Here is a 72089-nt window from a genome sequence, read left to right as displayed (position 1 = left end):
TTTTTAATCTTTTTTTTTTAAATTCAATGAACGAAAAATTTTCAAATCGATTTTTCTACAAAACGATGTATCCTATCGACTTAAAGTAAGAGTACCTTTTAGTACTAGAATACCTCACAATTTAATAATTCAGAGCCAAAAATGCTTAAAAATTAAATATAAAAAAGTTAGGCGATAAAATAACCATTGCCCTACCCAAAACGGACGCATATGACCGGTACTAGAAATTCGCAATGGATGGAATCGGTTCATTTCTGGAATTTTCGTTTTTCTAAATAGAAGCGTTCTGGAGGTATATAAGAAAAACTAATTACATGACGCCAATCTTCAAAGAGCTCTAGCTCCCTTAGGAAGCATTTTCGGACTAGGTGAATTGGGTTAAATTGTCTTAAAATTATCTGAGGAATCTCCTTTCTTCGTTTGTCGGTAGAGTTTCTGGACACCCTGTATATATTTATTATAATTTTTGTGTCTTTGGATTTGTATTCGTTGGGAAGGATTAGTATTAAAATATGATAAAAATAAAATTAAAAATTTGTGTAGAAAATCTGATTTTTTTAGATTTTCATCGATTCATAAGGGAAACGTAATTACGGGGAGGCTACAACGACAAAAAGTTATTATAACTCGAGAAGGACAACAGTTTTCTTCAGAAGAAGGGAATTTACAACTTGGTATTGCTCAGGGCAGTGTCGTGGGACCACTTCTTTTTGTTGTTAACAATCTTGGTAGCGAAATACTGAGCAGTGAGTCTCACCTTTTAAATTTTGCAGATGATGCAAACTTATTAACATTAGCATCAACGTTTGAGGATCTTCTGAGTATTTCTTCAGATCACTTAAGACCAGCTTAGAATTGGTTCTTAAAAAATAAATTGGTTTTAAATACCTAGAAGACTAACTGTGTTTGTTTTCACACAAAGCAAAATAATGAGATAATTCCAGAGGAGATTGAGTTGGATGATCAAACTGTTGTATTATCAACAAATACAAAATTCTTGGGTATTTACATAGATCAACATCTGAATTGGTCAGAGCATCTGGATGTTGTTCGCAAAAGAATCAACACGGCATGTTATTCATTACGAGTAATGTCTAAGTATTTGAATTAATAACACCTAAAGACAGTTTATTTTGCAAACATCTACTCAGTGCTCGGATATGGTATGATTTTCTGGGGCGGAGGAACTGATGTTGATAGAGTATTCATTGCTCAGAAGAGAGCAATAAGAACAATGCTCAAGATAAAAGCTCGAAGGACCTGTAGGGGAAAATTTAAGGAGTTAGGATTATTAACGGTAGCAGGGCTTTATATATTATATGAGTGTTTACTGTTCCTGTTCAAGAATAGGGATATGTTTACACATTCTGAGCCAAAACACAGCATACCCACTTGGTATGTAGGGCTCAATTTCCCTATACATAGGCTAGTCGCAACAGAGAGAGAACCTACATATTCGCGTATAAAATTTTTCAACAAATTACCTGTTAGAATTAAATTGCAATAGAATTTTAATATATTTAAAACTGAAATAAAAAGCATTTTATTGGATTTAGAACCATATTCTGTGTATGAGTTTTTAAATCACACATTTTAACCTTTAATTCATAGTAGTTGTAATTGTAATTTTGTATATATGTTATAGTCAAAGCCCGAATTTCAGGCACTCCTAGGTTTGACTAGGCAATCCTCAGGTCTGACTGACGGTCTTAGTCAAAGCCCGAAATAAATTATAGTTTCAGCCTTTGACTAGTCAAACCTAGGAGAGACTCAGTTGGTCAGGCAAAGGTCGAAATTTAATTTTATGAAATCAGAGTTTGACTAGTCAAACCCCGATCAGGTACTAAAATGTCGTAAGTTGTTAGATTAGTTTTAATAGAACTTCATTTTTTAATTTTAATATTTATTATTTTTATACTGTCGTAACTAAAATAAAAAAAATAGTGTTTATTCTCACATGTTGAGGCATTACAGCATTTAGAGTTGTACAATGCATTAGACCCTTTACACTTACATAATTTTGAAGAGCATTTCTTATTGCAGTAGCATTTTATAAAGCCTTGTCCTCCAAATTTAGAACCTTTTGTACAAATTTCTTTTTATACCGGGTGGTGAATTGGAACACGGGCCATAGAAAACTCAATGTAAAATTGTAAACTGTTGAATTCCTGCTTCCCTAATTATTTTACATCAAAAGTCATAAGAAACTATTTGTACAGAATTGAAATCTGTATTGAAAACAACTGTTAATATTGTTCTACGAACAATAATTGTTCAAAATTTTGTAAAAATATAATACAATTTTCAGATAAATACGCCAAAGTTACGCCACACACAGTGCAATAATGTGTATAAGATTGCTTTCGGTGACAATGAATTTATTATATTAACAATTTGAACTGTCAAATCCTTTATTTATTTTATCATTTATTGTTTAAAACACAACAAAGTTGATCAGATACCCTGAATTAAGGAGAAAGTATGAATAATAAAGATATTTTCTTCAGTCAATAGTGTGCTCACTGTCAGTTAAATAGTAACGTGTGGCCTAACATGCCCACACATACCTACTGCGGTAAAAACATTATATTTTTCAAAATTTTGGAATGTGTTTAAATCGTAGAACAATTATTTTAACTTCTGTTTTTAATACAGATTTCAATCCTCTACAAATAACTTCTCATGACTTTTGATGTAAAATTAGGGAAGCAGGAATTCAACAGTTTAAAATTTTACATTGAGTTTCCTATGGCCCGTTTTCCGATTCACCACCCTGTAGAGACAGCTTAACATCTGGAACATCTTTGAAATTAAGAAAATTCTCTTTGCATTCTCTTATTTGATTTCTTGAAAAACGTAATTTGGTTTGACTAAGTATATGAATTTTATTTTAGCACAAACAGATGGAATTGGAATGTCATCGTCAACTGTGAAAGAATATATTGCAATCGGAGAAAAAACTAAGGATCACCATAATACTAAGCAAACCCCTGGACCATCCCCAAACAGCACAATTACATCCCTGGGACGTACCCGGGATGTACCACTAGGACATTCGTACCTCCTGAGGACGTACGTTTCAGGTCCTGGGAAATTCTCGGTACGTACCGAGAACGTCCGATGTTACAAAATCATCCGTGCCCAGGACGTCCGACCGAACTCTCCTGGGGACGTCCGACTAAAACCTCCTTGGGACGGTCGTCCAAAACCTCCTTGGAACCTCCGACCAAACCTTTTTAGGGCATTATGTAAAATGTTTTCAGAAATTTTAAACATGGCGTTTAATTACTATTAAACTATGTTGAAAAAGTCTAAAATTATTTTATATAAATTTACTCATAATTTTTAAAGATGAAATCTGCATTTAAAATGAAAAAACACATACCTATTACCTATATATCAAACAATTTTTAATTAAACTTTAACAAACAATAAGACGTCTTTTTATGTTCCTTCTCCTCCAAATTTTGATAATTCTTTTACCTACAATCGTAGATAAAAGAATATACCTAAGTTCCTACCTTATATAAAAACACTTATGCCATGATTAAATCCGGTTTTTGCTGAAGTAATGTATCTAGGTGTACAAATTGTTCCTCTGTTTGCATTAGAAAGTTAATCTTTTGTAGAATGAATAGAACCTAACATTTCCTTCTATAACGGTTAATCTAATCCCTATCCTATGATTGGCCAGGCAGGGTCTAGCTTGACATAATATGACACCGTTGCCGTATCCTCAATTTTTTCACAAACATAACCACGTCACATATAGTTACATTTAAAAATAGCTGCTTCAATAATTTTGAAGCACCAAAAAAATAAAGTTTGAAAAAGTAAATAGTACATTATCAGTGTAAATACTGGATAGAAAAAACTCAAAAGAGGCATTTTAAATCAAAGTTCATTAAAATTGTTACAAAAAAAGATAAATAAAGATCAACTGTATAAATGTTTTTAAATCAAAAGATAATTTAAATTCTTTTTATTAATGATTACTATTAAGACATTAATTGAAATTTAAATTATTCAGTAGATTATATTCAAAGTTAACCAACACTGTTATAAAAAGGAAGATCAACTGATAAATGAAGATAAACTGTATAAATTTTGTTTAGATTATAAATCTATCTCTATATATTAATCTTACTATTCTTGTATATTATACCATTGATTGGAATTATACAAGAATCAAACAATTAAAGTATGGCAACACTGCAAATGCCAAATAACTGAAGGTTATTAGATACATTCCTGAACTGGTCTGGATTCGTAATTCCTAAGGACGTCCGTAATCGTACTTCCTGGGGACGTCCGATTAAGGTCCCATTACATTCTGACTTAGCGGGACCTGAAACAGACGTCCTGGGGACGTCCGTAATCGTACTTCCTGGGGACGTATTAATTTGTAATTCCTGGGAACGTCCGATTGAGGTCCCCGTACATTCGGACTTAATTGGGACCTGAAACGGACGTCCTCGGGATGTCATGTGCTATCTGGGTCGTCACTAGGAAAGGAATAAAATTGTCAAACAAGTGCATAATTGGTAATTAGGTGGTACATGTTGTGTGCGCTGACAGCACACTTTGTGAATACTATGAAGGTTTTGACAAAAAAGGTACATGCATGCGTTGCGCACAGACGGAAAAGATTAAAATAAATAAAAGAAAGGCGATTGAAGGTTTTCATGCCCAGAATAATGCTATGAAACAATTAACTGAAAAAAATTTCCTTCAATTTCGATCGAAAAAAACTGTAACTATACCTCTCCCTAGCTTTGATAGATCAAAGGCGATGCTCGAAATATTTTGGATATCATATAAAATAAAACAATTGACGTTTTATATAGAGTTGGTACGATTTTAGAAACAATAAACACGTTTTTTGAAGAAATTAAATAAGAGAATGCAAAGAGAATTTTCTTAATTTCGAAAATGTTCCAGACGTTAAGCTGTCTCAAAGAGAAATTAGTACAAAAAATTATAAATTTGCAGGACAAGGCTTTATAAAATGCTATTGCAGTAAGAAATGCTCTTCAAAATTATGTAACTGTAAAAGGTCTAACGTATTGTAAATGCCATAATGATTCAAAATGTGAGAATAAACACTATCTTTTTTTATTTTAATTGCGACAATATACAAATAATAAACATTAAAATTAAAAAATAACGTATTATTAAACATAATCTAACAAATTACGACATTTTAATAGCTGATCGGGGTTTGACTAGTCAAACTCCGATTTCATAAAATTAAATTTCGACCTTTGACTAGTCAAACGGTTTGACTAGTCAAAGGCCGAAACTGTAATTTATTTCGGGCTTTGACTAAGACCGTCAGTCAGACCTGAGGATTGCCTAGTCAAACCTAGTAGTGCCTGAAATTTGGGCTTTGACTATAACATATATATTTGACACTTGTTATTCAATTGTGGCAATTTGCTATAAGTGTTGTTTACAATTTGTTTAATAAAAGATATTTTGAATTTGAATTTGAGTTCATAAAAAATGACGTATTAACGTTATTTTTAATTTTTGTTAGTATTTTAAATATTAAAATTGGTTTAATATTTAAATAAAAATACAATTAGACTGTTTAAAATATATTTATTTCGTTGAAACCATAATAATAAAAGAAGTACCTATAACTTCTTAGGTGCGTACAAAGTACATACACTCTTTTTTATTTTATTGTTAATTTAGTTTTGCTTCAGTTAAAACACGCCATGTTAAATAATAAAACCGTCTATTTTCCTTCTTTCTAAAGATATCACACGTATCAATCAAGAATAAAGATATTCAAAAAACAAAATATTTACAAAACATAAGACTACAATACGATTTCGATGTATACCCATACGTATACATTGTCCTTTCCTACAGGGTGTCTCAAACGTAACACACGAAAAACATGATAAAGTGGATTCGCTAATCTGAGACACAACTCTCTAGTGACCTTAGTAATTTTTTTTTCAGAAGTTAAGTTGCTAGACGTGACTGGAAATTACTACACAACCAAACATACCTGCTCCTAGCCAATATTATTAATAGTAAACAGACATAAATAACATAAACCTTACTCCAATCAATAATTATTTATTTACACCATTATAATGTATTGAAAACAAATGAGAACATTATTTTTATTTTACAAAATAAAAATATTTTGAAGAAATTAATTCCACAAAGTCTATGAGTTTAGTAGAGTTTAGTATACACTCCCACTATTTCCAATAATTCTTCTTCTTTTAATGAAAGATGAAGTTGATTAGAACAGTTAATAGTGTGAGGTATGAATTTTTGTGTTGTATGTTTCTTATTCCGAATGTGTCAAAATAAAATCTCGGCTGAGCGAATTAAGTATAGATACATTTGTATTCTCAATATGCAATCTTACTATTCAAATAAATAACTGAATCTAAATTTTACATTTTACGTTCTCGCTTATTCTTTTTCTTTCCTTTGCTTCTTTTTTTTAGGAAAATTCAAATCAAATGCAACGAGGTTTCAAAATTCTAGACATGCACTGACAATTCAAAACAATTCTACTACTTCTTGTAATTTGATTTTAGTGTAGGAAACAGAGGTTGAACCTTGCAAAATTGACACAAGTCCGGTTTTATTTTTTTTTTCTGTTAAATCAAGGGGTGCTTATTAGAAGACTAACTTTTTCTGAAAAAATTTCGCCCCGGAACCCCCCTTTTCACCTCTTTAAAGGGGGTAATTTGTGGTTTTTGCGGAAAATTTGTTTTTTATAGAAATATGAAGAGGACTATATTTTCTACGATTTATTTCCCGACAGCATAGTTTAACATCCACCGTTTAGCGGAGGTGGCGCCCCAAAATTGACAAGTTTTTAAAAGCGATGTATTAAAAAAATATATTTTTCACTAACTGTAACGGAAATTAAGAAGAAATCCTGCGGCAATTATTCACAAATAAGTGACTGATTTTTTGGTATAGGTTTCACTTAAGAGTAATTGCCCTATTTTTAATTACAGGGTGATACATTTAAAAAAACCCCTTTTTATACCATCTGAACCGTTTATGCTAGAGTAAAAAGACTTTCAGCGATTACCCAAGTCCTGGTGTTATTTAAAAATTTGAATAATGCACCCCCATTTTTTCCCCGGAACCACCAAAAAAAAAAGAAGAATTAATAAAGAAAGTGATTTTCTTGAAATCCTTCACACACAATGCCCTTTATTAATATGCTTCATATATCATTTTGGGCACGTTATTATTACCCATGCATGGACATCAGAAGCTATTTACTAGTGTAACCCCTGTAGCCAAAAAAAAAATATAATGGGGGGTTGAATTTTTTTTTTGTTTTTTGCTTTTTGATCCATATGGGCATATTCTTCATCAATAGTGCTTTTCAAAAATAAATATGGTTATTGCAACATCCCTGCGGAAACCACCCCTATCCTTGAAAATATACTGCAGGAACTACCCCTATCCCTTGGGGAGGATATTTTTACGATTTTCTCATTACCTATGCATTCTTTTTAAACAAAACTTATACAAGGTCAAAGAACACTATTTACTCTAAAAATTAGGTAATATTCATTTTTTTAGTATAAGCAACCGTTACGGCACAGTGGCGCCGTAAACCTCATATATGCTTTGGCGGGCTCCAGTTTTTGTTTTTTTTTTTCGTCATCTGTTCGTTTTATTGATAAAGTACTTATGTAAAATAAAACAACACAGTGTAACCTTCAAATTATGACCCATGCACATTTTACATTCTTTGCGCCCCAAAGCCACAGTGGTGGCCCAAAATCAATTTTTGCATATTTTCGCCACCTACACGCATTTTATTGCATTAATGCTACTTTAATAGCACAATATTCACCCTTAAGTAGTCGCTAAGCAGTGGCGGATCCAGGGAAGGGTGATGGGGGCGATCACCCTCCCACCCCATCTCAAACCAAGTGATATTATATTTAAAGATTATACAAATATTCATTTATTTTTGTAGAAATACTTATAATATAAAATATTATTATTTTTATAAGAATGGCGTACTTTTTATGCTTTAGCGACAGTGGAGGATCCAGCATCGTTAAGAGGGGGTGCCAATTGGCTAAATTTCTATAAAATAAATGAATATTTTTATAATCTTTGAATATAATATCACTTGGTTTGAGAGGGGGGAGGTAATCACCCCCATCACCCCTCCCTGGATTCGCCACTGCTTAGCCACCACCTAAGGGTAAATATTGTGCTATTAAGGTAGCATTAATGCAATAAAATACGTGTAGGTGGCGAAAATATGCAAAAATTGATTTTGGGCCACCACTGTGGCTTTGGGCGCAATGATTGTAAAATGTGCATAAATCATAATTTGTAGGTTACACTGTGTTGTTTTATTTTACATAAGTACTTTATAAATAAAACGAACAGATGACGAAAAAAAAAAAAACAAAAACTGGAGCCCGTTAAACATATGAGATTTACTGCGCCACTGTGCCGTAACGGTTGCTTATACGAAAAAAATGAATAGGACCTAATTTTTAGAGTAAATAGTGGTCTTTAACATTATATAAGTTTTGTTTATAAAGAATGCATAGGTAATGAGAAAATCGTAAAAACATGCTCGCCAAGGGATAGGGGTAGTTTCTGCAGTATATTTTCAAGGATAGGGGTGGTTTCCGCAGGGATGTTGCAATAACTATAATATATATTTTTGAAAAGCACTATTGATGAAGCATATGCCCATATGGCTCAAAAAAGCAAAAACAAAAAAAAATTCAACCCCCATTTTATTTATTTTTTTTGGCTACGGGGGTTGCACTAGGAAATCGCTTTTGATGTCCATGCATGGGTAATAATATCGTGCACAAAATGATATATGAAGCATATTAATAAAGGGCATTGTGTGTGAAGGATTCCAAGAAAACCACTTTATTTATTAATTCTTTTTTTTTGGTGGTTTCGGGGAAAAAATGGGGGTGCATTATACAAATTTGTAAATAGCACCAGTACATAGGTAATCGCTAAAAGTCTTTTTACTCTAGCATAAACGGTTCAGATGGTATAACAAGGGGTTTTTTAAAATGTAATTCCCTGTAATTAACAAAAGGGCAGTTACTCTTAAGTGAAACCTATACCAAAAAATCAATCAATTATTTGTGAATAATTATTGCCGCAGGATTTCTTCTTAATTTCCATTACAGTTAGGGAAAAATATATATATTTTTAAAACATCTTTTTTAAAAACTTGTCAACTTTGGGCCGCCACCCCCGCTAAACGGTGGATGATAGACAGATGCTGTCGGGAAATAAATCGTAGAAAATATAGTCCTCTTCATATTTCTAAAAAAGAAATTTTTTGTAAAAGGTACAGGAAGGGCTACGTTCCGCAAAAACCACAAATTACCCCCTTTAAAGGGGTGAAAAGGGGGGTTCCGGGGCGAAATTTTTTCAGAAAAAGTTAGTCTTATAATAAGCACCCCTTAATATACCAGAAAAAAAATAAAACCGGACTTGTGTATATTTTGCAAGGTTCAACCTCTGTTTCCTACACTATTTATATTATGTGAAATTATATATTATGTGAAATTTATTTTAATCTCAAAACTAATTAAAATTACTATATGTACCAAATAGTGCCATCTATATATGCAACTCTCCAACTAGGAATCGAAGAGTCTTAGAAATCATAAAGTTACTTTCACTAAATATTCTAAAAATTTATATTTTTACTTTCACTCGTTAGGTGGCTACACACTTGTATTTGAGAATCTCGTTTTATATTCAAATTAATTATAAGTAGTGGATAGGTATTGAGGTATTGACACAGAGGTATTGAGACGAATGGGTAAAGAGTTGGAATTGTTAACAACTGTTAAAAGGAGGAAAGCGTCATACCTGGGCCATGTGTTCCGTAATGATAAGTACAGTCTGCTACAGCTTATCGTCGAAGGCAAGATTGAAGGTAGAAGAGGTTTGGGCAGGAAGAAGAAATCCTGGCTGAGAAACTTGAGAGAATGGTTTCAAATACCAGAAGCTGCGAACATAATACATGCGGCACAAAACAGAGAAACCTATCGTTTGATGGTCGCCAACCTTCGGTAGAAGACGGCACATAAAGAAGAAGAAGTGGATAGGTAGCCGATACCGGTGACTTGTTCTGTAGCCGGTAGTCGCTTATTAATGGTCTAAATCATGTATAAATCAAGGGTATGTTTAGTTTAGGTTATGTTTATGTTTGCTTCGTGTTTGAGTAATATATATTATTCAGTATAATATATTCTTTATCTATGCTTCGTCTGCTCCTGTGTTTGTTTTGTATAAAGTTTAAAGCATTGAATTGAATTAAAGGTTGAAAGACCAAAAGGACAAGATGTAACCGTAATTGGTTTACAAAAAAAAAAAAGAAAATGAAAAGCCAATCCGATCAAGTTGAATTTAAAAAACAAATAGTTTCTAATCTCTTCTAATCTTGTTTCGGTATCAATTTTAAAACTATGGTAACTTGTGAAACATGGAAATCTATACAGGATCTTGTTCATACAGAAAAGCAGAGTTTTGCCTTCAGAACTGCATCAATCAGGCGGCGCCCATATAAAAATTTTCAGGGGGGGGGTTAGGGCAGACGTGAAAATGTTGCACATTATATTTTGTATACTTTGGATAACTATATATAGTTTAAAGCAGCCAAAAAGCTAGGGGGGCCACGGCCCCCCCTGCCCATGGGTATGGGCGCCCATGAATCAGGCAAATTTGATTATCTGTGATGGGGACTAAATTTTGGTTCTGCCGGGGTACAATAATAATCATAACTATTGTTACTTTTTAATTTTTGAAGATATTCTTCTTTAGCGGCGAATCGATTGAGGGTAAAATTTGATTGATCCCCGCGCATGCGCACACCGACAGTATGGTATTAGTTGTTATACGGGCTCTGATTGGGTGTTGAAATTTTGAAATGATCTGTCAATAATTGTTCAATATGGAGGTTATCGGTAAACACAAATATTGTATAATATTAGTTTTTATTGATGTGTGGACAGAAATAAAATCAAATTTATAATTATAGTGACTTTTTAAATAGTTTTGAAAAGCCGTAGGTACGTAATTCTAAATGTTTCAGTTGGAAATACCTAATAGTTTCAATACCTATCTATTTGGAAAATGTAAACAAAATAATGTAGTTACCTATTAGTAGGCAATGCTTTAATTTACATAATCTGATTACGAACAAACTTTCTACAAATCTTCATCTCATATATCGTTTTCTTACCCTATATTTTGTTGTATTTTATTTAGACAAAAATCAAACTAATAATTTTATTAAAGTCATATAAATTTATGGTGTAAACGTTTAGTTTGTGTATATTCCCACATGACGTATACGAGAGTTTGGTCTAGTTTTAAATGCCGTCAACTTTCGTACGGCGCAGTAGACGTGAAGTGGGTTCAAGTCCCAAGCGAGTTATTATTTTTTTATTTTTTTTTATAGATTTTATGATTGTAAGTATATTATTATATAATTTTTGAAGATATTCTTCTTTTTTGATAGTGGTAGATAAGAAAGTTAGTTTGATTTTTAAATAAAATAAGTACAAATAATCTTTTAAGTATATTTACTTCGTTTAAATTACCTATTATATAATAGGAGAATATATTCTTACGTGCGTACAAAGTACACACACATTCTTTTTTTTAATAAAGTTTTACTTGATCTCTGAGTTAATTATTTGTGATCTGTTTTATTACTTTTTCATAAAAATGCACACTGCTTGAAAATAATTATTTCAAATAAAATGCACTTATTTCGCACAATCATTGAAAATGTATAAGTAATGTAAATGCAGCTATTTTGTATAATTTTCGTAAGTAATACACATGCTACTACATCATTACCTAATGTATTACCGGTACCCGCTACCGTCAACCAACTCATTGACCGGTAGTTCCGCCCACTTAATTGCTTAACCAATAAAAGCCAACTACCGGCTACCTATCCACTGCCTTAATTATATCTATATCCCTTTATAGGGATAGAGGAAGACCTGGAAAAAGCTGGATAAAGGGAATTAACCTACATCTGGTTATTTCCTCGTTTACAAGTCCTACTTAACTTGCTGCATTCGTAAATTTTGTAAAACACTACAATACGTCTCTCATATCATATTATGTCATACGTCGTATAATGTCCACAACAACGATGCCATCAGCGAATGCAAGAATTTTTGTCGATCTATGAAAGCTGGTTCCGTTCAATCTATCATCTGCTTGACTGCCTTCTCCAAGGCAATAATAAAGAGGACACGCTAGCTTGTCTCCCTATCTTACACCATTATTAATGGTAAAGAAAGTAGAGAATTTAACTAACTTAAGTGGAATATTTAAGAAAATTATAGACCCATCAGCCTTTTGACACATATATGTACAAACTGCTAATTATTTTATCTGCAGATACTAAAAGAGTAATTGCTCTATAGTTCTTACAATCTAGTTCATCATTTTTTTTACCAAGCGACCATAATTATTCATTTTAACCACTCCTCTGGTATCAATAATTCGTTTTTCCATATAAGTACTATCAGTTTATGGATTACTTCCAAACATGGTCAACACCTTCCTCATACATTCTAGAACAGATTTCATTTATTCCTGGGGCGTTATATTGTCGTCTTCTTGAACATAATCTAAATTGAGGTGATCGCTGAAATGCTATGTCCTTCTATTAAGAATTGAGTTTGTATCATTTAATATTTTACTGTTAATATTTATATAGATTTTTAAAAATCTGTAAAATATTTTCAAAATCTTTTTGAAAAATCGATTGAGTACAATAGGCCACTTGTCCTTGCCTTTGTGGACTTCCATAAGGCCTTTGATACCGTTGAGCTGAACGCAGTCTTGAATGTTTTACATGTATGCCGTATCGATTATCGATATACTCAGTTAATATACAACATCTACAAAAACGCCACATTGGTAGTGAAGCTACACGAAAATACCAATCCCATACGAATTGGCAAAGGAGTACGACAAGGCGATACTTTTTCACCTAAGCTGTTTATCACCGTTCTGGAATACGCCTTTAAAATGCTTGATTGGAGGGAGAAAGGTTTAAATATAGATGGAAAAAATCTAACAAACTTGGGTTTCGCAGAAGATGTAGTTCTACTGGCAGACAATTTAAAGGATATTAGAATAATGTTCTATGAAATAATAGAAGATGTGGAATCGCTTCAACTAGGATACAGACCCGGCCACAGTAGAATCAGTATAGTGTGCTATGCCGATGATGCAGCCCTGATTGCAGAGAACGAGGATGACCTACAAAGACAACTTTAGCGATTCTATCAAGCATGTCGACGACTTAACATGAACATATCCACGCAGAAAACAAATGCATTACCATTGCGAAAGACCCAATTAGATGCAAGCTTGTGGTGGAGGGATCGCTGAAATGCTGTGTCCTTCTATTAATAATTGATTTTGTATCATTTAATATTTTACTGTTAATATTTCTATAGATTTTTAAAAATCTGTAAAATATTTTCAAAATCTTTTTGAAAAATCGATTGAGTACAATAGGCCACTTGTCCTTGCCTTTGTGGACTTCCATAAGGGCTTTGATACCGTTGAGCTGAACGCAGTCTTGAATGTTTTACATGTATGCCGTATCGATTATAGATATACTCATAACTTATATCGATAACTGCAGTTAATATACAACATCTACAAAAACGCCACATTGGTAGTGAAGCTACATGAAAATACCAATCCCATACGAATTGGCAAAGGAGTACGACAAGGCGATACTTTTTCACCTAAGCTGTTTATCACCGTTCTGGAGTACGCATTTAAAATGCTTGATTGGAGGAAGAAAGATTTAAATATAGATGGAAAAAATCTAACAAACTTGCGTTTCGCAGAAGATGTAGTTCTACTGGCACACAATTTAAAGGATATTAGAATAATGTTCTATGAAATAATAGAACATGTGGAATCGCTTCAACTAGGATACAGACCCGGTCACAGTAGAATCAGTATAGTGTGCTATGCCGATGATGCAGCCCTGATTGCAGAGAACGAGGATGACCTACAAAGACAAATTTAGCGATTCTATCAAGCATGTCGACGACTTAACATGAACATATCCACGCAGAAAACAAATGCATTACCATTGCGAAAGACCCAATTAGATGCAAGCTTGTGGTGGAGGGAAACCCATAGAACAGTTAAACCAGTTCAAATATCTAGGTGTAGACTTATCAAGTTATGTTAGTAACTCTAGGTAAAGAGTTATGTTATGACCTATGGCATTGAATCAAGAGAAGACACCAATAAAACGAAAAGCATGCTACGAACAGCCGAAATGAAGACACTAAGAACAATAGCAGGGAAGAACAGAAGAGATAGAATACGAAACAACATCATCAGGGAACAATGTGGCGTGCAAGATGTAGTCAGATGGGGCAGACAAAGACGAAGAGAATGGTTCATTCATGTAAAAAGAATGGAGGAGCACATACTACCAAGAATAGCTCTAGAAGGAAAACCAGCAGGCAAGCGTCCACCGGGGAGACCACCAAAAGATGGAGAGATAGCTGGCAGTCTACCTCTCAAGAAATACTTCAACGTCGGAATTAACAGATCGACAGATCTACAAGTATAAGAAGAAAATAATAATGTTGCAAGACCTTCAAGAGGTGTGCTCTCAGGTTGGGTTAAAACCTGGTCCCCAGTGAAAACATTGTCATTAACGACTGCGAAATGGAGTTTGCGGAAAAGTACACAAATCTTGGCCATGAAAATACGAATCACGAGAGACAATCAAACATGCGAATTGAAACGAAGAATAATTATCCTCTCCTGGACCGGATATGGTAAAGTCAGAGACGTATTCAAAAGTGACCTTCTAATCTGCTTGAAACGGAAAGTCTTTAACCAATGCGTTTTGCCGGTTATGACATATGGTGTGAAACTCTAGCATTAACAACTGCATCTGCTAGGAATCTAAGAGTTGCTCAACGTAAGATGGAAAGGTCGATGATTGGTGTCATTGCGTTACCATATAACAAACGAAGAACTACGATTGAGAACCAGAGTCACAGATGTTGTATGTCAGGTGGCTAAACTTAAATGGAACTGGGTCGGTCATGTGGCTCGTCTAACAGATGGAAGATGGACAAAGTGGTTGCTCGAGTGGAGATCCAGAGCCGACAAAAGAAGTAGAGGAAGACCACTCACTCGATGGACGAACGATATAAAAAGAATTGGACTCAAAGCACCCAGGACAGAAGACAGTAGACGGAAATAGGGGAGGCCCATATTCAGCAGTGGATACAAAGGGCTGATTGATGATGATTTCTACAGAGTCTACCTATTTAAATCAGAGGTGTAACCAGGATGATCCTAAAGGGCGGTTACATCTACTTGAAGGTCTCTGGGGAGTATGGAATATTAATGGTGTTAAGCGTATAGAGCTCAAAATACGTCCAAAAAGGGGGGTTATTTCCCCCAAAACCACCCCCTGGTTACGCCTATGATTTAAATAGACAATAAGTACAAATGTATTTCATTCAAATAGGAAAGGATTTATTTGTATTTTATCCCTTGGCCGATAATATGGTGTGTTGAGCATTAAAAATAAATAGAACAATGTTTAAAACTTGGGAGAAAAAATTATCGAGAAGTTTCTGGAAAGTGGAAAATATATCTATAAAATTAATGTTTGGTTGCATAGGTTTTAGTTAATAATAAAGACATACGATGATTTGTTTAACAAATTATATTACAAAAATAAAAAAAATATTTACAAAATAAAACTATTAACAGACATTCTCAACAACAACACTTCACATAAAACATTCTACTTAACATAAACAGACTTTTGAAAGAGGTATTACATAATGTTTCCGATGCCTAGTATACATAGCCTCCATGTCCACCTCCGCCTCCATGTCCTCCTCCGCCGCCGTGGCCACCACCTCCACCACCTCCATGTCCGCCTCCTCCTCCATATCCTCCACCACCACCGTGGCCTCCTCCGCCACCTCCACCAAGGTGGTCATGAATTATTCCAACGAATCCACCTCCTCCTCCGCCTCCTCCACCTCCTCCGTATCCACCGCCGCCGCCATGGCCACCTCCACCTCCTCCGTGGTCATGACCACCGCCTCCTCCGTGACCACCGCCTCCTCCGTATCCACCGCCGCCGCCGTAACCACCTCCGCCTCCTCCGTGATCATGACCACCGCCTCCTCCGTGTCCACCGCCTCCTCCGTATCCACCTCCACCGCCTCCGTGATCATGACCACCGCCTCCTCCGTGTCCACCACCGCCGCCGTAACCACCTCCTCCTCCGAATCCTCCTCCGAATCCTCCTCCGAAGTCGCTTCCTCCACCATGATGGTCGTGACCACCACCTCCACCGCCTCCATAACCTCCTCCTCCGCCAAATCCACCGCCGCCGCCAAATCCGCTACTGCCGAAATCGATACTGCCTCCTCCATGGTGGTCACCACCACCTCCGTAGCCGCCTCCTCCACCAAATCCGCCTCCACCGCCAAATCCTGAGGAGCCAAAGTCGCCTCCTCCCCCGTGGTGATCGTGGCCACCGCCGCCTCCTCCTCCAAATCCTCCGCCTCCTCCGTATCCACCGCCTCCTCCGTATCCACCGCCTCCTCCACCTCCATGGTGATCGTCGTGTCCACCGCCAAACCCACCTCCTCCTCCCAAACCTCCGCCCCCTCCGTATCCACCGCCTCCTCCAAAGTCTCCACCTCCGTGATGATCATCGTGTCCACCGCCAAATCCACCTCCTCCTCCAAAACCACCGCCTCCTCCGTATCCACCACCGCCTAGAACAGAAACAAAAAAAGGTTTATAATATTTTGTTCTAAAAAAATTAAATTAGGAAAATTAGAAATAAATTAGGAAGCATTAAAAGAATTATCGTTAATAAAAAGTTGGGTTTATCTCTCAATTAAGTGAATTTCTTCTTCTTGCGTATACCGTTAGCGTGACAAATACCGGAGAAACCATAGAAGAAACGCAAGACACTGCAATAACATAGGAAGAATTTACACAAGGACTGGCAAAAATGAAAAATGGAAAGTCACCAGGGCATGATAAAATAACAACGTAGATGCTCAAATATATGGGAGTACAAGGACAACACATATTATTACAATTATTAATAAACAAGATATGGAAAGCTGAAAGAATACTAGAAGAATGGAAGATCTCGTTAATACTACCCATATTTAAATCTGGAGATAAAAAGGACTGCAAAAACTATAGAGGCATAATGCTTTTGTGCTCGGCGATGAAACTGTACCAACAAATATTACAAGAAAAGCCAACAAAGATAATCGATACAACATTAATAGAATCTCAAAGTGGCTTTAGAAAAGGAAGAAGTGTGCAAGATTACATCTTCACTATTAAACAGATTATTGAGAAAACGAAACTCAGAAGAGGAAAAGCATATTTTGCGTTTATCGACTTAAAAAAGCGTTTGATCTTGTTCCTTGGCAAAAAGTATGGTCGCTTCTGGAACAAAGAGGAATAACAACCAAACTAAGGAAGAATGTCGAATGTCTATATAAAAATACGACGAATTGTGTTATAACTAGAAACCTTAAGTCAGAAAATTTTATAAGAAGAGATGGTCTAAGACAGGGAGGAGGACTAAGTCCAACATTGTTTACGTTGTTTATGGACGAAATAATTAAAAAATGTAGTCAGAGAACAAAACACCTATTTGTAGGATACAAAAATTTGCAACCGATCGAAATATCAGAATGTGCTTTTGCAGATGACATCGTTGTAATGGCAGCAAAAGAAAAGGACCTACAGGAAAACTTACAAACGTAGAATGAAATATTAGAAGAAAATGGCATGAAACTAAACCTAACAAAAACAAAAGTAATGTTAGTAGCAGAAACTAAAGAAAACGTGAGTATTCAGATCAATGGTATACATATACAACAAGTTGAATGCTTCGAATACCTGGGTGTAAAAATTGAAGATTCAGGGCAACAAGGTTTAGAAATCGATAAACGTATAGAGAAAGCAATAAATTCATATTATGCAATGAACAAAACTTATATAGGAAAAAAGGAAATAGCGCAAAGTACAAAAATGAAAGTATTTAAGGCAATATATAGACCCATACTCACCTTCGGTTGCGAATCGTGGACATTAACAGAGAGCAGAAGAGCAGAATAAAAGCGACGGAAATTAAGTACCTAAGAAGAGCGAGAGGAGTCACAAGACTTGACAGGGTAAGAAATGAGCAGATAAGAGAAGATCTGGAGGTGGAATCAATTTTAGAATTCATAGAAAAAAGACAAATCAGCTGGTGGGGGCATTTACAAAGATAGACGATAGAAGACCGGTAAAAATGATTTGGGAAGCGAGAGTAAATATCAAGAGGAAGAGAGGAAGACCAAGAGAAACATGGGACAAGTTCTACAAAAGTTCTACAAAAGAGAGACAAATCCTGGAAAGAAGCAAAATAGTCCAGTCGGGTTAGACGAATAACAGGCCTAACCTTGCATTAGGAGCTGCCCCAAATTTTATTTTTCTAATCTTTAGGGAGAATCAATATTAGTATAAATTTAAAATCTCGACTGAATTCTACCGTTGCGTTAGCCGCCATTTTGATTTTAAACGAGAACCGTTTTTGCTCAATATCTCCGCCATTTTCAATTTATTTACAAAAAGTGTAGAAACTGAAATTGCTGAAAATGCGATTTTATATAATTTCATTAATTATAGTTTTTTTTGTGTGGTCGATATTTTCCGAGTTATGAGGGGAAAATAGTGAGAGTTGAGGCATAATTATTGAATTATTGAATTATCTCGTTTATTATTAGTTTTACAACAAATATGTACCTATACAAAAATAAAGAGAATTAAATTCTACACAATTTCGATCTCTTTCATTTTTTTGTAAAATTAATATTTAAGGTAGTACGTATGCGGTAATGGCGCGAGCGTAAGACCGGATTGATTTTATAGCAATTGTTTTTGTTCAATATCTACGCCATTTTCAACTAATATTGTTCAAAATAAAATTTCCTATAATTTCTTTTTAACAATTTTTTTCATGCGGTTGATATTTTCCGAGTTACATGGGAAAATAGTAAAAAGTGGTGGGGGAAGCATAATTATTGAATTGAATTTTGTTTCCGAGCTGCCCCAAATTTTATAATTCTATCCTTTAGCAGAGATCAATAGTAGTGTAAATTTAAAATCTCGACTGAATTCCGCGGTTGCATTAGCCGCCATATTGATTTTAAATGAGAACTGTTGTTGCTTAATATCTCCGCCATTTTCAACTTTTCAACCTAAATGGTAGGAAAGAAAATTGTTGGAAATGCAATTTCCTACAATTTCTTTGGCACAATTTTTTTATACGATCAATATTCTCCGAGTTAAGGGGGAAAATAATGGAAGCGGAGGGGAAGCATAATTATTGAATTTTCTCATTTATTATTAACTTTACGACATAATTGTACATAAACAAAAATAATGAGAAGTATATTTTATACAATTTTTGAAACTTCCAATGAAACATCAACCAAACTAAGTGTTATAAAAGACATAAAAAGACATTATATGCATTAAGTTCACTTAATTTAATTAACCAGCGGGTTTGATTGGTTGAATTTTTCTGTCGATATTTTAAGTTTTATGTCAGCTAATATATCGTGATGTTTCAACAATTTTTTTTAAATTTTGGACCCTCTTGGGGGGAGTTTTCCAATTTCCCCAATTGTAGACCCGCCACTGGTTCTCTCAAAAAATTGTAGTAAATCGTAATTGCAACAATTTCAGTTCTTACACTTTTTGTCGAAAATTTGAAAATGGCGGAGATATTGAACAAAAACAATTGCTACAAAATCAATCAGGTCTTATGCTCGCACCTTTACCACATACGTACTACCTTAAATATTAATTTTATCAAAAATGTACGGCATAAAAATTATACAAAATTTAATTCTCTTCATTTTTGTATAGGTATATATTTGTTGTAAAACTAATAATAAACGAGATAATTCAATAATTCAATAATTATGCTACAACTGTCACTATTTTCCCCTCATAACTCGGAAAATATCGACCGCACGAAAAAAATTATAATAAATTAAACTGTAGAAAATTGCATTTTCAACAATTTCAGTTTCTACACATTTTGTTAAAAAATTGAAAATGGCGGAGATATTGAGCAAAAACGGTTCTCGTTTAAAATCAAGATGGTGGCTAACGCAACGGCGGAATTCAGTCGAGATTTTAAATTTATACTAATATTGACCCTCTCTAAAGATTAGAAAAATAAAATTTGGGGCAGCTCCTAATGCAAGGTCAAATGCTATCCCGACTGGGCTAAGAGTCTTGGCACAAAATAAAAGTCAGTGGCGTAAATTTGTACACAATATCTAAGTTATTATTGTAATCCCGACACCAATATGGCAGAAAGAAATTTGATTATATATATATCTTCTTCTTGCTTGTTTTCAAGCGTTGGCTATCGTCGTATTAACAAGCTGATGAAATGTTTCTTGGTCAGCAGCTATATGACGCAATTCCTCGACCGTTCGACCTGTCCATTGTCTAACGTTACGCAGCCAAGACCGCTGTTTTCTTCCAACCCAGCGTTTTCCTTCGATTTTGCCCTGAATGATCAACCGGAGTAAGCGATATTTAGGTCCTCTCATTATATGACCGAAGTATTGAACCTTTCTCATTTTTATGATGATGCAATTCTTGCTCTTTGTACATGGTCTACAGCACACGTTCGTTGGATATGTCTGCTGTTCACGAAATTCTGACCATGCGATGGTACCACCACAACTCGAACGCTTCTAATTTGTTGAGATTCTTCACTTTTGTGGTCCAAGTTTCACATCTATAGAACAAAACGGACCAGACGTAGCACTGCAATAATCTTAGACGTGTGGTCAATGAAAGACTTCTATTGCACAATACAGAACACACAATACATAAAGTTTTTCGTGCAAGTTCTATTCTGGTCGAAATTTCCTCATCACTTTCCACCCTGCAGTCCATCCAGCTACCCAGATGTCTAAAGTGTTCCACCCTTTCCAGGATGTTGTTATCTAATTTTAGTACTGAGTCTTCTATATTAATTTTTCTGACCACCATCAATTTTGTTTTCTTTGCGTTGATTGTTAAGCCCTTTGCAATACATTCGTTGTTTACAGCGTTCAACAGGGTTTGAAGGTCTTTCAGACTATCTGCCATTATGGCGGTGTCATCTGCGTATCTGATGTTATTAATGATTTCACCACCGATTTTAACACCTTCACGACGATTATTTAACTCTTCCTCAAAAATTGGTTCGGTGTAGGCATTGAACAATATCGGTGACATAATATATCCCTGTCTGACACCACGAGTGAATTTAATGCATTATTTTTTTGACTATATTTATTTCTTGCCTGTATCAAACAAACTGAATTTGATGCTAGGCTATTCCTAGAATTATACATCATAACAGATAGATGATTCAGAATCAATACTATCCTGAGACAGATTAGAGTTAGTATCCCACAAGGAAGTGTCCTTGTATCAGTTATGTACATTTTATACACTTCACATAATTCATAGAGATTCTGACCAATCGAAAGCTACAAGAATAAAAATTACAGCGGTTATTTTTTAATGATTTTAACTTCTACTAATCATGTAGTAAGATTTTTCATCACGTGTTTAATTCTGTCCAATCAGATTATTATTACAGCGGTAATTTTCTACTGTACAAAATTACAGTGGGAATTTTTTAATTAGATTTTTTCTGTTTAATTGCAAACTAGTTTCCTAGTTTTGACAACTGTCACATTTAAGAAAATATTCATAAAAAACTTTTAGTTTTGCATCTAATGTCAAATTGTCACGTGGAGAACACAAATCGGCAAATTTAAGCGCTCGAGTTTACTTCGGAAAGATTATTTCATGAATAAAACTGTATTTAAAAATAAATTTTAACTAATATTTTATTAATATCTTCGTCTAAATATTCGCTAAACTGTTATGTTCACTTTTACAAGTGTTGAAAAATGTATGTCACATTAATTGGGATCAATGTCACTGAATGTTTTTATACAAAGACTTGAATTTTATATGTAAGTATTAAAAAATAACCTTACTAATATCACATGAGAGTAAGAATAAATAAGAAAGTAATGCTTCACTTTTTCTCAAACTTGTTGTCATTGGGCAATAGCCAGTCTATTGCCAGACAACAAGTTTTAGACCCAATAGAACACCATTAACAGGTTTTGCAAATATTCAGGCGAAGATATCAATACAATATTAGTCAAAATGATTTAAAAGAACTGTGTTATTCATGAAATAATCTTACCGAATTACATTCGAACTCTTAAAAATTATCGATTTGTTTTGCCCTTCTGACACCTTGAAATAATTTCACTCCCATTCGGGTCGTGAAATTAAAACAGTAAAAGTGTCACTCGGAATACAAATCGATAATTTTAGAGCTATCATGTAATTACTACTGATAATTTCCCCCGTCAAGTATTATGTCAGATGCCCTTCGTTGTTACGAAAAAATGAACATTCAGTGACAATAATGACAATAATTAATGTTTTACAACTTGAACACACCCTGAACAGGTTTAGCAAATATTCAGGCAAAGATATCAATAGAATATTAGTTAAAATGATTTAAAAATACAGTTTTAGCCATGAAATAATCTTACCGAACTACACTCAAGCTCTTAAAAATTACCGATAATTTCACGCCCCGAAGAGGAGTCTGTCTATTGAGAAATTGTTTATTAAGAGTCCATGTCTCCACACCATACAAAATAACAAACAATACACAACACTTTAGCACTCGTTTTATAAGATTTATGCTAAGGTCTCTACTACGTAATATTTGTTTCATATTATTGAATGCACTTCTAGCCTTTTCTATTCTCACTCTGACTTCTTTGACATTTGACTTTGACTTTTATTTGATTTCGTTAATGACAGTTCATTATTCAAATTTTGCCAGTTAAATACTCTATCTTTATTTAAGGATGACTTATAATAAATTGTTTATTGCGCATTTTCTAATGGCAAGTAATACATACCTCCACTTGGCAACGGATCTCCTCCATGCAGTGTTATAACTTGATGTCCACCTCCACCGCCATGTCCGCCACCATATCCTCCTCCTCCTCCGCCACCGTAGCTGCCGCCTCCCCCGTGGTGGTCATCACCTCCTCCGTGTCCACCACCTCCTCCATAGCCGCCTCCTCCGCCATATCCTCCACCTCCTCCGTGTCCACCTCCATGGCCTCCACCTGCACCATTGATTATGATCGTATGTGAAACTCCACCGCCATGACCTCCACCGCCATGGCCTCCTCCGCCACCGTATCCTCCGCCTCCACCTCCTCCATGGCCGCCACCGTAGCCGCCGCCTCCTCCAAAACCACCTCCGAATCCACCGCCAAATCCTCCGCCGAATCCACCACCACCGTGATGGTCGTCACCTCCGCCATGTCCGCCACCGCCTCCATGATCGTGAATTTTAATCACTTCCTTGTGATGGACTTCTTGACTAGGCACGTGAACTCTGATATGTACACTGAAAATCAGGAAATTATGGTTTAATAAATATCACTTTTGATAATGCAATATGTTGGAAAATAATAGAGTTTTAAAAGAAAAAAACGAAAAGTCCCAGATACAAAATTCACTATTAAAATAAAATTAAAATAGTAAATAATTATTTAAATCTGAAAACTTTTCTTGTTAGAACTTTTTTCTGGTACATCCTTAATCTCTGACTATTTTAAGACAAGAGACGACGAATAAAGAAAGCAAAAAGGACTCTACAATATGCAGTCACATTCCGCTTTCATTCGTCTAGGAAAAACGGTCCGAAAGAAAGTCCCTAGTACTCACATCTGAGTAAAGATGGAAGTGAAAAAGACAGTTTATGTTTCCTTTCGATTCAGGGGAGATGCACAATCTCCAGATAGCTGTTTCTGTCTTACGACTAGAGTTTTATCCGCAATATAAATCTAGTAGCTGAAAACGGTGTCGGAAAAGTAAAAATTAGCAACTTTCTTTTCAAATCATTTAAACCAAAATCCAGTGAATTCGAATCTGCAGAATACATGAAAGAAAAATTGAAGAAATCAAGAGAAAAATTCAACAAACAATGAAAAACAACATGCTAAAAGAATTTACAAGCAACAGCGAACTAATTATTCTGAACGAGCTGTAAGAAGTCATAAAAGAACAAAACGGAACCAGAAGAGTATACGTACCCAATGCTAAGAGGAATAAGGTTCAAGATTTACGGAACCAATTATCTGAAGAAATGCAGACAAGACAAGAAACCTCATGTAAAATAAGTGGCTCAATAACATCAGAAAAGCAAAAGAAAATCGCGGAAATGTATGAAAAATGCTAACAAACAATAAGAGAGTGAAACAGAAGATGCCGCAGATATTCGGCAACATCAAAATATGTCGGATGAAGAAACAGTAGAAAAATGGTTAACACCGAATATGAGAGAATAATAAGAAGAAATAAAGTTTTAGTAGTAGAAGTTACAAAAATTATAAGAAAATACAAGAAAACAGAGTTCCAGGAATTGAAGACATCCACAACATTACACTTAAGGAGTTCTCGAAGAAAATAATATTGCAATTATACTACATCTTCAGATTTTGCCTGCAAAATATGCTTTTCCGAACAACTGAAAACATGCAAAACTCATCCCTCTATTAAAACCAAGGAAGGATGGGCGAAGACCAGAAAGTTATAGGCTAATATTCCTACTGGAGTTTCTAGGAAAAATATTGATATGAACATGATAACGAAGAAGAAGAAATTCTTCTTCTTCTTCATGTGCCTTGTCCGTTGCGGACGTTGGCTACCATCATAGCAATTTTAATTTTGTTTGCTGCGTTTCTGAATAACTCGATTGATGTTGGTCCAAACCATTGACGTAAGTTTTGAAGCCATGAGTGTCTTCTTCTTCCGGGTACGCGTTTGCTCTCTACTTTTACCCTGTATTATCAGTTGGAGTATAATATGATATTTATCATGTCTCATAATATGACCGAGGTATTCAAGTTTCCGTTTCTTAATAATTGTGAAAGAGATTTCTTTTTGTTTTCCCATTCGGCGCAGTACCTCTACGCTGATGGTGTAAGTCGTCCAGGATATTTTGAGGATACGTCGGTACACCCACATCTCGAATGCCTCCAGCTTCGTTATTAATGTTTCCGTTATTGTTCAGGCCTCTGCGTCATACAGCAAGACTGGAAATACATAGCATTTTAACAGCCGTATTTTTAATGGGAGAGATATGTCGTAATGGGTGAATATATTTCTCATGTTGTTAAATTTTGCTCTGGCCTTTTCAATTCTAGATCGTATTTCGATTGTTTGATCCTATTTTGAGTTGACGACTGTTCCAACGTATAATATACCAGTCAACGTGTTGAATTAATTGGTTTTTTATTTTTAATTGCCTTGCAGGTTTTTGAGTTTTGCTGACCAGCATCCATTTTGTTTTATTTATGTTGAGGTTAAGTCCTCTTCCTTCATTCGCTCTTTGTACCTTGTCCCTAAGATGCTGAAGTTCATCGATACTACTGGCAGGTACGATTGTATCGTCCGAATATCGGATATTATTTGTCAATTCTCCACTGATTTTTATGCATTCGTTTGCTTCATCCAGTGCTTTTTTAAAAATTTGTTTGGAAGGAATTGCGATTAGAAAGAGTGGTTAGTGACACGAAAATCCGTTTCAATAGAAACCAACCACCGAAATGGCTATTCTCGACATAAAAAAAGCGTACGACACGGTCTGGAAAACAGCCCTTATCTACAAGATGAACAGAGCCAGATTTCCTCATTTTTTCAGCTGGTCAAAAGATATCTACAATGTAAGGAATTCAGGAACGGTTGTTCCAAACAAAGTTCCTTACAAAGATTCCATTATACCAGGCCTATATTAGATCGACGATGTTGTGTATAGTCCCAGTTTGAAGTTCCACAGCTGAAAGAACTTAAAAAGAATACCCATCCATCAACCATCCGAGAAAAGCTCCAGTACACATCACTGAGGGTGATGGATATGAACAGGAGTAGGTACTTCTTCCACCACGCCACAAAAAGACTCCTTAAGATCAGATTCCCCCAATGGAAATCGAATACAGGGGATGTATAGAGAAAAACATGGACTGATTGACCATCAGTCCATGTTCAGCCCTAATCAGGGTCGAGCCAGGTGATGGCCGAAGACAACCAATCATGGAAGTAGATACGGTGCCAAAAATAGTACCTCCAAAAAAAGTATACTCGAGATAGATACCTCTAAGAATACTTAAAACGATCGAAAACATCTACCAGAGCAACACAATAAAAGTAAAAGTGGAAGATGAACTAACTGACCCAATTGAAGCCGGCAATGGGATAAGACAAGGGAATTCCTTGAGTCCTTTTTTGTTCAACCTGATCACAGACGAAGTAATAAAAAAAGTAAGAACTAAAAAAGGATACCAAATGGGAGAAAAACAACTTAAAATAATCTGCTATGCAGAAGATGCAATACTAATCTTTCAAAGTGAAGATTATTTACAACATATTCTGCACCAATTTAACATAACCGCCAGAAACTGTAACATGTTAATTTCCTCAAAAAAGACAAAATGCATGGTTATAACAGCAGATCCAATTAGATGTAAATTGGAGCTAGAAGGTCAGATAATAGAACAAGTGATCGAGTTTAAATACCTAGGCATGACACTATCTATCATACAATGACACTATCTAGCTACGGAAGGCTTGAAAGAGAAATGGAAGATCAAACGAATAGAGCAAACCGAGTCGCAGGTTGCCTGAATGACACAATATGGAGAAATAAATATATCGGAAAAGAAATGAAAGGCAGAATTTACAAAACAGTCATCACACCAACTTACTACAGGCACATTGCAAAAAAAAGACAGAGTCATGTCTATACAAGAAGAAGAAAAAAAGTATGTCCAGGAGTCCAAAAACAGACAAAATCAGGTACTTGAAAAGAATGCGGTACCATAAAGCAAGTGGTGTGGAAGTGGAACGTTGGAAAGAAGAAAGATGACTAAATTATATTATTTTTGACAAGTACATTTTATTAGGGCAATATATGTTGTTATTTTTATTTTCGTACAGAAGTAGATCAAATGATAAAATTTAGCTAATTTTCGAAGAATAGAATCTTTGCAAATGTGAGAGTATGAAAATAATACAAATATTGTTTAAACACTATTAGAGTTTATTCTTAAACAATTAAAAGTTGGAAAGCATTTTAATAAAATAAGAATAATTGGCAAATAGTTGGAAGGTAGTTTCTAACAGTTTGTGCAAATGAAACCAAATGAATCATTTGTCATGCATAGTAGCAACCAAACAGAAAATAATGGGCCATAAATCACCACACACTTCTGGGTTCAAACCAATATAAAAAAGAAAGTTGCCATTGAACTCAGTTAGGTACGCATAAAATATATGTTTATTAAACCGCTAATTCAAATGTGTATCAATTAAATTTTGAATAATTGTTAGCTAATGTACAGACGAGGTGAGAGATCGAGAAAGTGCTATAAACAGATGCTGAATCAAAAATAATGCGTTTAATAAATTCACAGGATATTACGTTATTTGCAAAAGCGTAAATGCACTGGGAAAGTCGGTACTTATTCTCAGGCTGTTTCATTGCTTTTTATATTGCCAAATGCCTTTCTTTATCTCTAAGAAAAAGCATTAAGAATTATGTTAACAATACCATTTTATTACTTTTTACAATGTTACGTAAGATTAACATTGTGTCTTGAAGTAACTTTTTGTTACAACGTATGTCCTAAATTCATTGGCTTTAAGAAAAGAGAAAAGTCCCAGATACAAAATTCACCATTAAAATAAAAACTAAAATATCAGACAGAAGTAAAAATTTCGTTTGTACAATGGTATAAAAAAAAGTTTTTTAAAAACCATTAAAAGTCATCCAAAAGGATTCGCAAAACATTATCGATCTCGATCAGATCATCTTCAGTGTGTTCTGCATAGTACATGAAACTAGCAACCTAAACCAAGCCACACACCAAATAAACATGAAACGAAAAACATGTTTCATGAAACTAAAACACTGCTAAACAAATCTCAAAGTCCGCCTACCAATGAAACGAGTGTAATTCATGCTCATGACACATTTTTATTTTCGGAGAGTTTCATAAATGGCCGGACGTATATTTGTTTAGCAGTGGTTTATTTCCATGAAACGTAATTTACGTTTCATGTTTCTTTGATGTGCGGTCGGGCTTATGAAATTGGTAACATCGAGAAATATGGTTTACATGATACTTATATGATATTTATAGCGACTCCAAATCGATGTTAAAAGATTGAATGTGTTAGGAGTGCTCAAAGGGCAACATGGTTCCCTGCTCGATAAGGACTTGTGGTTCTTGCCAGTTTAATGGACACAGACCAACCACAGTCCATTGAACTGGTAAGAACCACAAGTTCTTATCGAGCAGGGAACCATGTTGCCCCTTGAGCACTCCTAACACATTCAATCTTTTAACATCGACTTGGAGTCGCTATAAATATCATATAAGTATCATGTAAACCATATTTATCGATGTTACCAATTTCATAAGGTTGCTAGTTTCATGTACTATGCAGAACGCACTGAAGATGATCTGATCTAGATCGATAATGTTTTGCGAATCCTTTTGGATGACTTTTAATGGTTTTTAATAAACTTTTTTTTAATACCATTGTACAAACGAAGTTTTTACTTCTGTATGATTTTTAATTATGGTACACAGCCAGCTACTGGGATTTTCCCGTTGATTTTTTTTAACTAAAATAGTGAATAAATATTTAAATCTGAGACTTTTCTTATTGGAGCTCCTTTCTGGTAACATCCTTAATCTCTGACTTTTACAATTTATAAGACAAGATACCACGAATAAAGAAAGCGAAAAGGACTCTATAATATGCAGTCACATTCCGCTTTCATTCGTCTAGGAAAAGGTCCAAAATGTGGTCCTTGATCCTTGTTTTTAATAATTCGAAGATATTCATTAGTCCAATTACTTCTTCTTCTTAGGAGCAGCCTTTCTAGCTTTTGGTGAACTTGCTGTAGCCTTGGCTGTTTTCGGCTTAGGTGCCTTTGGTTTTTTCGTAGGACTTCCTTTATTTGATTCCTTCGCCTTGGTTGGTGTTTTTGCCTTAGCCTCTGCGGAAGTCGGAACTACGGATGAGGACGCAGTTTTAGGTGCTGACTTCTTTTCAACTTTTGTCGCCTTGGCTGGCTTCTTCTCTGCCTTTGATGCGGCTTTTTTAGCCTTAGTCACTTTCTTTACAGATTTTGCCTTTTCACCGGTAGCAGAACGTTTGGTAGCGGGGGCAGTTTTATTCGGTTTAGCTGCTTCTCCAGCTTACTTTTTTTCTCCTGAACTAGGCTTGGCAAATCCAGAAGACGACGAGGAGGTCGACGCTAACTTGAAAGATCCTGACCAGAGCCGGATTTAAGGCAGTGGGGCCCCTGGGCAAAATTGGTGTGGGGGCCTTACCTCCTACCATTAAAAAAATGTTGATCTACTTTTATGAATATAATTTTAAATAATAAAAAGTACAAGAGCTGTAACTTGTTACAGTAAAATATTAAAAATGATAGTAAGATGTATTGTTTTAAAGTCCGGGAACTTTTCGAGATATTTTAATTGAAAATTTCTTGATTATGTCGGACATATCTAGAGACATCGTAGCCAATGCAATAGTCCGTTCTTTAACGGTAAAATATTGCAAAACCTCTAAATTTTAAAGAACCGCTTGGATTGACATGAAATTTGGCATACACATAGCTAACAAGTCAAAGAAAAAAAGTGATATTTTGCCGATATGTGCTTTTGCCCTGGGGGTGGTTTTCACCCCCTGTTGGGGGTGAAAAAAATATTCGTCCAAAGAAAGTCAGGAAATGGATAAACTGGCTAATTTTAAGTAACTTTTGTTTTATAGAGTTTTTTCACTAAGTCAATACTTTTTGAGTTATTTAGCAGTGAATATGTTCATTTTTTCAACAAAATAACCACGCTTTTAGAAGGTTTTTCGCAAATAACTCAAATAGTAAGTATTTTGTCGAAAAAACATTCTTAGCAAAAATAGGTTCATATTCGTCAAATTTCAAATGGAATATTTTAAAGTGAAATAACCAAAAATGAAGCACATTTCGGGGAACACTCATTACAACTTATTTAAAGTGTTTAAAAAAGCTTCATTTTTGTTAAAAAAAAAATTTCTAGTATCTAAATTAAACAAGTTACGCTCAAAATAAAGTTAGTCCCTTTTGTTTTTGGTAAAAAAATCGAGAAAATCACCCCCTAATTAATATCTTAAATGAACCTAATCATTACGACTTCACAAGTTTCTTGACTCGTGTATATATTGTTTAATATGATCTATAAGTTTCATCGGTTCAAAGTCCTTATTATTGAAAGGGCTGTAGTTAAAATGGGTTGAACGAGTCACTGATCACGAATGTATGCAAATTTAGAAACACCAAATTTTAAGGTGATACAGTAGCGATCAACAGGTAGCCAAAACGCGTTCCAAGATTGCAGCTGTAATTTTGAATATTTTTTTGAGATATTTAGCACACGTATTCGTAATATAATAAAGAATGGCGGTACAGAGCCCAATTTGAAAAATATATTAATATGTGGAAATTACTCTGTCATTAAATACAATATTAAAAAAACGAGCCTGTACCGCCATTAAGAAGAACAAAGATATACGCTTTCTTCAAATAAACTTTTTTATCCGATGCCTAGATTTTGTGTCATTTTGGAACTACTAAAATTTTTTATTTCGTTAGTAGTTCCAAAATGACACAAAATCTAGGCATCGGATAAAAAAGTTTATTTGAAGAAAGCGTATATCTTTGTTCTTCTTAATGGCGGTACAGGCTCGTTTTTTTAATATTGTATTTAATTACAGAGTAATTTCCACATATTAATATATTTTTCAAATTGGGCTCTGTACCGCCATTCTTTATTATATTACGAATAAGTGTGCTAAATATCTCAAAAAAATATTCAAAATTACAGCCGCAATCTTGGAACGCGTTTTGGCTACCTGTTGATCGCTACTGTATCACCTTAATCAATTTTTGTCTAACAGAAAAACAAAAAAATACATGATATTCAGAAAAGCAAATCTGACTTTTTTGTTTTTTGAGATTTTTGGTATCTCTAACAATTTTTAAGTTATTTTGAAAGAAACATATTTTTCAAAATTTAAATTTTTTAAAATTATATTTTGAAACCAAATTTTTTCAAAAATAAGCACTTTGAATCGATGAAACTTACAGATCATATAAACACAACATAAGTAAAATAATTTGTGGAGCAGTAACGATTAATTTCATTTAAGTTGCTAATTAGGGGGTGGTCTTCCCGATTTTTTTTGCAAAAACCAAAGGGAACAACTTTATTTTGAGCGTAACTTGCTTAAATTTACACTACCACACTCCTGAGTGAGTTTTTAGTTTACATACCCCTGCTGCATTAATGTAAGTTAAAATAGAACTATACACAGTGGCGGATCTAGCGATGTGTCACGGGGATCATGACCCCATCCCAGACGAAAATAAATAGCAATTCAATAATCCCAAAAAAAGAAAAACCGAGAGCCGTCAAACAAAAAAAATTAGGCCCATCCAAAAAATAATTGAAAACTCACTTATCCTAGGGGTGGTAAGACTAAGTGACCACGCATTAGAGAAAAGTAATTAAATCACCCTCAAGATCCATGGCCCCCAAAAGAATTTCTGAATCCGCCACTGACTATACATTGATCAGATGTTTTGTTCAGATTGTAGTAAAATAACCGCCCCATATTGGTGTGTTAATTTAAATAAAAAAAAAGAAAAACAATTTCACGGTCTAAAAAAGGAAATAGGAAACTTTTTAAGAGGCCAAATGACAAAGGTGGGCGAACTAGTAGAACGTAAACACACACATAGTGATAAACGGTTAGAATGAAAATCACCAGAAAAAGCTACAAACGAAGAGTTCGTAGATAAAAAGACAATATAATGACAGACATCTGCGTTACCAAAATGCATTGATGATCCATTGACGTGTTCCATTTAAAATTACTGAGAAAACAATGAACTTGTGTTTTGACTCACCCTGTATTCAATATAAAGAAAATTAGCAATGTCAATCATTTATGAAAATTTTGACAATAAATAAATATCCATCAATAATGTATTGAGGGACCGCAGACGTTCGGAAACAATTAGCGTCTCTTTGTAAAGACAATGACGTCGACTTTGCAAAGTAACAAGACACTTACTCAACACACACACTACACATTATTTCCCTGACTTAGTGATAAGTTATACAATTACATGGCTAAAGGTTCTAGTTCTAAACCAAAGCCAGAATCAGAGAAAAAAAAATAATGTATTGCTTTTGTGCTTATTTTTATTTATACAGTGAGTTGAAGAACTTGTTACGATTTTCATATAAAATTGGTTATAACTTTGTAAATACCATGTATAACATACCTTTATATTTTTGTAATGGAGAAGTTAAGAAGATTTTGAATATAAAATAAAATACAGGGTGTTCCATTTAAAAAACATAAGTTTGGTCTGCCACTATGTTATCGAACATTCTAATTAATTTTGAAATGTGAATCTCAAAGTTGGCTACAATTTTTGTTATTAAATTTTTTTGCCATCTATTACTATAACGGATCTATGGAGTTTTACCCCACTAATCAATCAACCTGTATATTATTCACCAGAAAGTGGATAGTTGATTTATAGAAAAGTGAAGATGTTATTGGTAATTTCAGCAATGAATATTGAAGTGAACTTACTTATCCGACCAACAGAATTTTTCTTTAACATACTAGGAAAAAATAAATGTTTTGCTTGACAGGACGAATGCAAAACACATTGATTATTTTCAATCATTTGTATTTGTAACTGAACTGATGGTAAGAGAAATAAATAAAATGCTGATGTTTTTACAAAATAATACTGTAAAAAGAAGTATGTAGTAAGTATAAAGGTAAGAAAAATTACAAATATCAAAGAAAAGAAAATATTCTGTGGTCTTAAGATATTCAATTTAATTTAAAAAAATTGTTTCACAAAGTATATTGTAATATTGTACACAATGTAAAAGAATTAAAATGTAAATTATACATGTGTCAGTGACCATTAGCAGTTACATATTTTAAAATAAAAAAATAAGAATTAATAAACAAAATAAGATAAATAGTTAATGATTGTATTGTTTAAAATTTTCAGGACTTAAGACACATATTTCAAAATAAAAAAAAAGAATGAATAAATAAAATAATATACATTCGGAAAAATGAAAGAATACCCATGAACGAACACATATAACACGCTGTATTTTCCTGTCACCGTGTCACAAAGAAAATTGTCCAGTGCAAGTACATGTAACAATAATTATTACATGTACTTGCGCTGGAATATTTTTCATCTGACACGGTGACAGGAAAATACAGCGTGTTTTATATGTTCGTTCATGGGTATTCTTTCATTTTTCCTACTGTAAATAGTTAATGATTGTATTGTTTAAAATTTTCAGGACTTAACAATGCTTTTCAAATGCATTCATTTTTTTCGATTTCTGAGAAAACAATAAAATATTTTTGAAAAATTTAAATGCAGGATGAAAGACTACATTATTACCTACTGGGGGCCGAAAAGCCCTTAGAATCAACATGTTACTTTTGAAGGAGATATTTGAAATTAAAAATTACACTAAATTTTCTCTTTTTTTTTCACCCCTGTAACATATTAAAATAAACATTATAGAAGTTTTCAGGGCCTTTCGGCCCTCGGTAATAACGTAATCTTTCATTCTACGTTTAAATTTTTCAAAAATATGTATTAGTTTTCTCAGGATTCGAAAAAAATGAATACATTTAAAAACCATTAGAGCCGAAATTTTGCGCCTAGCCCCTTAATAAATATTATTATTTATTGTATTGTTTTAATTTAGTCCAATAAAGTTTAGAGTTCAAGAAAATTTAAAAAAATTTAAAGTTAAAAAATTAAAAAATATTAAATTAAACAAATTGGTACGTACTGTTCTTTTCCTCCACCGAATGTTCCAGTGCTTAAGGCAACGTGCAAGGCCAGAATCAGCACCGCCTAAAATCAAAGAACGTGTAAACGGTTTAACAATGAACAATCAACTAATGACTACCGAAATAATGGACTAATGATGAATCTACTTACAAAAAATTTTGGGTACATCTTTTCCGGATCGCCAATGCGCGATAACCTTGGTACTGCGAGTGATTGCGCTCTATCATCCCCTGTATCTTTAATTTATACCGACCATTAGAGAATCACCCACAGTTGATAACTGTCACTCATGGAGAGGGAGTTCGTGGGGATGTCAAGAAGAAGAAGTTTAAGATGATATAATTCACCATAACGGCCGTGACCCAGTGCGTCTGCTGCCGACGAGAGTGAAAGAGTTGAGTACCTGCGGTACGATCTTTGAAAGGTCATTGAAACATCTATTATTGTGCACTTGAGTTCACTTTCTTTAATTATATTTCTCATACGGTCTTCCGAGACCGTCTTCGTCGTGATACAATATTTTCAGGGATTATGTAACGCTTTCTCCTAGTACGACGAGGGGGCTAATTAGTCAAGGGGCAAAGGAGTCTATTGTATTGAGGTCCATGAGATTTTAAAACTGATTTTTATGTATTTTGACCCGCTGAATCAGAATCTTCATGATAATCCGAATTTTTGGACAGGAATTGTTTAAATGCTTATAAATAATAAACTACTAAAGTTATACTTTTTTCTCAAAAAACATGTTTTGTGTCTTAAAAAAAACGAACCAAACTTTGAAAAATTAGAATCGGTCAATAAATTAGAAGCCGAGATATTGCGTATTTACTAAAAAAATAAATTATTGGCTATATCAGACATTTTTGCTTACAACTTTGCTCTTGCTCAACATAAAAAGATTTAAAACACCTCGTTTGAAAGCTATGATTATAAGCTTAAAACGAATTAAAAAAAATTTATCAATTTTTGACGAAATTATACAGCGTGTCCCGAAAAGATTGGTCATAAATTATACCACAGATTCTGGGGTCAAAAATAGGTTGATTGAATCTCACTTACCTATATATACAATAGTGCACACAAAAAAGTTACAGCCCTTTGAAGTTACAAAATGATAATCAATTTTTTTTCATATATCGAAAACTCTTAGAGATTTTTCATTGAAAATGGACATGTGGCATTTTTATGGCAGCAGTATCTTGAATAAAAATTAAAGTGAAATTTGTATACCCCATAAAAATTTATGGGGGTTTTGTTCCCTTAAACCCCCCAAACTTTTGTGTACGTTCCAATTTAATTATTAGTGTGGCACCATTAGTTAAACACAGGTTTTTAAACATTTTGCCTCTTAGGACTTTTTCGATAAGCCAGTGTTTATCGATATCTTTTGAATATTTGTTAAATCCACCACATATTATTTGTATATGGTTAAGTACGATTATAGAGACCTGTTAATAACCTGAAAATGTATTTATAATTTACATTTTTAGGTATATTTTGAAAAAGGAGCCACATCTCGATAGAAGGTGACTTACCAAAAAAAAGACTAAGAGGCAAAAAAGTTTTAAAAATACTGTTTTTAACTAATGGTATCACAATAATAGTTTAATTGGAACGTACACGTATTGGGGGGTTTAAAGGAACAAAACTCCCATACAATTTTTAGGTAAATATAAGAAAAAAGAAGCCGCATCTCGATAAATACTCGCTTATCGAAAAAATACTAAGAGGCAAAAAAGTTTTAAAAACGTTGTGTTTAACTAATGGTACCACAAAAATGAATTAATTGGAACGTACACAAAAGTTTGGGGGGGGGGGAGGTTTAAGGGATCAAAACCTCCATAAAACTATTATGGGGTGGACAAATCTCACTATAATTTTGTTTTAAGATGATCCTGCCGTAAGAATGATACATGTTCATTTTCAATAAAAAATATTTAATAGTTTTCGATATATTGAAAAAAATTGATTTTCATTTTGTAACTTCAAAGGGCTGTAACTTTTTTTATGAGCAAATTTGTACTAAGGTAATATGGTTCAACCGAACTATTTTTGACTCTAGAATGCGTGGTATAATTTATGACCAATTTTTTCGGGACACCCTGTATAAGTTTAAAATATACAATTTAGGTGTAAAAAAACAATCGAATTTGTTTATAACAATTTTTCGGTTTTAGTATCATATTAATGAGGACTAAAACACTTGGAACTAAACTCATTTTGATGCAGATTTCTCTAAAATACAGTAATTTGAAATGTACAATAAATAAAGTAAATACCTATTAGCTAGATAATTGCAGAGAGAAGATATTAAGGAAGCCGATGTTAAATTTTTTAATCTCATACCACCGAAAAATTATAAAATTATAAAAATTATAAACAAATTCTGTTTTTTTACACCTAAAGTGTATACTCTAAACTTATATAACTTCGTCAAAAATTGATAAAATAAAATTTTTTAAAATTCATTTTAAAGCTTAGTTATAATTATCATAACTTTAAAATGAAAATCCTTTTACATTGAGCAAAAGTAAATAAAGGTATAAGCAAAAATGTCTGACATAGTCGATAATTTTTTACTTTTTAATAAAAAAATTACAATATCTCGGCTTCTACTGGACCAATTTGAATTACTCAAAGTTTGTTTGGTTTATTTTTTAAAATATTAGCTATTTGCAGAAATCAGATATTGAGGAAGCCGATGCTAAATTTTTTGATCTCATGCGACCGAAAAATTATAAAAATTATAAACAAATTCCGTTTTTTACACCTAAAGTGTATACTCTAAACCAGCGATACTCAAACTTTTTCTTTTCTGGGCCACATAGTAGCCATTGCAACAGCTTGTGGGCCGCAATCAAGGTGAACTAGTATACAGTGTGTTTCATTGGGAAACGGAAATACTTTTTTTTCTTTTTTGGCTTGGACTATGGTCATTCAGCCAGTCTCAATCAAAAGTAAATGTATTAAAGATATTGCCAATTAGTGAAACTTGGTTATTATAATATTATTACAATTTTTTTACTTCTTATTTACCTACTCATTACAGCTAATGTACATACTATGTTAATAAATATAAATATATTATACTACTTAATGTTTATCAAGAACATATAGTGTATACATTTGACAAATAAAAATATTAATCTTAATATTAAAATAAATGCATTCTTTTTTGTATTTTATTTTAGTTTTTTTTTTTTTATCACTACGATAGGATGTCAACCCAGTTCATCCCTGCGGAGGTTTAAATCCTCTTAGTGATTTTTTCTTTAATTTCTTATTATTTTTTTAAGTATTTTTTTTTAGTTATTAATTTTTTTTTATTCATTTTTTTTTGTTTCATGTTTTTATTTTTTTTTTATTTTTTTTTCTTTTTATTTTTTTTTTATATTTCTTAAACATATTTTACAAATACTTATAACTAATTACAATAATATTTTACTATCCGACAAGAAAGATACCAAACAGTCAAAAATTTTCTTTTTATTCAGTGACAGAATAAAGAGAATATTTACAGGGAGTGGGATGTTCTGGTCTATAATTCTTTTAATTAGGTGATTGGTTAGGTGTTTATGCTTTTTGCATTCAAAAAATATGTGGTTCAAGTCACTTTTAACCTCACATTCTTGACAAATATTCGAATCTAATATGTTTATTTTAAATAAATGTGCAGGATAACATGCATGTCCAAATCTAATTTTACTGATGGTGGATATGTATTTGCGAGGGAGGGTGAAATTCTTATACCAAGGTTTTTCCGGAATAATCGGTTGTATCAAACTGTATTGTGTTGTTGAAATGTTACAGTACCTTTCCCAGTGTGTTTTCCAGCTCTTCATCTGTTCATTTCTTAAACAAGCAAAAGCATCTAGAATGCAGGGCTGATATTTGGTTACTGTTCCATGGATGAGGGAATTTTTAGCTAATTGGTCTACATGCTTATTATGTGTAAGTCCTGAATGTGCTTTGATCCACATAAGCTTTATTTTTGGGAAATAATAAATGAAATAATTTTGGGAAATAATAAATAAACGGAAATACTTAAATGGTGAATAGAGTAAACGAGGCGGACATACTGAATTTATTTCCCCACCGATTTCTATAACCGAGTTAAAGAGTGTTTACCGATTTTGCCCGTTTTTTCTGGACCCATAACTTTAGAAGAGCCTTGTATATTTTTTTGAGATTTGGTACACATATGTCACATTTAGAACTTAAACCACCCAACTACTAATCACAAGAAACATCCAGGCCCGAATTAAACATAATTATAAATTCATTGTGACCTTGAAACAACATCCTGTATATTGAAATTTTCAAATCCGTTTGCACATTTGAAAAGGGCACAAAAAACTAATTTTAATGGTTCGCTTCTATTTTTTTATGCAGAAAAATTAATGATTTTGATTTTGAAATTATGTCAGAATTTATAAGAACTCGAACTCGATACTCGAACTTTCAAAACAAAAATTTCGATATAATTTCAAAATTAATGTCATTCAATTGTCTGCGCAAAAAATTGAAACGAGCAATTAAACTTAGTTTTTGTGCTCTTTTTTAGGAAATTTTATTTTCTTAATCCGGACATGATTTTTTTTTTGTGATTACTAAATGAGTCATTGCAATGTAGTAAATAAGTATTGATTATTTTTAAAATAGGTATTTGTTCACTAACTTCAATAATTTATTATTAAAATTAATAATGCCTGCTTTTTAATCAGATTTCTTAAAAATTTCAATATATTTTTTGAAAATTAAAGTCATTGAATTGTCTGCCTCACGCACAAATACGCCTCAAACACATCGGCACACTATCAAATAATTTGAAAAACACGTGAAATTTAACAAATAATTTAGAGGGCCGCATGCGGCTCGCGGGCCGCATTTTGAGTATCACTGCTCTAAATTTATATAGCTTCGTCAAAAACTGATAAAATTAATTTTTTCAAAATTCATTTTAAAGCTTCCATCATAGCTTTAAAATGAGACGCTGCAAATCTTTTTACGTTAAGCAAAAGCAAAGTTATAAGCAAAAAAATGTGTGTGTACTTTGTACGCACGTAAGAAGATATTCTTCTATTATATAATAGGTAATTTAAACGAAGTAAATATACTTAAAAGGTTATTTGTACTTATTTTATTTAAAAATCAAACTAACTTTCTTATCTACCACTTTCAAAAAAGAAGAATATCTTCAAAAATCTATAAAAAAAATAAAAAAATAATAACTTGCTTGGGGCTTGAACCCACTTCACGTCTACCGCGCCGTACGAAAGTTGACGGCATTTCAAACTTCACCCCATTCGCGTATACGTCATGTGGGAATATACACAAACTAAACGTTTACACCATAAATTTATATAAATTTAATAAAATTATTAGTTTGATTTTTGTCGAAATAAAATACAACAAAATATAGAGTAAGAAAACGATATATGAGATGAAGATTTGTAGAAAGTTTGTTCGTAATCAGATTATGTAAATTAAAGCATTGCCTACTAATAGGTAATTACATTATTTTGTTTACATTTTCCAAATAGATAGGTATTGAAACTATTAGGTATTTCCAACTGAAACATTTATAATTACGTACCTGCGGCTTTTCAAAACTATTTAAAAAGTCACTATAATTATAAATTTGATTTTATTTCTGTCCACACATCAATAAAAACTAATATTATACAATATTTTTGTTTACCGATAACCTGCATATTGAACAATTATTGACAGATCATTTCAAAATTTCAACACCCAATCAGAGCCCGTATAACGACTAATACCATACTGTCGGTGTGCGCATGCGCGCGTATCAATCAAATTTTAGCCCCAATCGATTCGCCGCTAAAGAAGAATATCTTCAAAAAATGTCTGACATTATCGATCATTTTTCATTTTTTAATAATAAATTTGCAATATCCCAGCTTCTTATGGACCGATTTTAATTTCTCAAAGTTTGTTGGGTTTGTTTTTTTTTTAAGAAACAAAACATGTTTTTTGAAAAAAAGGCATATCTTTTGTTAGTTTATTAGTTATCAACATTTACAAAATGTTAATAACAAATGGTTAACTGTTAATAATAAATTGTTAATAACAAATTTCTGCTCAAAAAATTCGGATTATCATGTAGAACATTCGGATTCAGACTGCCAAAAGTCAAAATACATAAAAATCAGTTGTAAAATCCCATGGGCTTCAATCGGCCTTTTGCCCCTAGACTATATTACTATATGCATTAATTTATTAATGGGAGGTCAGATTAGGTGCAAAAACCAGGAAATAATTTTGGTACTTGCTCGTTGTGGTTAGGAAGTCATCTTGAATGGCATGTTCTTCGCATCAATCGCGTTACAAATAGAAACCTATTATTAAATGAATTTCCGTTTCTTTGTTAAGAAGAGTCGTTTAATTAGTGTTCTCTGCTTGTAGTATATTCTTGAGTAATAGCGTTGTAATAGTCACCAGTTCCTTACTGATTTCGACACAATCCTTCAATTAATTTTGAGTACCAACTTTTAATCAACCATTTTAATTTATATCAATCAGTAGAGCAAGCCGGTTTTAGAACAGGCTTCAGTACTACATGTGACCATATTCACACACTAAAGGTCCTAATAGAAAAAGTTAACGTATGCAATTTACCAATCTGCTTAACATTTATACGCTACGAAAAATCTTTTGACAGCATAGAATTATGGGCTATTGAGGAAGCACAGATCAACAGCAGAATAGATTAAATTTTGAAATAAATTTCTTTATTTGCAAAAAATTAAATTATAACAAGGTAACAAAAATTGCTAATATGCAGTAGTGGCAAATTCAACTCTTTAGTTTTTCCTGATTTTCAGAGATTTTAAATTTACCAAGTGTCCAAAATTGCCTATTGCTTTCAAAAAAGTCAAATAACGCCAAAATTGTAGGACTAATATTTAGACCGAATGTATTTTCAATCCCTATAAATCAATAGAATAATTGAAAAAGGCAATTCAAATAACCAATAACTATTTCTCATATAACTGCTCACAAGACTATGATAACTGGATTTGAACGTTCTTCTTCTTTTTCTTCTTCTTCTTCCTCTTTATAATCAATTTTGCTTGTTCGTTTGCAGACTGATACCCCTATGGAAGGTTGCCACTCCATCGGGGTCGGCCGATACTTTTTCTACCGAGTGGTGATTTATATCTTTCTATTTTGACCACATGTGTCTCCCCCATTCTTTTTATGTAGCTATTCTCTTCTTTTTTCTAGTATCTATTCGTTTATACACTGTACGTTACATTATCTCCTAATGTCTTCACTCCTCTCTCGATCTCTCAGTGTATGTTCTGTAATTCATCTCAGTACTCTCATCTCTGCCATTTCCAGTAGGTATAGACCTGGACGGATCTGTTTTGAGGTGGATGTGAGAGGTGGCATTAGGATATTTGCACATAAAGTTAGGTGACAACTTCAATAATTATAATTGATTTATGCTCCTTCTCAAATATGCCCAGAAGATTAATAAAAAAATTTAAATATTTAAGAATTTCGAAAAATATCGATTTTTTTTTCTACTTTCATTGCTCAACCTTCGGATGACCAAGCGGGGGAAATTGTGACCCCAGCGTATGTTTTTCTTTAATAAATTCAAAAGTATTTTCAATTTTTAACTCATTATTTTTTTATTTGACTTTAATATCATTCTAGATATCCTCATATTTTGAAATAAAAAAAATTCCCTATATTTTACGAATAAAAAATATATTCTGAAGTTGATGTTTAGTAAAATACCGTCTATTATGTGTAATTCCAAGTAGTTTTGCGCTAATGATGTCGACTTTGCAAAGTAACAAGACACTTACTCAACACACACACTACACATGACACTAATACTCATGTTGTGACTGGCTGAATGACATAAAGTCCATGCCATAAAAAAAACTTCATTTTTTTTGTTGTTATGGACAAACTTCTGATAGAATGTACTGTAATATATTATATTAAAAACTTCTTGTATTCAGCTAAAAAATTAATTACAAATTGTTAAAAAATGTGATTTTATATTATGACAATCAATCTAATAATTTTAATGACAATCTGACAAATATATGTTGTGTATTTTTTGATGCTTGTTTTTTTCCCGTCATTGAGCAAGGGCGGAACTGTCTATCCAATAATAAATAATATTTTCGTCCATACTCCCCGCCTTGAACAGCTCCAAGACCGTTCAAACACAAATCACCTAAGTTAATGAGGAACACTAGAAACAAGTCTCAGCTAATGGTAATGGACAAATTTTAGTTATTCCTCGTTTATAAAGTCCATGAGCGGTTTTAACAGTTACCACTCGAATTTCACCATCATCACCAGGGTGAACAGACACTATTCTTCCTAACTGCCACTGACAAGTGGGCAAATTGTCAGATTTTAAGAGCACTAAAGATCCGACTTGAATGGTGGAAGTACTACTTCTCCATTTATGACGTTGTTGGAGATCATTCAGGTAAATCTTTGACCATTGCTTCCAAAAGTCTTGCAACAATTTCTGAATCAGTTGGAATCTGGACAATTGGTTTATTTTTATCTCTCCTTGAAACGTATGATCAGGGACAGCGGTCATCGGTCTTCCGATCAAAAAATGTGAGGGAGTTAAAGGAGTGTAATCGTTAGGATCAGATGATAGAGCATATAAAGGACGTGAATTCAAAGTTCCTTCAATCTGAATTAAAAATGTACAGATATCTTCATAAGTTAGAAGGGTTTGACCAATAATACGAGATAAATGATATTTTACCCCTTTTATATTACTTTCCCATAATCCCCCGAAATTTGGAGTACTAGGAGGAATGAAATGCCATATAATATTCTGAGCTGCGCAAGAGGTGACAATTTCATCCTCTGATTTTCTAATGAAATCATACAAAATTTTTAGTTCATTTTTGGCACCTACAAAACTTGTACCGTTATCTGAATACAGATGCCCGGGTTTACCGCGTCTAAAAACAAATCTTCTAAGGCCTGCCATGAAAGCTTCAGATGTCAAAGAACTAATTAATTCTAAATGTACTGCTTTCGTGGCGAAGCAAATAAATAAACATATGTACGCTTTATACGTTTTACATCCGCGACCTTTTCTATCCTTTAATGTAACTGGCCCTGCGTAATCTAATCCAGTTATGAAAAAAGGTTGTGATATATTAACACGATGTTCTGGCAAATCAGCCATAATCGTAGAACCAGGTTTGGGTTTAAACCGATAGCATCTAATGCAATTCCTTACAACTGTTTTAGCTAGGGACATTCCCGCAATTATCCAAAATTTTTGACGAACTGTCGCTAACAAGAGTTGTGGACCTGCATGTTGAAGTTGCACATGCTCATGTCTCAATATTAGTTTGCTTAAAACATGAATCTTATCTAATAGTAAGGGATGTTTCCCATCATAATTCCTAGAAGATTTTCTAAGACGTCCTCCTACTCTCAATAATCCAGTTTCATCTAGAAAAGGCGTTAAAGGTAATAATCTACTCTTTGACGAAAGGTCTTTACCGTTATTTAATAATGAAATTTCTTCAACAAAACTTTCTGTCTGAGCTAATCTAACAAGAAAAACCTCTGAATCAGTAAATTCGATTGCTGAAATCGGGCCATACCTTCTACTATTAGACTTTGACTTTGAATTATTAACAAATCTTCTACAATAAGCCATAATTCTAATTAATTTGTTCAGATTCGAGTATTTATAAAAAAGTGAATTAAAATCATTTTTTATAGAAACTAATGCCTTAGATTTCTTTCTCATTTCAGGAAGGTTTGATATATCAAGTAAATCATAGAACTTAGTTTTATCAAAATCTGTTGATAAAAATTGAGGGCCATTAAACCAGAGCTTACAGTGAGCTAATTGGTCTGGCAAAATTCCTCTACTACCAATATCTGCAGGATTCTCAGACGAGCTAACATAATTCCAATTTTCAATTGTAGTACATCTTTGAATTTCTGCAACACGGTTTCCAACAAAAACTTGAAGGTTTGCTGGGTCATTATTGAGCCAATGCAAAACAATTTGTGAATCACACCAATAATATGGAGTGTACTGAAAAGTAACAGAATCTGAAACAGATTTCATAAGTTGGACCAATAATAAGCTACCACACAATTCTAATCGAGGAATAGTCAATATTTTGACTGGGGCGACTTTAGTATTAGCACATAACAAATGAACATTTATAGAACCTTGTGAATCAATGCATCGAGCATAAATTGTTGCACAATATGCGTATTGTGAAGCATCACTAAATCCATGTAATTCTATTATTTTAGGTTTATTACTCAGAACGCACCGTGGAATTCTTAAATCATTTAAGTGACATAACTTAGACTGGAACTTTTTCCATTTATCACACAAATCAGAGGGGACTTCGGAATCCCAATCAAGTTTTAACGACCAAAGAGATTGAATCATAATTTTTACTAGGATTATACAACAACTGGCTAAACCTAAGGGATCATAAATTTTTGCGATTGCAGAAAGCATTGTGCGCTTCGTTATTTTTGATAAAAGATCAGGGTTTTCAACATGAAAACTGAAAATATCTAACTTACTAGACCATTGAATACCAAGAGTTTTAATACACTCGTGATCTCCTAAATTAAGTACTTTTAAAGGATCGGAATAATCTTTAAAGTGATCTAATACCAATTGGCTGTTTGAAGACCATTTCCTTAAATTAAAACAAGCTGACTTCAATATTTTGACCACTTCATCACATCTTTTAATAGCTTCAGCCTCACTTGAAAATCCAGTAATGAGATCGTCAACATAAAAATCTCTCAGAATAATTTCACTTGCTTCAGGAAACTTGATTTTATTATCAAATGACAATTGCTGGATACACCTAATGGCTAGATATGGCGCACTGGTAGTGCCATATGTTACGGTTTTTAAATTATAAATTGAAATTGGCTGAGAAGGACTATTATTCCTCCAGACAATTTTTTGCATTCTTCTGTCATCGGGATGAACAAGTATCATCCTATACATTTTGCTGATGTCGGAAACAACAACAACTGCATGTTGTCTAAATCTAATCAAAATACTCAAAATATTATTTTGAATTGCTGGTCCTGAATATTGGATATCATTCAATGACTTCCCATTAGTCGATGGGGCAGAACCATTAAAAACAACACGGAGTTTGGTTGTCAGGCTTTCATTTTTGATAACACCATGATGTGGTAAAAAATAATTAGGTTCTGTGGTGCCTTCCGCATCTAAATTATAATCAATTGACATGTGATCTAAATCTAAATATTCTTTCATGAAATTTAAATAACCATTTTTAAGTTCGGGACATTTCTTAAATCTATCCTCTAAATACAATAATCTTTTAACAGCTAATTGTTTATAATCGCCTAGGACAGAAGGATGTTCCTTCCAGGGAATTTTAACAATAAATTGACCAGTTTCTGATCGAGAAAATGAATTCTTAAAATGATTTTCAACATAAACATCATCCTTTGAATAAGAAATATGAGACTTTGGCTCTTCAACAGACCAAAATTTCTCTAATTGTAAATCATCACTACTAAATATTTGTGAAAAATGACATCTAATATGATTTTTTGTTGGATATGGAACTTTACCAACCACAATATAACCAAAAACAGTATTTTGGAGGGAGGGTAAATTCTTTCCAAGATCTATGCGACCATCTAACATTATATCCCAAAACAAACTAGCATCAAGTAACATATCTACCTTACTGCTTACATTAAATGAATCATCTGCCAAAGTTATATTAGGGGGTATTGAGAAATTTGAGACATTAAAAGTATAAGTTGGCAAATTCTCAGTAATCTGTTGCACCACTATGCAATGTAAATTTGACTTAAAATTGTTTAATATAGAACCAATTTTTAATTGACATTTTTTATTTAAAGATGAAACGGAATTATTAATTCCTGAAACACAAATATTTGCTCTATTTGTGTCTAAATCGAGTTTACTTAGAAAATCCTCTGTAATAAAACATGATTGGCTCCCTGAATCTAGGATTACTCGTGCGATATGAGTATTTCCGTATCTATCATATACTCTAACTTTAGCAGTACTCAACAGTACATAATCATTATTTGAACAATTATTTTTTAAAACAATCTCATTTCTATTAACATTATTTTCTGAAGTATTAGTTGACAACTTAACTTTATTTGGTTCATTCTCGGAATCATTGTTCGGGTTGAAATTAATTGAACTGTTTTCTTTAACATGAATATCAGATGGTTTATTTTCATGTAAAAGAGAACTGTGTTTGGCTTTACATATCTTACAACCGAACGATTTACATTGTTTGTAGGAATGTCCGGTACATAAACAATTTCGGCATAAATTTAATTGTTTTATTTTATCCCATCTTTGGGCTACTGAAAGTTTAAGAAATTCTTCACATAGGTAAATCAAATGATTTTGTTTACAAAAATTACAACTTCTGCTTTTACTAGTTAGCAGAGATCTAGAGCGTTTATCTTGGTAATTAGATTTATAATCCGGTTTTGTCACATTGCTTAACTCTATAGTTTCCAAAAAGTCAGCACGATTCTTCAAGAATTCAAGAAATTCGTTTAAACTTGGCAAAGAATTATCTATTTTTCTTTTTTCCCATTCCCTAGAACTAAATTTATCCAATTTACCACTTACCAAATACACCATAATAGCATCCCAATGTTCAGTCGGTAGTTGAAGTGATTTTAAAGCGAATAAATGCTTTTTAACTGAATCTATCATGCTTCTAAGACCTAATGCAGATTCTTTATTTAAATTTTCAATCTCAAAAAGAGCTTTTAAATGATTGTTTACTAACATCCGAGAGTTGTCAAATCTGTTGCATAGAGTCTGCCATGCAGAAATGTAATTTTGTGCAGAAAAATCTAAACTTTGTATAATTTTCAATGCATCACCTTTTAAACTCGCACGTAAATAATGATATTTTTGAATATCTGCCAATACTTTATTATTATGAATTAACCCTTCAAAAGTATCTTTAAACTCAATCCACTTCAAATAGTCCCCATGAAAGACAGATAACTGAATAGGAGGTAATTTGACACCTTCTAATCCACTATATTCATGGCTTATGTCTAACCTTTTCGACTGTGAACTGGATAAATCGGAACATTTTCTTTTTAACATCGTTCTTGCTCTAGACAAAGTTTTTGAAAATATAGTATCTAATCGTTATCTTTTCGCATACTCTTGTTGAATATCTTGATCCTGACAATTTAATTCAATTGACATTTGGATTTCATCAAATTCAGTAAACAAACTTTCAGTTCTTTCTGTATTCAATTCTATCTGCGAAAAATGGTCTTCGCTTAAATCATTAATCGCGATATTTGTCATCGACTCTATAAATTTAATAAAATTGTTTAATCTTTGTTCAATTATATCTCTTTTGCGATATAATTGACGAAAATCAGAAGCTTTCATAGGCATTTTTAGCTTTATATTAATCAAAATACGTAGCAAATAATATTATTTAATTGTACGAACTCAAAAATCAACGTTAAGCAATCAAGTAATAAAAGTCAAATCTAAATCTGTCTTTTATCTAATAATCAAACTTAGCCGAATATTGGCTATGGTCCTATAATCATTTATATTTAAATAAATCCAATAATAATAGCAATATCTACTAATAATAATCAGAAATCGTATAGCATTCCACAAACTAATACTCCAAATCAACTCAAATACATATTTGCATACATACAAAGGTGTACAAATCAATCTAATAAGTAATTATTTTTTAGCTAAATAAAATTATAGGTTATAAATCAACTATTCAATGAGCAAAATCAAAATTTTTAATTAAACCCCAAAATCCTCAAAAATCTAATAATTTATTGGCACTTTGTTGAAAGGAAATAAATATGAAGGATAAACAAAGAACAATCAAGATAATAAATGGAAAAACCTCACATTTAATTCAATCGGCAGAGCGGATCCAATCTGGCTGAATCATAAATTCTTCAAAAACCAATAATCTTCATACCCATCTGGATCTATTAGACCATTGTCTCAATCATCGGGTTCGATCGGACACAATTTTATGTTTATCCGGCTCGAAGGACCAAATGTTATGGACAAACTTCTGATAGAATGGACTGTAATATATTATATTAAAAACTTCTTGTATTCAGCTAAAAAATTAATTACAAATTGTTAAAAAATGTGATTTTATATTATGACAATCAATCTAATAATTTTAATGACAATCTGACAAATATATGTTGTGTATTTTTTGATGCTTGTTTTTTTCCCGTCATTGAGCAAGGGCGGAACTGTCTATCCAATAATAAATAATATTTTCGTCCATTTGTTAATTGTCATTTTTGACATTTTTGACATTTTTGACCTGGGGTCATTTCCCCCGCCCCCCTTGGTCATCCGTGTAACAAAAAAGGTTGGTCATCGGAAGGTTAAAACATAAGGAAAGAAAATAAAGATAATTGAATTTTGTATAATATACGACTGGTTTAAAATGTCTTAAATTATTACCCTTTCTGCAAAATAGCAATAAATGGAAAATAAGGGGGCAAAAAGACTGTTTTTATTCAAAGTTTTTCAACCACTTTGGTTGCACTAAGAATCTTCATAATTCGCTTAGAACATCCACCAAATTTCATTAAAATCGTAGAAATAAATTTTGCATAATAATTTTGCAATCTAAACTTTTTAAAAAAGTTCAAATTTTTTAAAAACTTTTTGAACAAAAACTAGACCCATTTAGAAGTTTACTAATTTTTTTACATATAAAGAGGTTCTCTACCTATCTAATACACTTTACAGAATTAAAATCGGATTATTTAAGCGGCCTCAGCACTGTTTTAAAGTTATAAACAATGTTTTGGCTTATAAACAAATACAGTGAGGACGTTTGAGTTGGAATAAATTTTCTTGAGAATGGACGACTCTGGAGATAAATCCCGAAACAGATCGATTTTTATTTTTAAATTATTATTTTTTGGCATAAATATCATACTAGTGACGTCATCCATCTGGCTGTGATGACGTCATCTAAATATTGTATTAATTTAATTCAAAAAAATTTGTTTAATTCAAACCCTATATAAATAATTATGTTAATAAATTGAATTATTATATTAAATTATGTTAATGTTTATATTAGTGAATACAAAATTGGATAGCCTTTCGATTTAGCTATCACAGGGCACCTATTTTTATTTAAAAAAATTATCGATTACGTCATCACGCCCAGATGGATGACGTCACTAGTATAATATATATACCAAAAATTTAGAATTTAAAAATAAAAATCGACCTGTTTCGGGATTTCTAAGTGCAAAGTGGTTGAAAAACTTTGAATAAGAACAGGTTTATTTTGCCCCCTTATTTTGTATTTATTGCTATTTTGCAGAAAGGGTAATAATTTAAGACAGTTTTAACCAGTCGTTTATTATAAAAAATTCAATTAGCTTTATTTTATTTCTCTACGACTTTGTTCCAAAATGAATCGTTTTCAAGTTATAATCAAAGAAAATAGAAAAAAATCGGTATTTTTGGAAATTTTTAAATATTTTAATTTTTTTATTAATGTTCGGGGCATATTTGAGAAGGAGCATAAGTCAATTATTATTGTTGAAGTTGTCATCTAACTTTATCTGCAAAAATCCGAATGCCACCTCGCACATTAAAAAATAGACGTTTTTTCACAGATCTGCCCTGGTCTAGCAGTCTTTGTGTTGTGGCTGTATCGGATCTTGTTTTTGATGCATATGTCATTATTGGTCATACACTGGCTTTATAAAAATTCTTGACTTCATTTCACTGTTAATACGTTGGTTTCGCCATATTACAGTGTTATTAAGACATCCTGCCAGTTTATTTGCTTTTTGTGCTTGATTTCTCACTTATTTGTCCAGGTCTCAGTAGCTTGACAATGTAATTCGAAGGTATTTTATTGCAATTACTTGTTCAATAGGATTAGAGCCTGTTGTCTTGTGTGGAATGGAAGCATGGACATTAAAGGTCAGATCCATTGCCAAATTTGAAGTTTTTGAAATGTGGTGTTTGCGCCGAATGCGAATATAATGGATGGACACAGTCACAAATGAGAGAATAAAATTAAGAAGAGCGGACCTTCAGTATAGCAAACTTATTGTTTATGTAAAAAAGTAAGAAGACTACATATTTATTGCACATAAAGTCGGTCCCTCACGGTACTACGGTGTCGTTCGACAAAATCATCTAAGATATCAATTCTGCAGTACTGCAGCAGAGAGGACAGTCTCTCTGTGGTAAAATTGTAACGATTTTTGAAGTTATACTTCTTTAGGCGCGTTGGGAGTAAATTTATATGTGCGCGAATTCATCAAAAGTCTTGGTCCTGAGCGCAGCTCAAACGTTATACGGGCTCTGATTGGGTAATCGTTACAATGACCTGTCAACAATTGTTCAATATGTCGGTTATGGGTGAACAAATGTTGTGTATATTAGTTTTTATTGTTGTGAGGACACAGACAAAAGCAAGTTTATAATTGTAGTGACTTTTTAAAATAGTTTTTAAAAGCAACAGGTACGTAATTATGGTAAATGTTTCAGTATTGTAATAAAAAATTACATAGGTACTTACCTATTTGGAAAATGTATGCATCTATCTGGTAGGAAATGCTCTGATTTACATAAATTGATTACCAACATAATTTCTACCAATCTTCAACTAATATATTGTTTTCTTACTCTATGTTTTGTTGTATTTTAATTAATATTTTAATTCCACAAAAATCAAATTAGTAAAACGTTCAGTTGGCCTATCTTCGCACATGACAGGTAAGTGTAGGTGGCAAAATAAGTAGAGGCTTCGACTTCAAATCCTAAGCAGCCGAATAAACGCGGGTTCGAATCCCAATGCATTTTTACTTTTTTATTTTTTTTTATACATTTTATGATTGTAAGTATATTTGTTATATAATTTTTTTTTCAGAAAATGCGTATTTAGTTAAAATTTTTGCCAACAATTATTGGTCAGAAATCATTTCCTTGTTGCATTTTTCAATGTGTTTGTGTGTGTTATATTCTTTTATTTTTTTAATTTTGGGTATTGTTTTAATAAAAATTTTTGGAAAGCAGTAAGTATTAAAATTAGTTTAATATTAAAATAGAATATAAATAAACTGTTTAAAGTACATATTAATTTCGTTGGAATCTATAATAGAAGTGCTTCTTACGTGCCGTACAAAGTACACACACATTCTTTTTTTTTTTGATGTACGGTCACACACGATCAACATTTTTGTCAATTAATCGAATTCGACAAAATTGAACGACGCCGCAGTATCGTAAGTAGCCGGATTTATACAGGAAAACGATACACCTTTCAACAACCAGTACTATGTAGAACGAAAAATAGAAGTCTAGTACACAAAAACCAATATTCGCCAATGGACAGGAATCCACAGTAGTTATGAAATGTTACGCAATGCTGTTTAAACTAGAATAATTTAATCCTGACTACATATATATCATCTCACCTGAGAAGACAATGTACGGTGGACGCCTACGCAAAAATGCACGCACCTTAAGAAGAAGAATATTTATAAATAAAGACGTGTCGAATTTGTGAAAAAGGCTCCACCTTCGTTCCTATAGCCAATCCAGGATTTGCTGTATATTATGCATTTCACTTCTTAGTTCATCGAATAAAAGTAATTAGTAATAAATAGGGAATAAGCACCGTTCCATGGTATAATCCTACATAGGTAGAACATGTTGTATTGCAGTGTGTTGTAACGTAGTTCAAAGGACACTTTCTTAAAATCAGATACGAGCATAATATATTCATTTTTAAATTTATTAATATAATAAATTTGCATTACAATAAAACGAATTATCTAATATCTAACGTGACTTATTTATAGAATAAAAATTTATATTATTTACCTACGTTATGAATCGCAGTCATTATGTAAGATCATTATGCAGCGTCTTTAGCCTAGTTTGATGGCACATAATATGTACCGAATTTAAACGTTAGTAAACAATTTTTTTCACGTACATTATGTCATATTATATATAAGCTAATAAAGAATTTTGAACTATATAACATAGATAACAACTGCCATCAGAGGAAATTGAACATGCCCTCTTGCCCTCAAAAATATGAAAAACAATAGAGCTTCGGGGGAAGATGGTGTAGTAATTGAGACATTTAAACTAGGAGGCCCACTTTTGATGCCACGAATTGAAACAGTTTAAACACTCCATGTCTACATAATGAAAACATTCCAAATACATGGAAACATTCAGTTACAATTCTCCTTCATAAAAAAGGAGGTAAATTAGAACTTTATGGGTCCATTAGCTTGCTAAACCACCTATATCACGGTACACAGAGAACCGGTATGTTCGCACGCATGGAAGGCGAACGCGTGACGTCATATGGGAACCTTAATTTTCATCCGGCAATGCTAAATGAAGCGGCAATATTGTTTGGATTTTAAAATTATATACCTATCATTGCCTTTTAAATAAGAAATTGTATTGTATATTCTTTTTACTGTCATTTTCCAATGTGCATTTAATTTAAACATGAATTTCCGTTGAAAAATAAAGATTTTAGGTATCTGTTGTCCAATATACATTCACCATAGTATATTAAAAAAATAAAACAGAAATAATATAAACATTCACTTTACTACTGGGTCTGTAAAAATGTTTCACATAAAATTGTGTCTACTTACTGTTATTCTAGATTGTTGAAAAATATTTGACTAAAAATAAAAACTTAACCACAAATCAATTAAGAAATTTGAAGTTTTAGATGAATAGAACCAATTACTTGATGACTTTCAAATTTTATTTACAAAATAGAAAAATGTTGATTTTAAGTTAAACCAGGTTAGGAATCTAAAAATTTCAAGTGCGAACATTTTATTAGACTGTAATTACAGTCTAATAAAAGGTTCGCACTTGAAATTTTTAATATACATACATATACAGAGTGGGCCAAAGAAAACAGTCCACCTCGATATTTGGCAGTATTTATTAGATTTTAAGGAAATGACGAAACAGGTCGGTTTTTGATCTAAGTGGGACACATTTTTACGGTACATACATTTGTCCCTTCCACTCCCCCACCCCTTATTTTTAAATAGGGAATAGGGGTCGTGTGCTAGCTCATTTAAAAGGTTACTCGATTCTCTATTCAGTAATATAAACATAATTATTTATACAGGGTGTTCAAGAAAAATATATTTTAATTAAATTAATTAACACAAAAAGAAGAATGTATATAATTTATTTAATTCAAAATACATTCTACTGCTGTCACAAAACAGAAAAAAATGTTTTTTGATAAATAAACATCGCTCTTCGCTTAATTTCAATATTCAAGCTGCCACCCATCTGCCTCTTGGTAGGTTTAATATTGAATTTAAGCGAAAAACAATATTTATTTATCAAATAAATATTTTTCTCTGTTTTCTGTCAGTAGTAGAATGTATTTTGATTTAAATAAATTGCATACATTCTTCTTTTTGTTTCAATTAATTTAATTCAAAATAATTTTGTGTTAATATTACTGAATAAAGAATTTAATAACATTTCAAATGAGGTAGCACACGACCCGTATTCCCTATTTAAAAATAAAGGGTGGGGGAATGGAAGGGAGGGGGTTGACAAATGACAGATGTACGTACCGTAAAAATGTATGCCCCTTAGATTAAAAATCGACCTGGTTCTTCATTTCCTTAAAATCTAATAAATACTGCCAAATATCGAGGTGGACTGTTTTCTTTGGCCCACTCTGTATATGTATGTATAAAATGTTCGCACTTTAAATTTTTAGATTCCTAACCTGGTTTAACTTTAAATCAATTATGTATATTAATACTATATACAGTACAGTCGGAAAAATGAACGAATACTAATGAACGAACATATAAAACACGCTGTATTTTCCTGTCACCGTGTCACACAAAAAATTGCCCAACGCAAATACATGTATTAATAATTATTACATGTACTTGCGCTGGCCAATTTTTTGTGTGTCACGGTGACAGGAAAATACAGTGTTTTATATGTTCGTTCATGGGTATTCTTTCATTTTTCCTACTGTATAATACATATTATGTATATTATTAAAAAAACAAATTTGCGGGAAAAGTTTTATTAATAATATTAGAATTAGTATCTATAAATAAAATCATTTTTTTAAATTAGAAAATTTAGACATATTTTTGTCAAGGGATCTCTGGCAGTTTTTAAAACTTTTTTCTGTTAATATCCCTCATTCTAATACAGTGTGTCCACGGTTGGGGTGCCCAAGAGGAAAAACTTTTTTATTTTCAATTTTAGCGAAAAATGTCATTCTTGGTAAAAAGTTTTGCTTCTTCTAAAACCCCATAAAACGAAATAAAATACAAGTTTTTCAAATCCTGCCTAATTTTGTAGCCAATTTTATGTAAATCCCTATTTTTTGCACTAAGTTTGAAATCGTAACAATAATCTAGTGTTGCCAAGCCACAATTAATATAGCTTAGTAACTGTCAAATCCGATAAACAATTTGCGAATTGTTATTTTTTTCGACAATGTTAAGCGTTCAATTAAGAATTTATCATGTGATAAATTTCATTATTAAAATTATTAGATTAATAATTACTATTTAATTATTATTAAATAATTGGATGTTTCACGGAGAACGACAAAGTCTGGCTTCATAATCCAAAGAAGCGAAAGGGTTGTTCTCCCAAGTTATTATTGTTATAATTTCGAACTTAGTGGAAAAATTTATAGGGATTTACATAAAACTGGCTACAAAACTAAGCATGATTTGAAAATCTTGAATTTTATTTTGTTTTATGGGGTTTTAGAACAAGCAAAACTTTTTATCAAGAATGACATTTTTCGCTAAAATTGAAAATAAAAAAGTTTTTCCTCTTGGGCACCCCATCCGTGGACACACTGTATATGTTCGTGTTCTGCACATGCATAATATCACCTCAAATGGCATTATAGTTTCGGTTTTAATAAATTACTATAAAACTAATAGTTATATTATAATAGTTTTAAAAATACACAGTTATGCTAATAAACAACAATTTGTAACTAAAATAATATATAATTACTTCAATCGTTAACAGCTTAATATTTTAAAACCGCCTCAATCTATTCACTTTCAACGCCACCACATACGAAATAATGCATCCAAACAATAAGCAAATATCTGTTAGGTTCCCACGTGACGCGCTGCGCGGCCGAACCAAATTTAGCGACGACAATCGGCATACCGGTTACAGACCTATATCAGCTTTTTACTCGAATACTAGCAAACATGTTGGAAGTAAAACTCGATTTCTGTCAGTCAGAAGAAGAAACAGGATTTCGATCAGGCCACGGAACAAACGATCATCTAGTGTCTTAAAATTATTGTTTTACAGTCTATCGAATATACTAGACCTCTTGTTCTTATTTCTGTTAACTTCCAAAAAGCATTTGACACAGTAGAGACAGTCGCTATCTTAAAAGCATTATCAGAATGCAAAATAGACTATAAGTATGCGAATATTATTCGAAATATATACGAAAATGCGAAAACAACTGTAAACTTCATTGGATGACTGAGAAGATAAAAATTGGCAAAGGGGTGCGGCAGGGAGACACTTTGTTGCCAAAACTATTTATAACAGTCATGGAGTACGCATTTAAACAATTAGAGTGGAAGTGGGGCTCAAAGGGTATTAACATCGATGGAAAGGTAGTAAATCCTCTCCGATATGGCGATGTCATTTTTCTTATAACAGAAAACTTAAAAAAACCTAGAGTTATTCTATAATACCTACAGCAAGAAACACAGAGAGTTGATTTAAAGATAAACTATGGGAAAACAAAAAGGATGACCAGTTTAGTTCCCAATGAGTTAATAGAAATCGAGAAAAGTAAAAAATGACGGTACAGAGCCCAATTTGAGAAATATATTAATAATGCGAAAATTACTCTATAATTAAATACAATATTAAAAAAACGAGCCAGTACCGCCATTAAAAAGAACAAAAAAATACACTTTCTACAAATAAACTTTTTTATCCCATGCCTAGATTTTGTGTCACATTGGAACTACTAAAAAATTTTATTTCTAGCAAGAAATCGAATATATTATATAGTCGGTTCGCTAAACTCAGACACAACTGGCTATTGATTTTAGTAAGTAATTTTGCCAAATTGGTAACATTGGTAAAAAAAATAATTACTAAATGCTTAATAATTACTAAATAATTAGTAATTTTGTCAATTTGGGCAAAATTGGCCAAAAACAAAAAAAAATATTTACTAAAATCACTAGCCAGTTGTGTCTGAGTTTAGCGAACCGCCTATAACTAATAACTCATTAGGCAACATAGAGAAATAGTCACTGTCATTTTGACAAACCCGCGTTAGATTTCTAAGTGTAACAGCACGATTCTCTTATCTGTTCTGTTATGTGTTCAGTGCAGTAGTGTATTATTGTAAGAATTCGTTAGTGTTGGTCCATAGGGAAGTAGTGTTTATTTATATTTAATTTATTATATTTTTGTGAATTAGAACTGTTGTTGGACTATTACTGAAAAAATAGATTATTATTAATTGTGAGTTTTGTAGGTTAGTATATTTTACCTAAAAATATTTCGAATTCTAATGCGAGTATATAAAGTTTTAGGGGGGATTTTTTATCCTCGAAATATCATCAATGTTTAAAATTAAAATTTTTCTTACGCTTTTAATAAAATTTTCACCTATTTTGGTTTATTTTTATAAATATTTATTTACTACTAATAAAATTGTTTTCCATTACTCTCGTTTAGCGCACCTATCAGTATATTGTCACAATATTGATCTTAGATAATGTCAAATATTGCCACTGTTGCCAAAGTTTCGCAGAACTTTCGAAAAAGGTATGATATACTATCTCCAGAAGTTTTAACCAAACCCTATTTTAACCAAAAAGTCATATTCATCAAAAAGAAACTTTTTAAAATAAAAGAATCAAGTCATTTTTATTTTTAATAACATCAGTTAAAACTTGATGACGGTGAATTTATTTGAATTGACCTGCAATCTAAATTTTTATCATCAAATAACGTCAAAAGAAGATATTAAATAAACAATAATCATAATGTTTTTAAAAGTACTTAATGAGAGCTTTAAAATGAGCTAAGATAAAAGTGAATCGAATGGAAAACACACATGGAGTTATTAAAAAAGCAAAACGATTATCTCATTAAATAAAACAAAGGAAGAAATTAAATTATTGACTTTCCAAAAAAATTTTAAATTAATCTTATTCCACGTACAATTATGGGCCATTCCACGAACATACGCCTATTTTGGATTACTTCGACAACGAATATTTTACTGTGCAACATAAGAAGTACGAAAGTAAATGGCGCTAAATAATTATTCCAATAAACAACAATGTAATTTGCAATTTACTTTCGTTCTTCTTATTTTGCACAGTAAAATATTCGTTGTCGAAGTAATCCAAAACAGGCGTATGTTCGTGGAATAGGGTATAGGTTTATTTATGTATCAATAACGTGTCCTAAAAGTTTTAAGTAGTTTAAAATGCCTAGATTTGAACAAAAAAATTCAATTTAGTATGAAATTAATTTTTGAAATTTAATAAAAATTTTTCATTTTTTCAAATTTACTCGGAAACTAACAGAGATATGGAAAATATTCGCGAATACGAAAATGTCTTATTTCTATGTTATAATATGTTTTTAAAAGAACTGAATCTCTAATATATAATGCACTGGTAAGACCTCACTTGCACGGGCGCCCATATAAAAATATTCAGGGGGGGGGGGGCAGACGTGAAGATTTTGCATACCTATTATATTTTGTATACTTTGGATAACCGTAAATAGTTAATAGCATCCGAAAAGCTAGGGGGGGCCACGGCCCCTCCCTGCCCATGGATATGGGCGCCCATGCTCACTTGGAGTATGCCTCTATTATATGGGCACCACAAACCGAATTCAATGTTGATCTCATTGAAAAGGTTCAAAAACGATTCTTGAGGATTTTTGTCAGAAAGTTTAGTATCTATCCATACATGATTTCCTATAATGCTATGCTAACTTGTTTTAAAGTTCAGCGACTGGATAATAGAAGACATTTTCATTCAGCCCTTTTTATATACTATGTTGTAAATAGAGTTGCACAAGTTTGACTTGAATGTTTGAACTTGACTTGAGTTTGACTTAATTTCAAGTCAAACTCAAGTCAATCCTTCTGACAAATAATTCAAGTCAAGTCAAACTGGTCAATTGTACAGGTTTGAAAATTCAAACTGTTTGTCAAACTAGTTTGAAAGAGTTTGAAAAATAATTTATTTAGTAGATATACTTTTTTATCGAGATTGACATGTTAGTTGCCAATTAAGATAAGAAAATTAATAATACAATGATAGCTACATAAAAGTATCTTGATGCAGGAAGCGATTATAATCAAAATAGGGTAAATTTTTTGAAAATGTATGCTTAGAATTGCTTGCTGGCAAGTTACGTTTTATCGATATAACCTTTTTATATTTGAGTGTTACTAGATTAAAACAAAGAATTCGTTGGATAGTTTTTTTATCATACCAAGTGTAATTTAATCTACTTTGGAAGCTTTCAAGTATTACGTAACGCAAGTTGAGGGGAGGGGGGCCATGTAAAACGTTACGGCGCGTTATACGGGAGGGGGGTCCGAACAGTGCTTTACATAACATTGTTTTTTAACTTAAATAAAAAAAAACTACGGAATCACAATCTCCCAACTTTTCAACTTTCGTTTATATTTTACATAGAACCCCTGGATTGTATTATATTGCCCCCTCACGCTCCGCTCATGTTACAATAGGACAATAGTATTCAAGTGAAAAAATCTTAAAATTTGTATTAACCAGATCAAGCACAGTAACACGTGTTTGCAATAAATAGCTGGACCTTTCTTCACAATAAAAGATGAAAAGATACAGATGGGATAAAGAGGTTGTAAGAGCTTCAAAAATTGCGTTTCGTAATACTTGAACGGCTCGTTTAACAAAAATTTATGAAGGGACAACAAAATATTATATTTTTGATTCTTCTTCTTAAAGTTCCCTCTCCTATCGGAGGTTGGATATCATAATGGCTATGGTCACTTTGTTGGCTGCTGCTCTGAATAGTTGTAATGAACTACAGTTAAACCATTCTCTAAGGTTCCTCAGCCAGGAGATGCGTCTTCTTCCTATGCCTCTTCTTCCTTGGATCCTTCCTTGCATAATAATTCTCAGCAACTCATATTTTTCTCCTCTGGTAATGTGACCCAAATATTCCAGTTTTCTAGTTTTTATACTTTTCATAATTTCTAACTCCTTATTTAAACGTCGTAGCACTTCAACATTGGTAATCCTTTGAACCCACTGAATTTTCAATATTCTTCTGTAACACCACATTTCGAACGCTTCTATTCTTCTTATGTGTTGTCTCTTCAATGTCCAAGCTTCCATTCCGTATAGCAATATAGAAAATATGTAGCATCTTAGAGCCCTCAATCTGAGAGGCAACTGAAGGTCTTTGTTTGTAAGCAGTGTCTTCATTTTTATAAATGCTTGCCTTGCAGTTTCAATTCGGACTTTAATTTCTTTGCTTTGGTCATTTTTGTCATCAACCCAGGTTCCCAGATATTTGTATGTCTTAACTTTTTCTATTTGGGTTTGCTCTATCATTAACCTTTCATTTCCATGTTCTGTTTTTGAGACAATCATAAATTTAGTTTTTTTCTTGTTTATTTTTAGTCCGTATCGAATGCAATAATCGTTAATTCTATTTAGCAATTCTTGTAGTGATTCCAGGGTGTCTTCCATTATAACGGTGTCATCAGCGAATCTTATGTTATTTACTATTGTTCCGTTTATAGAGATTCCATCACTTAGCTCCGCTATCGCTTCCTGAAATATGGCTTCACTGTACAGGTTAAACAGTAGCGGCGACAGAACACAACCCTGTCTTACTCCTCTCTTTATATCAATATTCTCGGACTCCTGTTCTTCTATCTTTATATTGGCCTTTTGATTCCAATACAGATTGATGATAATTCGTAAATCTCGTCTGTCTATATCTCTGTTTTTCAATAATTCTATTAGTTTTTCATGTCGGACCCTGTCGAACGCTTTTTCGAAGTCGATGAAACAGGAGTAAATATCCAGGTTCATATCTAAGCATCTTTGAGAGAGGACATTAAACGCAAACAATGCCTCTCTTGTTCCAAGTCCTTTGCGGAACCCAAATTGGGTATCATCCATATCATATTATATTTTTGATAGAGTAGGTTTAATGAATTTTTTGCGATTTTGCAATGTAGTCTTAAATAATTAGTTCACTATTTGTCATTTTATAACGCTATTCTTTATTTTTACATAATACAAGTATGCAGATTTTTTTCTCTTAATTTTTGCACTGGGAATACCTTCAAAATCACACTTAATTTGATCTGATACTTATTCTGAGCCGAAAAATATTCAGGTTATTATTTCACAAAGCACACACTTCAAAACTATCGTAAAAAACAAGCCAAGCATATACTTCTTAATAATGTGAACTACAAACTAACTTGCTGAGTAGCAGATTCAGACCTATCCAAATAAGTCAAAACAAAAGGCGGTACGCTCTCAATTAGAATTGGATATAAACACGTTGCGCAATATGATATTCAAACTTCAAACTGTTTGAAGAAGTTTGATTTCAAGTCAAACCTAAAGATATTGAAATCAAGTCAAGTCAAACTTTTTTACAAAAAAAGTTTGGTTTTCAAGTCAAGTCAAGTTTGTTGAATAAAATCAAACTAGTTTGACTTGATGCATCTCTAGTTGTAAATCACATTAAATATAAATATTGCTCTTTACTCTTTTATAAATAATATTAAATATCATGTTAAGAAACACATTTAACAATTAATAACAAACGACTGTTCTCAACTAATAAGACTGATTGTTCACCCATAAATAAGATTTTAGAAGATGTAACCATAATATGATAACTATTAACTGTGATATAGACTTTTTAAATTCTTCTGCAAAATAAATAAAAGTTGCTTCTGAAACAAATTTCTAGTCTATACAAAAGTTCCCTTGTGGGCCATTACTGGATGTGTTCCGCTGCATGTGTTGGTAGTAGAAAGAAAAGAACTGTATGAGAGAAGAGACCTTGAGCTCACTATGGCCGAGAGAAGACAGGAAAGAGAAAGGTCAATTGAAAGAAAGCAGCAAGAATGGAACAACATGGAGCATGTGGCACAGTGGACAAAGATGTTGCTCCCTAACTTAAAAGATTGGATGGACTGTAGTCACAGGCGACTGGACTATTTCCTGACGCAGGTCCTCACAGGATACGGGTGTTTTAGAGCCTACCTCTCTAGGTTTGAAAAGGCTGACACTGATGAATGTTTATACTGCAGACACCCGGACACTGTTACACATAAGATGCTAGAGTGCAACAGATGGATGGTAGAAAGAAATAGAATAGAAAGAGAGACAGGTGTGAGTTTTGTGACAGTGCGAGAAATGATTGAGAGAATGATTGAAAATAAAACTGGTTGGACTAGCATACACAACTATATCCGTGTAGTGATCAAGAAGAAAGAAGAGGAGGAAAAACAGCTGTACCAACGATAGGGGTGAGACGGAAATATATTGTAAGTAGAAGGCAGAGGGAATAAGTTTTGACGAGAGGCGACTAGGTGAGATACATTGTATGAGACAGACTACGGGAAAGAGGAAAAAAAAACAACAAAACAACAAAAAGCCCAATCTTGGGACCAAAAAAAGTGGGGAACGGGGAAAATGAAGGACCTCCTTGCTTACAGTCTGTGGATAAATGAAGGTAAAGTGCTTCGGAAGCGATGTCGACCTTGCAGCGGCCATTCCGCTTTCGAAGCGCTGGATGACAGAGGAGGGTCTGGTTTAGCAGGTAGGCGTAGCCTCAGCGACGAGAGGCCGTTTTAAAGTACCTCGGGAACTATCGCTGGTACTACGAAGAATGAATCCTGCACTAAGGTCAGTCAGGCGGCGTTCTGGACTGAGGTGTCTTTTGAAAATTCCAGACACCTCTCTTTAAATATGAAAAAAAAAAGTCTACAAAAGTTGTCGTAAAATTTTATTTAGATGTATTTATTTGTATTTAGATATATTTATTTGTTTAGATGTATTTATAGTGTTTTTTACTTGTTTTTACTTGTTCTATTCTGTTTAGGTTTAGTACTTAATATACGTCGGCGGACGCGTCTGCGTAATATCCGGTTGTTGTCGGTGTTCCGAGCACAGATCAAAGGGTTTCGGTGCGAACGCCCGATGCTTCTCCACACATCTGACCTCTGACCTCTATGACGCATTAGTTTTCGCAGTGAATTCAAAGTAGATATTGCGTCACCCGAGAATTAACACAGACTGGACGATTTACATATGTGTACCTACAGATGTGTGGTCAGTTCGTGATGATACATCGGCAGCTGCATCCGCAGACGCGTCTGCCGATGTGTAGAGGAGGCATTAGGTAGTTTGTGCTAAGCTGTTTGGTCACTGCAGTACAGTAACCGTTGGCATCTCTAAATCATTATAAATGTCTCGGTTTGTTACGAACCAAGGAGCATCTACTATACTGCGCAGGGCTTTTGACTGGAATCTCGATGATAGCAACGTGTTCGATTTAGATGCTGTTCCCCATAACTGGATTCTATAGGTCCATACTGGTTTGAGAACGGTATTGTGCGCTAGTAACTTATTCCGCAATGATAATTGTGATTTTCTGCCAAGGAGCCAGTAGGTATAGCTTTTTCCATTTATTATCCAGCTGCTTTCTTTTTTCCATATGTGGGTACGCCCGGTTAGATGTTTGTCCAGGTGTATTCCCAAATATGTTACGCTGTGTGTTTTAGGTATTCGTACTTTGATAAATGTGATGCTTGGCGTTTCACCATGGCATTTTGTGAAGGTTATTTGTGCAGATTTACTTTTATTTATTGTAATTCGCCATGTTCTTGCCCACGTTGTTATATTGTTGAGACTGGTTTGTAGTGTTGTCGCTACTACTTCAGGATTTCTGTTTACTGCTAACATAGCTGTGTCATCCGCAAACGCAGAGGTGACTGTGTCGTCAGTACATAGCAGATCAGCCGTGAAGAGTAGGTATAAGACTGGGTCTAAGACACTCCCTTGTGGGACTCCTGACTTGAGGATGCGTAGTTTAGTTACTTCATTTTCATATCTGACTCTGAAGTATCGTTCTTCTAAGTAGGATTTTAGAATCAAATATATTGTTGTTGGTAGCTGCTTTTTTAATTTGTAAAGGAGTCCCTCATGCCACACCTTGTCAAAGGATTTGTGATTTTTGTTTTCGTTGGTGATCTCTTGGGGGTGAAATATTTCACGATAATTCTACTAATTCTTGCTACCCAGATATATCTGCTGAGTTGAGGCATCGTATATCGATTATTTTTACAGATCTTTGTCCGCGGGTGTTATTGAATGCATATTTGTGTTGGTCTTTGTGATCAAAAAAGTGTTGTTTATTCTAAGTTTATTATTTGTACACAAGTTTATCATCAGTTCTTCATTTTCGTATTAACATTCTCATTATGTTTTTGCTTAGTTCGGGATATTGCTTGGTTGCCTATTCGAGCGTTAAAATCCCCCAGTATTATCATCTTAACTCTAAGATCTACTACTTACCAATTTTAATCTTGTTCTGAAGCTATTTATTTGTGGAATTTTTGTAATTAACTAGTCTGATTGGGAAATAAGCCACAATTTACTATGGAATATATAGCGCGAGAATTTTACTGTCACCGTTGCGTGTGATTGTCTTTTTAAAGACAGATCACATGCTATGATTTTTTTGTGACGGATATTCTTGAGTTAAAGTTGATTTTATATACAGTCGAACCCAGTTATTAGAATACCGGTTATAGGCATATCCCGCTTTAAGAAATAGAAATTTGAGGTCCCAAAAATTTCTAATAACCACCACTGATCGGTTATTAGAATATCCCGGTTATAGGAATACTTTTGCTTGGCACGAAGGCTATTCCAATAAGCGGGTTCGACTGTAATCTAATTAACTATCTTTCAATAAAGTCGTCCCAGGAACGCAACTCAAATATTGGCAATATCATTTTAAAGTCTTCTTCTTTAAAATGTATAATATATGTCTGAATTGCCGATATAAATGAATCAGATTAAATTTAATTATTAGAAAAAATGTTTACTAAGCAACAACATTTTTGTTTAATTTATTAATATTTTGTATTTTGACAACGACGTCCGATGTGGACGTCGAAACGTTAATAAACTTATTTTTTTATATTCAAATGTGGCTTATTTCCCAATCAGCATAGTTAACTAACATACATATCCTACCTTATACCTGTACTGCACAAATATTGCAAAAATAGACAAGTGCAAATAATGAAACTAGAAAAAAATATTGAGATTTTTCATTTTATAAAATAATTTTCGACATAAAGGAATTATTCAGTATATTACAACGGAAGTGAAATTAACTGAAAGTCCAATTAAAAAATTCCTAACACCTGATTAGCACTATCACTTAACCAACATACTTGACACTAAAATCTTTTTCGAGTTACGTAGGTACTGCAATTTGTCTAAATATAAAAGTACTACATAAATGTCTACAAGAGAGAAAATTTTAAATTAGCTAAAGGTTATACAGGATGTCTGCAAATAGACTATACACAAAATAAAGAGATAGTTAATTATCTTAAAAGTGATTTTTAAAATTTAAAATCACACGCTAAATCAACGTCGAGATTAAAATGGGGTGTTATAGGAACCTCATTCATTTTTTAAATTCACCTGTAGTTTTCAATTTCTAATAAGAGAAGAAGAGTTATATTTATTCGGTGTCATATTTTTTATGTTAAAAATGTATCCAAAAATCAAACCAGCCATAGCTTCTCGGCGAGCAAAAATCGTACTGGCCTTTGTCGATGACGTAGATACAGTGGCACAATTAACATTAGAAGTTAAGGATATTTTCTCGAGCTTTGAAGAAGCTGCATTAAAAATATAGGTCTAATAATAAATGAAGACAAAACAAAATACATGGTCGTCTCAAAATAAGAACGACGGCGAATAAGGCAAAATATTACTATAAAGTATAAATGACGATAATTTGGAAGTGGTTAAAGTATTTAAATATCTAGGAGCAACAATCACCAATGACAACCAAACAGATCAAGAAGTTGCAAATAATGGCAGGAAACAGATGTTTCTTTGAAATGTAACATCTACTGAAATGTAAATTTCTTTCAGGCAATGCAAAAATCCAGATATTATATAAGACCATACTACGTATGGAAGAGAAACATAGACGCTAACAAAAAGACAAGTCGGGAAAATCTAAAGGGAGTCAGGAAAATTAGGGGGAGTCGGGAAAAAATAAAGGGAGACACGATAAAATTGGAGTAGGTATGTCAAAAGCGATTTGGGGAGTTACTATAGATGGCAATTAATTAAATCCCTCGTCTCATGGCAACGAGAAAAATTACTAGTATCTAATATAATATAAAAATATCAAAAAAATTAATTCTGATGGAATTAAATACCAAATCAAGATTCTGAAAAGATCACATCGCAGCAAAAAAAGTGAAGAATAGTTATTGTTTATCAAATTTAAATACAATATATTTTTATGGGTTATAACTTATACATTACCATGAATTTATACATTTTAGCAATAATTCTTTCCTTTCTAATATTGTAATAATTTAATGTGCTATTGAACTGAAGATGCAAAAGAAATCGCTTGGATAACCGGAAATACGGAAGTAAGTCAAGAGTACCACCACAATAAATAATAACACTAGTTCGGAGCCTTGTACATCACATTATAGGCCAGTAAATGATAGTTTAGACCAGAATCTTCCTGCATAGATCACATTAATACAGTGAGGGTAATAATGGAACAATCGGTTGAATGGAACACACCTCTATACATGGTCTTTGTCGATTTCGAACGTGCCTTTGACAGCCTGTCTCATGCTGCTATATGGAAAATTTTAGAGCTAAGAAACATTCCTCATAAAATAATTTTCATTATAAAGTCACTGTACACTGAGGCGACGTGCAGCGTGACACACAATGGGGTCAACAGTGACGAATTTGACGTACTTACTGGAGTCAGACAGGGATGTGTGCTTTCTCCGTTTCTGTTTAACATAGCTCTGGACTATGTTCTCTCCAAAATAGACTTCGACACAAAAGGGATACAATGGACGTTAACCACACGCCTAAGTGCCTGTTAGGACGATATCTGCCTGTTAGGACAAAGGTTCCAGGATGGGGCCGACCAATTGGAAACACTATCCACTGAGGCCAATAAAATAGGTTTAAAAATCAATATTGGTAAAACCAAGTCGATGAGAATAAATGTAAGGAACAACACGCTATTTAATATCGACAACAAGCAGATTGAAAATTTGGAGAACTTCACGTACCTTGGAAGTGTCATAACAGAAAGCGGAGGTACAGAAGACGATATTCGTATGAGGATACGAAAAGCTCAACAAGCTTTCAGCATGCTTAACCCTGTTTGGAGGTCTGGAGAATATACTACAAGGACAAAGATCCGAATATTCCAGTCAAATGTTATGTCTGTTCTACTCTATGCATGTGAAACCTGGAAAGTGACAAAATACCTTACAGACAAATTGCAGGTCTTTCTTAACAAATGTCTACGAAGAATTGTTCGTATTTTCTGGCCAAACACCATCAGAAACGAAGATCTGCTACACCTGACCCAACAAAAGAGGGTAGAAAATGAAATAAAATACAGAAAGTGGGGGTGGATAGGTCACACACTCCGAAAAGATAGTTCCAGTATTGCAAAAAATGCCCTAGAGTGGAATCCCCAAGGAAAGAGAAAAAGAGGTCGCCCAGCACAAACTTGGAGAAGATCCATCATGGACGAGATAAGAAGTCAAGGAAAGTCTTGGAATGAGGTGAAGCCCCTAGCGCAAAATAGAACCCGATGGCGCGTTTTCACTGAAGCTCTATGCTCCACTTAGGAGTTCAAGAACATTATATATATATATATATATATATATATATATATATATATATATATATATTATGTAACATAAATGTAACCATAGTTACATTTAGTCTTTGTCAGCCATGTATTTAGAATTTATAAATAAATTTTAAAAAGTCAATCAAAATTAGATCAAAACTTCAAAATTAATCAATTTTTTAATCTTTTCTAAAATGTTTTCTGAAGAATTTTTATTGTTTCTATGTTTTTTGAAATGTTAAACAGCCGTTTTAGTAATAGTATTTTTAATTATGTATTGTAATCAACATTCTTTTATAATCTAAATTCTGGTAAGTTACTCATTAATATTTTTTATTCTTTCATACATATGTTCTAAATTTTATCTTATTGCATTGTAGAAATTCTTGAGAAAGGAAATAAACATTTCCGAAAGCTTGAATATTGGATAATAGTGTACTTTAAGGCCCCAGTTTGACTTCTATACCCAAAAATAGAGAAATTCGTATTTCCTAATAAGTCAATTAAGATACTATTTGTATATATATATATATATATAAATGATAGTTTGGAGTGTAATTTTCTTTGTTACGAAGGATTTGTTTGAAAATTTGAATTTAGGTTCTTATTATCCTCTGCTTCACTTTTGGAATTGAGCCAAAGGTTGTAGTGTAAGAAACAGAGGTTGAACTTCGCAAACTCGACACAAACCCGGTTTTATTTTTTTTCTCGTATATCACGGGGTGCTTATTATGAGACTAAATTTTTCTTAAAAGAGTCAACCCCGGAACATCCATTTTCATCCCTTTAAATGAGGTAATTTGAAACGTAGCCCTTCCTGTACGTTTTTGCAAAAAAATTACTTAATAGAAATTTGAAATTACTCCATTCTCTACAATTTGTTCCTCGACAGCATATGTCTATCACCCACAGTTTAGAGGGGGTGGCGTCCCAATGTTGACAAGGGTTTAAAAAAGATGTTTGAAAAAAAATATTTTCCCCAACTGTAATGGAGATCAAGAAGAAACCATGCGGCAATTAATCACAAATAAGTGGCTGATTTTTGAAGTTATACTTCTTTAGGCGCGATTGACAGTAAAAGTTCATAATACTGCGCGCATGCGCACAGACAGTATGGCGTTTAGTTTTCTCGTTATGTATAATCTTTCTAGTTATGTATAAATATATCAGTGCAAGAAAAAATGTGAAAAAAATATATTAGTGTTTTAAGTAAATATATTTATTATAATTTTTGTGTCTTTGGATTTGTCTTCCTCAGGAGTAAGATGAGTATTATTAAAACATTTTATTGTATATTTATTATAATTCACCTTGTCTCTTTGTTACCGTGAATTGTCATTAGGTACGTTCGAACCGATACAGATACAGTCTTCGTAGCGTATTTGGTATAGCATTCCGCCAGAGATCGAGAGGTCTTAAGTTCGAATCCAGTGCAATCCTATACTTTTTTTTAAATTTTTTTGAAAGCGGTAAGCACAAAATTAGTTTGGTGTTTAAAAAAAAATAAAACAAACTATTTAAAGTATATTTATTTTTATGAAATCGTATAATAGAAGTACATATAACTTCTTACGTGCGTACAAAGTACACACACATTCTTTTTTTTTGGTATAGGTTTCATTTAAGGGCAATTGCCAATTTTTTAATTAAAAACCCATGTACAAGTGTTATTTACAAATTTGTATAATGCACCCTCATATTTTCCCCGGAACTACCCAAAAAAAGGAGAATTAATAAAGAAAATATGCAAAAATTGATTTTTGGGCCACCACTGTGTCTTTAGGGTACAAAGAAAGTAAAATATACATAGGTCATAACGCGTAGCAGACAGTGTGGTCTTTTATTTTAAAAATTGGAGCCCGCCAAAGCATTTCTAAGGTTTACGGCGCCACTGTACCGTAACGGTTGCTTATACGAACAAAATTCATAGGACCTAATTTGTAGAGCAAATAATGGTCTTTATTTCTGTATAAGTTATGTTTAAAAAATGCATAGGTAAGGAGAAAATCGTAAAAACACACTCGGCAGACTTATTTTCAGGGATAGGGGTAGTTTCCTCAGGGATGTTGCAATAACCATATACATTTATAAAAAAAAACCCTGTTGATGGAGTATAGGCCCATATGGGTCAAAAAGCGAAAAATTTTTTTTGCTTTTTCAACACCCTGTTTTAATTTTTTTTTTTTTGGCTACAGCGGTTGCACCAGGAAATCGCTTTTGGTGTCCATGCATGGGGAATAAGAATGTACACAAAATAATATGAAGCATTTTAATAAAGGGCATGGTGTGTGAAGGATTCCAAGAAAATCACTTTCTTTATTAATTCTTCTTTGTTTGGGGGGGGGGGGGTTCCGAGGAGAAAATGGGGGTGCATTATAAAAATTTGTAGTCAATACCAGTACACGGGTAATCGCTAAAAGTTTTTTACACTAGCATAAGCTATTCAGATGGTATAAAAAAAAGTTTTTTAAAATGCAACACCCTGTAATTAAAAAAGGGGCAATTACACTTACATGAAACCTATACCAAAAATCAGCCAACTGTACCTTGACTGAAGACAGTCTAGCCCGGGGCCACCACACGATGGCCGCATACGTCAGTATAGGTTTTGTCATGGATCGGTATACCCAATGTAGAATTTTCGGCTGCAGACCCCATTTGACTCCGAAAGCTCTCTGCACGCCCAGTAAGCTGCAGCGGCATTCTTCAACTTAGCGTCCAGATGTCCTTCCATGCCAGTGTAGAATCTAAGATCACTCATAGGTACTTCACTGACTTGGAAATCGATAATGCTTTGCCATAGAGGCTAAGCTCTCTATTAGATCCGATGACCCTTCTCCGAGTAAACGGAACAACAGCAGTCTTCTCAGGAATAACCCCGAGTGACCGCTCTCGGCATCATTCCTCAACGAGTCCGAGGGCCTGAACGACCTTATGCACTTCCCATGTTCCCGAGAAGAACCCATCAATCAGTAAAAATAACATTAATATCGGCGGAATGACAGCTTACTGGAGGCATATTGAAAAACCAACAGTGATGTTTACACTTCAAATAGAAAGTCACCAGGACCAGACGGAATAACCAACGAGCTTCTAAAATACGGAGGAGAAAATATATTCCTAGAGATGACAAAACTTATACAAAAATTAATGTCGCACTGCAAGATACCAGACGCATGGAGAAACAGCATAATGATACCAATGTTCAAGAATGGAGACAAAGAAGACCCTAACAATTATAGAGGTATAAATCTACTGATCATCGCACTTAAGCTAACTACAAATGTCCTAACCAACAAAATCAATAAACTAACAACTTTATCAGACGAACAACAAGGATTCAGATCTGGAAGATTCTGCGTAGACGCCGTATTTGTACTGAGACAAATCACAGAAAAGGCCATCGAGTACAATAAACCAGCATATCTATGTTTTATAGACCTGACAAAGGCTTTCGATCGCATCCAAGTCGAAGACGTCTTACACTTACTCTATAGAAGAAACATACCAATCAATATTATACAAACCATCGAAAACATCTACTTCCATAATCGAATACAGGCAAAGATAAATGGAAAACTAACACAGTTTATACCAGTACAAAGCGGAGTTAGACAGGGTGACTCGTTAAGCCCTCTTCTCTTTAATATAATAGTGGACGAAATAATAGAAGCAGTACGTAAAGGTCATGGTTACAGAATGGGGAACAAAGAAATACAAATATTATGTTATGCAGACGACGCCGCATTAATCGCCGAGGCAGAAGATGATCTCCAAAGATTAACACACATATTCAATACAACAGCTAAGAAATACAATATGATAATATCAGCAGAAAAACCAAATGTATGAAAACATCTAAATACCCACTACGATATTAAATCGAAATTGGTGGGAAAATAAGGTTTAGATATGTGGGAATAGATATAACCAGTTACGGGGATGTTGAAGAGGAAGTACGACAACAAAGCTTAAAAGCAAGTAAAGCGGCGGGATCTCTTAATGACAGCAGTTAGACCTATATTGACATACACGGCGGAGACAAGATCTAAAACGAGACGACTACTACAGAGATGAAAATACTACGAATATCAGGGAAAAGTCTGTTGAATAGGGAGAGAAGCGAAAACATAAGAAGATCATGTAATGTAGAAGACATAAATGGATGGGTGACAAAACGGAAACGGGAGTGGAACGAACAAATTAGTAGAATGGCAGAGGATAGGATAGTACGAATAGCACGAGATAAGTCACCAAATGGACGAAGTATTGGCAGAACAAGAAAAAGATCGTGCGATAATTTAAACAACTTAGGAGGCTAATATAGAAGACGAAACAGGCTTTAAAGCCTACATACAGGAAGGAAGAAGAAGAAGAATAATGTTTACACAAAAAGAAGAAGAAGAAGAAGAGGAAGAAGCCATATTTCACGTTTATATACTGGCCTATTAACCTCCGGTGTAATACCTGCAGAATGAGAAAGCAAATATTGTACGATCTCTGTGATGTATCGAAGGGATTCTTTACATGCTTGTCAATTAAGTGAAAGGAAAACTTTCTTAAACTTTATTCTATTTGTGTACATTAAAGATTTTGGCATTTGTTGTGACTGTAAACAGCAAATTTAATAAATATAATGGCTTTTAACCGGAGACGTGCGTTCATTATCAGATTGTAAACCTCTTAAAATATATAATTACGGTGATATACAGTGTGGAAACTACTAGACCTGGATCCCGCGTACCAAAAAAAGTTGATTAATAGCAAGCTGAAAATTTGTTAATAGCTTAAGGGTGTCTAGTCGAATAAACTTTGATGTACGGGAACACT

The 72089-nt window shown here is 33.3% G+C and overlaps 2 protein-coding genes across 2 annotated transcripts; both read right to left on the bottom strand.

The window, feature by feature from the left end:
* Positions 1-15739: 15739 nt before the first annotated feature.
* On the bottom strand, positions 15740-34428 carry LOC114337720 (uncharacterized). Its single transcript, XM_028288241.2, has 4 exons — positions 34313-34428; positions 34161-34225; positions 23100-23599; positions 15740-16829 (listed from the first exon to the last, which is right to left on the bottom strand). The coding sequence occupies exons 1-4, from the start codon at positions 34328-34330 to the stop codon at positions 15892-15894; spliced, it is 1521 nt and encodes a 506-aa protein (XP_028144042.1). The 5' UTR covers positions 34331-34428; the 3' UTR covers positions 15740-15891.
* Positions 34429-40981: 6553 nt separating this feature from the next.
* Positions 40982-47336, bottom strand: LOC114343607 (uncharacterized). The gene is made up of 2 exons (XM_050652204.1): positions 46154-47336; positions 40982-41115 (listed from the first exon to the last, which is right to left on the bottom strand). Exons 1-2 carry the CDS (start codon positions 47334-47336, stop codon positions 40982-40984), a joined length of 1317 nt encoding a protein of 438 aa, XP_050508161.1.
* Between the last annotated feature and the right edge of the window lie 24753 nt (positions 47337-72089).

Source organism: Diabrotica virgifera, chromosome 5, assembly GCF_917563875.1.
Source record: "Diabrotica virgifera virgifera chromosome 5, PGI_DIABVI_V3a".
Lineage (NCBI taxonomy): Eukaryota > Metazoa > Arthropoda > Insecta > Coleoptera > Chrysomelidae > Diabrotica > Diabrotica virgifera.
This window is presented reverse-complemented; position numbering and strand designations above follow the sequence as displayed.

Coding starts and splice junctions, on each gene's coding strand:
- LOC114337720 (XM_028288241.2), bottom strand. Junction 23,600..34,160: donor TTCGGTGGAGGAAAAGAACA/GTACGTACCAAT, acceptor CCTGATTTTCAG/TGTACATATCAGAGTTCACG. Junction 16,830..23,099: donor AGATCCGTTGCCAAGTGGAG/GTATGTATTACT, acceptor TTTCTGTTCTAG/GCGGTGGTGGATACGGAGGA.
- LOC114343607 (XM_050652204.1), bottom strand. CDS start 47,336: ATGTTAAAAAGAAAATGTTCCGATTTATCCAGTTCACAGTCGAAAAGG. Junction 41,116..46,153: donor TATTACAGAGGATTTTCTAA/GTAAACTCGATT, acceptor ATTGATTTATAG/GGATTGAAAATACATTCGGT.